Source organism: Mirounga angustirostris, unplaced genomic scaffold (genome assembly GCF_029215605.1).
Source record: "Mirounga angustirostris isolate CCGP_5_RB_7025 unplaced genomic scaffold, mMirAng1.0.hap1 SCAF_8, whole genome shotgun sequence".
NCBI classification, from domain to species: Eukaryota; Metazoa; Chordata; class Mammalia; order Carnivora; family Phocidae; genus Mirounga; species Mirounga angustirostris.
The window spans coordinates 119,024,411-119,076,427 of NW_026991716.1; the positions used below are offsets into that span (position 1 = coordinate 119,024,411).

General features: G+C 41.2%; 1 pseudogene across 1 annotated transcript; it reads left to right on the plus strand.

The window, feature by feature from the left end:
• The first annotated feature begins 17,505 nt into the window (after nucleotides 1-17,505).
• On the plus strand, nucleotides 17,506-18,157 carry LOC123837210 (superoxide dismutase [Cu-Zn]-like; annotated as a pseudogene). The gene has a single exon (XR_006789172.1). The product of XR_006789172.1 is annotated as a superoxide dismutase [Cu-Zn]-like (transcript).
• The last annotated feature ends 33,860 nt before the right edge of the window (nucleotides 18,158-52,017 follow it).

Below are 52,017 nucleotides of genomic sequence, written 5' to 3' on the forward strand. Positions count from 1 at the left end.
TCTAAAAATTCCTTGTGTTGCCTAAAATAAAGTTTTATTTTTTAAATAAATCAAGCATAAAATTACTTAATCTTTAGGAGGCATTTGATATGAAACCTTAGATTTGAAATGATTTATAAGCTAATTAATAGGTGCTCTCTCTCATAAACATAAATTTCCATGAAGACTGTAGAAATAACTTTTATAACTACGTAAAATAAGAATAAATAAATATGTTTATTTCATAAAGCAGGAAAGATTTCCCCTCTCTGCATAGTACATTACGTACCTTACAGAAGAGTCTCTTTGCCTTGGAAAATTATCAGATTAAACATTAATGGCATTGCAGGTGACAGCAACTGTGAACTTAACATAATAGGGTTATTGTCAGCCACATTTTCCCCAATGATGTTAAAAATTTTCTTAAAAATAAGATGTGCATCGACACCACCACTATTTTCTAGTAAGAGCCCTCTAACATTACCCTGATGGTGAGATCTGATTTAGTGCTGAGGTAACTGATGGGAACTGGGAATGGGTAGAGAGGGGAAGGGAACTCCACTCTAATCCCCATCTTTGGAAGCACAGATAACTGGCAGATCTTTCAGATCTCCTCAAAATCTGAAGTAGGGATACTGGCAGCAAGAACAAAAAGAACAAAGAACCAGCCCCAAAATAAAATAAGTTGCTCCATGTGCCAACTCCCCACTTAGGTAACAAAGAGAATGATAAGGCAAAACTTCTTAACTAACCGCACACTGATGTTGACCCATGTAAATATGTGGTGAGTACATCAAACAACCATTATTAAAATAGTTCCCAACCATGTCAAATTTCCTACCTAGGAATTGTCATATAATGTTGTTGAAAATGCTACTTTTTGTTTATAAAGGTACAAGAGCTGACAGCCAGTTGAGAGGTAGTTACCACATAGCTTTTCCCAATGATTTTCACAATTTTCATGGGATTGGATTGTCATCTAGATCTTAGAAGAAAATCCAAATAATAAGGTCCTGAGTTCTAGTATAAAACAAGAAAGACACCAGCTAAAATCTCTGGAGAGATGGTTGAATGTCACAACCAGAGCCACCTTATTAAGAATAAGTCTGACTAGAGTCATATAATAAATGAAGAATGCACAGGATTGATAGCTTGTTATAGAGCTAGGATCACATTCCAAACCAAATCCTATTTAAAATACAAGTGGTTAACTTTTGCTGTTCCTGTGCTATTATGCACTGTTCTTCAGGAATGAAAACAGGCTGCTTTCTGTACAAGTGTTCTCATGGTGCCAAAGGCGGGGTAGGGGGGAACCCAGGCAGGGCACCAGTACCTGTCCAGAAATGAAGAGAAGTTGTTAGAAAATAGCCAAAGCAGACAACCAAGATCTCGGGCATATTTTAAGCTCATTCATAGATATAATTTGACAGTAGAAATGGTAGTTGCAGTTAACTCTCAAAGTGAAACAGCTTCAACCCACTTCTTTGACTAATGCCACCTCTGTTTGGTACGAGGCAATGACAACAAAACTTAGAAAAGAAATCCCACATTACCAATGTGCCTGCAGCCCCCATTGTGATCTAGACAGGGAAACTGGGTGGGAGGGGTGGCAATGGGGTAGAAGTTCCTCTTAAACCCAAACTTCCCAGAAACTTTTTGCCTGAAGTTGTAAAAGTATTGGTAAATTTTTAATGAATTTACTCAATGTTTTACAAACATTTGTCTCACCAGAAGCAGAAGTATCCAGCATTGTGGGACAACAAGGCCCCCAGGGTATTTCCAACCAGCAGCGAGAAGCACTATAATCATTCAGCAAAGGAAATATCATTCTTGCATTACCCAAGAATTGTTGTTTAGCCCCAACAGGCTTTAGTAGGGTAGAGAAGCTTTAGAGTGATGTAGAAACTGTCTTCTCCCAGACAGACCCCACAAATCAGCATTTACCTTGGAGAACTCACCACTTCCCCCAATCTGGTTCATAATCTTGTCGGTGCAGAAATGATCTTGTAAGTGTCCCAGGGTTGGCTAGACTTGAGATGCTGACTCATTTAAGCAAAGCCTGAAAGATAGGATGTATAAAGCTAGAACACTAATTTAGAATTTTACGTTCATGGTGGCCTGAGTAGCCCCCTTTCCTTTTTGACCAACCCATATTAGCACCAGACTAGTGAGCATGGGTAAAAACTGAGGTAATGGGAGCACAATGGCATTGGATTCTGTGACCTGTTTTATCCATCTCCATATTAGAGATAGACATATAGCCTTGCCAGGCAGACCAAATACATAGTCACTGATAGAGTACATTCTACTGGGACACATACCTTTGTGAGTCTCCTTTTTCTCTGTGTTCATGCTAATTAATGCCTTTTTAAAAAAAAAAAAAAAGATTTTTTTTTATTTATCAGAAAGAGAGAGACAGAGGCAGGCAGAGGGAGAAGCAGGCTCCTTGCTGAGGAGCCCGATGTGGGACTCGATCCCAGGACCCTGGGATCATGACCTGAGCCGAAGGCAGACGCTTAACCGACTGAGCCACCCAGGCGTCCCTAATTAATGCCTTTTCTGATTGACATTTCTTTTTAGTTTATGTGACTACTTTCCCTTAAGTTTATCAATAGGCATTCAACAGAGTTACTTCTATGGCTGTATTGGCCTGGTGTGCTGATTTCTTAATTTAACTCATCAGGTGCAGTCTCATTTCAAGTTGTTAGCGGTATTTACCGAAATGCCTCCTCCATTATGAAAGGAAGTATGTGAAGACATTTGATGAACACCTTAAAACTGTATGGTTCCTTGAGAGCTGGTAGCTCATGGGAGGAGGCAGTGACTGAGATTAAGATAGAAAAGGTGTTGCCAAGATGATTGTGCACTGGGCGGGGGAGGGTTATCCTTAAGGGGATATTGGTCCAGGCTTCGTGGTCGACTCTACTATATTCAAAGCCATATTGTCTTTAAAAGTTTGTTAACTGGGGCGCCTGGGTGTGACAATCAAAGGAGGAAGAAGGAAGGGGAAAAGATATAAATCAACACCTGCAGTTGGAAGATGTGCCAACCACATGGTAGTTCTTACTTGATAACTTCTGACTCAGGGGCTGCCTCTGACTGAACACCTATCATATTCAAGGTGCAGAACTCTGTCCTACAATGCTTTCGGAGAAAAGGGGGATGGCTTGTCACAAATAATTAATGAACTTTGCTCTTTTTGCCTTGCCAGTAGATCCGGTTTTTTCCTCATCAGCCTGGAATATCCAGAGGTGAGGTGAGGAAGGCAGTGGGGAGGGTCAGGAGATTAGGGAGATGGGTCAAGAAGGAATTCAAAGAGAGCGAAGATAATAATCACCTTCCAGCATTCCATAATAGGGGTTTGCCATGTAACACTAGCTTTACAGACTTGCCTAACATTTTGAGAAAAGATTGTCCCGTCTTTTACCCTATCACCTAGCAATGAGTCTGCCTGGCCAACTAGATCCCAGAGCTTTATGTAAGGTACTTCAAAAACAGGAAGTTGGTTAGTGAAGGCCAGTTTGTGTGGTGGGGAAGGGGGTCTGTCTCTGACCCCAGAGAAGTGGGAAGAAAAGGAGGAAGGAAAAGTGTGAGAGGTCGATAGCCAGATGAGTGTCCTATTTGCTCCTCCTGGTTTTGGGCCTTGAGTGGGCCTGTGTCTAGTCAATTCTCCTTACTCATTGTAGTTCTGGTCTATAAAGTCACCACAAACACTGAATTGGCAAATACTGGACAACTGTTCCTTGGGGACATAAATGGTTAGGTTTCTGTGAGCCTCTGGACACATCTTTTTTCCTTTTAAATAAAGTTTTTTTTTAGAGCAGTTTTAGGTGTACAGCAAAATTGAGCAGAAAGCACAGAATGCTCCCATATTCCTCCTGCCCCTACATATTCACTGTCTTCTAGAATAGGACCAGTCCCCACCAGAGTACAGTCTCCCCTAGAGTGGAGTCCCCACCGCTTGTTACAGTTGAGGAACCTATACTGACAATCAGAATCATCCAAAGTCCAGAGTTTCTATTAGACTTCACCCCTGGTATTGTACATTCTATGGGTTTTGACAAACCATGACACCTATCCATCATTATAATATCATACAGAACACTTTCATTGCCTAAAAATTTCCTGTGTTCCACTTATTCATCCCTCCCCTTCCCCACCCCCTGGCAACTACTAATCTTTCACTGTCTTCATAGTTTTGCCTGTTCCAGAAGGTCACATAGTTGGAATCATACAGTATATAACCTTTTCAGACGGGCTTCTTTGTCATAGACATTTCAGGTCCCCCTCCACCATATCTTTTCGTGGCTTATAGCATATTTCTTTTTAATGCTGAATACTATTCCATTGTCTGTGTATCTCTCAGTGTAACGGACTGAATTATGTTCCTCCCTAATGTTCATATGCTAAACCTCTAACCCCCAGTGTGACTGTATTTGGAGACAAGCCTTTACAAAGGTAATTAAGGCTAAACAAGGTCATGAGGTCATAAAGGTGGGGCCCTAATTGATAGGGCTGGCGTCCTTATAGGAAGGAGAGCCATGCTCACACAGAAGGGCCATGTGAAGACAAAATGAGAAGGTAGCCATCTGCAAGCCAGGAAGAAATCTCTCACCAGTAAGCAAATTTTCCAGCACTTGGATCTTGGACTTCCAGCCTCCAGATCTGTGGGGAAAAAAAACCAATTCTGTTGTGTAAGCCATCCAGCCTGTGGTATTTTGTTACAGCAGCTGGAGCAGATGAATATACAGTTTATCTATTCACCTACTGAAGGACATCTTGATTGCTTCCAAGCTTTGGTAATTATGAATAAAGCTGCTATAAACATCCATTGTGCAGGTTTTTGTGTGGCTGTAAGTTTTCAACTCATTTGAGAAAATGCTAAGGCGTGTAACCACTAGATCACATTGTACGAATATGTTTAGCTTTGTAAGAAACTGCCAAGCTGTCTTCCACAGTGAAGACACCATGTGGTATTTCTACCAGCAGTGAATGGCAGGTCCTATTGCTCCACATCCTCACCAGCTTTTGGTGGTGTCACTGTTCTATATTTGGGCCATTCTAATAGCATGTGGTAGTATCTCATTGTTGTTTTAGTTTGTATTTCCTTAATGACATATGATGTAGAGTATCTTTTCCCATGCTTATTTGCCCTCTATATATTTTCTTTGCTGAGGTGTCCGGGTCTTTTGTCCATTTTTAAATCAGGCTGTTCATTTTCTTGTTGTCGAGTTTTAAGAGGTTTTTTTTTTTTTATATTTTGGATAATGGTCCTTTATCACATGTGTCTTTTGCAAAATTTCTCCCACTTTGTAGCTTATCTTCTTATTCTCTTGACAGCATCTTTCATAGAGCAGAAGTTTTTAATTCATTAAACAATCAATATATAACCCTGTTTTGTATCTAACTGTTTAAAAACACTTTAATAGATACCATTGACTCGTTAACATTGAACTCACAGACAATAGTTCTATAAAACATGCCTGAAGTAAGCTAATCCAACACATGTTGTCTTAGTCTGCTCAGGCTGCTATAAAAAAATAACACAGACTGAATAGCTGAAACAACAGAAATATAATTTCCCTCCCACAGTTCTGGGGGCTGGGAAGTCTAAGCCCTACGTTATGGTAGGTTTCTAGTGAGAGCTTTCTTCCTGGCTTTTAGATGGCCACTTTGCCTTCACCTAGCCTTTCTTCTGAGTGCCATGACAGAGAGCTCCCATCTCCTCTTATAACATCTGTTAGGGCCCACCCGGAAGACCTCATTTGACCTTGAATACCTTCTTAGATGTCCCATCTTCAAATACAGCTATACTGGAAGTTAGAGCTTCAACATATAACTTGTGGAAGACACCAACATTCAGCCTATATCACATGTAGTTTCTCTACAAGGCACTTTGGTCCTTCTGGCTCCTAGGAGTACTACACAGCACTGTAGCACTATACTTAGGGGCCATTTAAAAATCAAAACCACCAAAACAAAGTGCAAAAATATGAAAAGTCGGGCACTAAATAAATCATGTAAAGAATACTTGTTTAGGGGCACCTGCATGGCTCAGTCAGTTGAATGTCTGACTCTTGATTTCCACTTGGGTCATGATCTCAGTATCATGAGATGGAGCCCTGTGTCTGGCTCTGTGCTTAGGAGGGAGTCTGCTTGGGATTCTCTCTCCCTCTCCCTCTGCCCTGCTCACAGTCTCTCTTCCTCTTAAATAAATAAATAAAATCTTAAAAAAAAAAAAAAAGAATACTCATTTACAGTGTGAATGCTGAAATGAGAAGGCAGAGTGTCACCTTTTTTGACCTCATCTGGAAACATGTAAAACAGGCAAGCCAAATTTTTCACCCTTTTGCACATGGCCATGAAAGCGTAAGAGTGCTGATTTGAGGGTTGAGACAAATTTTAGTAATTAGGCACATCCACAAATACAAAAAGAGCAAAAAATGAGGATTGACTGTATACATTTTAGGTAAATTGAAGGGATCATTCAAGGGAAGGAGCTGCCCAACATGCCCATTTAGATCTTTGGGAGAAGTTTATAGTACAGGAGACCTATGCCAACACGTCATGGTCATCTAGGTATCTAAGAGGGTGGAAGGACATGAGCAGACAGGAAAGGTCTAGCTGGCAATCTGGAATCTACCTTGTTTCTCTTTTCCCCCAGGACGCTGAGTTGAGAGCCAGGCCTGTTGTGACAAAGCAAGGTGACCCTCCAGCAAAGGCTGCAAGTAGATAACCAGGACAAGAAGCTCAAGATAAGGGGCGCCTGGGTGGCTCAGTCGTTAAGCGTCTGCCTTCGGCTCAGGTCATGATCCCAGGGTCCTGGGATCGAGCCCCGCATCGGGCTCCCTGCTCCGCGGGAAGCCTGCTTCTCCCTCTCCCACTCCCCCTGCTTGTGTTCCTGCTCTCACTCTCTCTCTCTGTCAAATAAATAAATAAAATCTTAAAAAAAAAGAAGCTCAAGATAAAACGCAGAAACCTAGGGTCTGGTAGCTCTTCAGAGTTGAAGAGAAGCAGAGTCAGTGAGTAGGAAATGTTCTTGAAAAGACTTGCTAGAGCCAGAGTTTTCCAGCTGCAGATTTCAGCCCTGAAGGGTGACCTGGGTGATGGCTGCCCACTGGAGATACACAGATTCCTTCCAGGGCAACTCATGAACCTTATGAGGCCAGGGTCCTGTCCATACACCACCAACATGATTGGGAACCAGTAAGCCATGCTCTCTTCCACGCTTATACCTAGACTCCACCATTTCAACTAGGTTGTAATGCAGCAGGGAAAGCCAGGCTAACCGAGCTCCTGGGCAGCTCTATCCAGTAGTGACCTCAGATAGCCTAAGGGACTCTTTAAATTACTGGGGCTTTAAATCAGATTGAACAGTTAGCTTTTCTTCCACTTACCAATGTGTGGGGACTTGGGAGTAGAGCCAATTTAGTTAAAAGATAAAGAAATTCCTTTTTCTCAATATATCTCAGCTATACGATTAGCTGAAATATATAGCCCAGTCACACACACACACACACACACACACACACACACTGAGTTTTTAAATTTGTTAAATAGTGGTCATAATGTAGTGAGGGAAATAGATGCTTCATCATTAATCATAATGACAAGACAGTTTATGAGTGCTCTGAGTATTAGTTACATTGACTTGTTTTATCCAGAGGGCAGCAGTGAGCTTTGGCAATGCTGTTAGCAAAGGAAGACATTGGATGGTACTCTGGAGGCTGATGCTACTCAGGCTGAATGTCCCTGGAAGGCTACTACAGTACATTCAAATGAAATCCTCACTGTTTTCAATCCTGACTGCAACAGATTGATCTGTCAGGTGCCCAAGCAGCAGAGCCCAGCCATACCATCTTCTTTCCTCCCCCTCACACTCTCTCTTCCTTCACATCCCCTCCTGAGTCCCAGGCACATGGCCTGGGCCATCTCCTGTAACTGATTCTCATAGTGGTAGTGATTGCTTCATTTTGGTCTACTCACTCCTGGAATTGTCCCGCCATTCTTCATGTCTGTGATCTTGTCCTTGAGGTTTAGAATGTGATGATTATTTTTCATTGCCCCTTGTACCACCATCATCCATTTAATGCCTCTCTGCCCTGTTCCATGCCCTTGAAGCCCTTGGAGGAATGCATTCAGGGGTCTTGAGGCTGGCTTCCAGTTGGGTTCCACCTCCTCCCTCACTGTGCCCATCCTGCTTCCATGTAGAGTCTCTAACATTTGCTGCATTCCTCCTTAACCATGGCCTCTGCTGGGAGCCCTCCTCATCATCCGCCATTGCTCATGGGATTTGGCGACACTATGGCACTCCCCTTGCTCCTTCAGCCCTGCAGGTGATGATGGCTTCCCACTGTTGCAGATCTCTGAGTGCTTTAACAACCCCATTATTTCCCTTAAGCCTGCCCATTCTTCCATAATTTCTTCACTGATTTTTTTTTTTTTATTCAGCTACAGGAGTTAGATTCTGCTCTATGATGCTCCAAGTAACCTCCAATTTACTATATGTGATACTTCCTTGAGTGGTTCATAGTTCAGCCCACAGACCACCTGCTTTCAGAATCATTGTAGGTACTCACCAAAGGTACAGATTCCTGGGGCCCATCCCATCACCTTCCCAATCAGAATTGTGGTGGAGATCAGGCCATCAGGCCATCTTCATTTTAACCCACTCCTGAGGAGGTTCGGAGCCCCACTGAAACCAAAGACCTTCATACGATACAAGTCTCACTTCTGCTTAGAGGTGGCTAGCACCTGAATGTGTTCTTGGGCCTGTTACAGCTTTCCAGAACCCTCAGGTAAAGCCCTTCTTTATTCTTTAAGGATGAATCAAAGATTAATTATATATATTTAAAGTGATTTAAACTTCTAAGAAAAAGAGGTATCTATAAATAAGATATTTTTGAGCCAAACCCACTACATATTTGAGGCTTGCCTAGGATGAATCCCTGTCTACACTCTCAGGAACATCCAAAGTGCACCTGTTAAAGGGGAGCTGGAATGTTCAGTCCAGTTTGCTCAAGCCACAAAATGGTCTCTATTACAAAGCCACCCTTGTTCCTGCTGCACTTACTCTTTGGGATCCTGAGAGAATTCAGAACAACAATAAACAGAGCAGCCTAGTTACCATCTGGTTCAACTTACTAACCTTTTATAGAAGGGAAACCCAGCTGAAGGGGCTTGCCCAAGGTCTCACACCCAGTCTGTTTGTTTAGTGCATTTTTTCAAAGGTTTTCCTCCTCCAAAATGGACTTTAGGTGTTGCTTACATATAGTTGTAACAGAGTTGACTCTTTGGGTCCGGTCCTTCCTCTGACATTTAAGTTGGTGACATAAGATTGAAATGCTACCTTTTTTTTGAGGCATGTATTAGTTTCCTTTTGCTCACAACAAACTACACAAATTTAGTGGCTTAAAGCAACAATTACGTTACCTTTACAGTTTCTGTAAGTCAGAAGCCCAGGGCCAGTTGAGCTAGGTCATCTGCTCAGGGTTTTACAAAACTGAAATAAAGGATTGGCCTGGCTGCATTTCTTTCTTTTCTTTTCTTTTTATTTATTTTTCTTTCTTCCTTCCTTTCTTTCTTTCTTTCTTTCTTTCTTTCTTTCTTTCTTTCTTTCTTTCTTTCTTTCTTCCTTCCTTCCTTCCTTCCTTCCTTCCTTCCTTCCTTCCTTTCTTTCTTCTTTTTTTAGATTTATTTATTTATTTGAAGGGGGAGGGGCAGAGGGAGAGAGAAAATCTCAAGCAGACTCCCTGCTGAGCATGGAGCTCGACTCAGGCCTGGATCCCACAACTCTGAGATCATGACCCTGAGATCATGATCTGAGCCGAAACCAAGAGTTGGACACTTAACAGATTGAGCCACCCAAGTGCCCCATAGCTGCATTTCTTTCTGCAGTTCAGGGTCCTTTTCCCAAGTTGACATGATTGTTTGCAGAATTCAGTTCCTTGTGGTTGTAGGACTGAGGCCTCTGTTCTCTTGCTGGCTGGCTGCCAGGGCCATTCTTGGCCCCTAAAGCCTGCCTGCAGTTCTTTGCCATGTGGCCTCCACCATAAGCCCTCTGTCACCTTGACTTGTTCTGATTTTTTTTTTTTTTTTTTTTTTGGTCTTTGACTTCTAGACCCAGTTGTAATGGGCCCGTGTGATTTAGTCAGGCCCACTGGATAATCTCCTTTTTAGTTAACTCAAAGTCAAATGATCAATAACCTCACCACATGTGCCCTCATGTTCAGAGGTTCTGCCTACACTCAAGGAGAGGGAATTACACAAGAAGTATATACCAGGGGTGGGAATTTTTGGGCCGTCTTAAAATTCTGCCTATCATGAGGTCTTAAAGCAGCAAACATTTATTGAGTGCTGAACATTGGTCTAAAGCTTGTTAAAAGATGAACTGGGCATAATTCAAAATTTTTAAGAGTTTATTTAAGAAACACTAATTCCAACTGGGCAGCACCAAGCTAGAAGTGTCTAGGAACATGCTCCTGACTAGAGCGAGGGGAAAGACTTATATAAAGACAGTAGGAGGGGCGCCTGGGTGGCTTAGATGGTTAAGCGTCTGCCTTTGGCTTGGGTCATGATCCCAGGGTCCTGGGATGGAGCCCCACTTCTGGCTCCTGGCTCAGCAGAGAGCCTGCTTCTCCTTCTGCCTCTCCCCCTGCTCATGCTCTCTCTCCTTCTCTCTGTATCTCTGTCTCAAATGAATAAATAAAATCTTAAAAAAAAAAAAAAAAACAGTAGGAAACCTAAAAAAGGACATTATTTGATTGGCTGTAGCTTAAAGTGTAGTTGGGCTACACTTTAGCCTGCTTGTGGTTGATTGTCCTTGGCATTTCCATTTCCTAATCCTGGGTGTTTACAGGCTTAGAGTTTGAGTTGTTTACACAAGCCACCAGAGCATTAGAGCCACGGGGGTCTAATGGTCCCTGGTTTAATTAACAACTTTATACCTGTTCTAATTAATATAACCCTTGCAACAGCTCTAAGAAGTATTATTATTACCATCCTCTTTTTGTAGACATGGTGTGTAAGAGCAAATGAAAATTAAAAATAAGGTTTAATTCCCTCTGTTGAAAGTAAGGAAAGAGGCTCTCCTTCCTCTCCCCTTTTAGAATTTCATTCTTTGTCCTTTTCAAACATATGCAAATCTTTTAAATGGCTACATTAACCTCTGGCCAGTCTCTAGCAACTCAGGTATGTTTCCTCAAGGACTAGGAGCCAACCCTTTGAAATGTAGTCATTAAGGAAGATAACACCTAATCTCTCACTGTCCTGGGAAGAGAAGGTCCTACCGGTCACCTGATTCCAAATTGCAAAATCCACCTAATGAAATGGGTTGGATCCACTTACTACGTGAGAGTAAGATTTCTTTCTGTCTTTACAATCTCTTTAACTGACGTATCACATTCTGGTCTAATGTTTACTCAATAATAAAATTGTTTTATGTCTCTCTACCTTTGCAGTGATGTTTTCAGGGTTGGGAGGAGATTCAGAGAAGTTAAGTAACCTGTCAATGACACATTACTGCTGAGCGGCAGAGTATGGATTGTGGGCTCTGGTAGCCCACGTATCTACCCACCTCACTGTCCTGGTGTTGTATTACCAAAAATAACTTGCAGTTTCTAACTGTTCTTTAACTAAAGCTTCCATTACCAATGAGTCCTCCATATCTGATCCTCTAGATCAGGGTTTCTCAACCTTAGGAATACTGACAATTTAGGGTGTGCTAACTCTTTGTTTAGAAGCTGTCCTGTGCATTGTAGGATGTCTAGCAACATTCCTGGCCTCTACCCGCTAGATGCCAGTAGCACACCCAGCGTGTCAAACATGTCTCCAAACATTGCCAAATATTTGGGGGGAAGAGGGGCGAAATCCCTCCAGGTTGAGAACCACTCCTTTAGTGGATGAAGTAAGGAAAATGCACACACACACACACACACACATTTGCTTGGCTGGGAACGGGGAAGGAGGAGAAGAGGAACACAGATGTGAGAAGGGCTTGGACTATCCTAGAATGTCTGAGGACCAGTAGTCTGCTAGTTGGGGCTGCAGCCTTGTAAATCATGTTCTTTAAGAAACAAGAAGAGACCAGTGTTGGCCAGCAATGGCCTCATTATTTCTTCATCCTTTTCTTTTTTCTGTTTTGGTTGAAGAAATGCCTGAGAAGAGCAAGTCACAATAAAAACTGTTCTCTTTACCAAAGATTTTTGCAGCTCTAGTTTGTTCTGTATTTCTTTATCTATAGTGAAATCTGAAGCCTCATTAAATCCCCTAAAGGATCTTTGGAGGAAAAATTAATGAGTTTGGTCAAAGACTGCACTTCAGACTTTATACAGCTGCAGACCACAGCACAAAAGTGACTTCATCCTGGAAAATTCTCAGCGTAAAGCCTGGGAAAAATAAAAATAAAAAAAATTTTTTTAAAGTTATTTCTTGCCACATTCAAAACTTTGTGTCTTTCCTGTACTAACAAGAAACATATATATCTTTCAGAGCAAGAGAATTTATGAACTGAAAATCAACCTAATGCACTTTTACCCTTTGCCTGAACATTCTGTACTTTAAATGTACTTCAGAACCAATGTCATCTTTGTTCTGTGGCCATTTCCTCCCAAGCTGCATAAAGAACTATTCCTTTCCTGTAGTCAGCAAATAATAAGTATGTATCAAAGATCTGCTATCTCACTGGTACTGTCAGAAGGACAAAGAATCATAAGGTCCAGTCTCTCTACTCTTAAGTTAGGTCACTGCTATGAGAAACCGGTTTTGTATCAGAGGTGGGAAAGCATTTGCAAACATTTCCAGTGTGGGAGTTCTACTCACAAACAGGTTAGGTTGCAAAAGTGGATTCATCGCTTATTGTTTATAAGTAGAAAGAGACCAAAGGGTGTTTACTATTGTCTTGCTCCTTAACGTATTTCCACCAAATAGAAGTGGGAATGATTTCTTTCCTGTTTTAGAATTGGACATACTCTCTTCCTCTATACTTGGATATGTTACAGTTGCATTAGACATCTTTTGTCTGAAAGAAAACAACTTCAACTGAAATAGAGATCTATTGAGGAAATGGTATCTCGCTTGATGATCTTCCTGGTGTTCTATGAATCCCCTTAGCAACCACATTTTGATGTTATGCAAATGCCAACAGGTGTTAAATTTATGAAAACCTCAGTCACATTTTTACCATGCTTAAGTTTGAGGTTATTAAGCCCGCAGTCTAGACTTTGCCTAAATTGACCTTAGGCTACTGTGTATCTAGCCTCCATGCCTTGTCTGGGTAGCCTGGTGGATCCTATTTTATTTCCGCCACCACAAGCCTAATGTTGAGCTTTGATCCTGTTTCCTCCAGTCCTTTCCACTACATGGCTGCCAAGGACAAAAGCTACCTGCAGAGTCTCTAAGACGCCAGTCAGGAACCTTCTAACCTTGGGAAAATCCCAAGGCTAAATTGACCATGACATGACATTAATATAAGGGTAGGCTGACTGACCTCTCTATCTCTTGAGGCCCACATTCCTAGAGGGTATTATATGGTGTAGGGAAGGAATAACTTTTCCTCTACTCTTACACAGAGGAAAGGCTGTGAATTAAACCAACTGAAGTAAACCAGAGTATGTCATCCCAAAATATGCCGCTTTGGCATATTGATTATTTCAAATTCTAGGCACTTAAGAAACAGCAGGTACAAAAAGGACACTCTGATTCTCCTTTTTCTTCCTGAAAGTGGGAGATAAAACTCCCACATGAGAGATGCCCTCCCCATACCAAGAGGAAGGAAGGCATGTGTATGGCCAGAGACAGGGAATTTGGGGCCGAGAAGTCTGTATTAACAAACCTTGTTAAACTAGCCCTTATCTTCCTGGTTACTTCCCCACAACTTAGTACCCAAAGCCTAACCCTTCTGCCTTGTCAATTCTTCACAAGTCAATTGTTTCTCTATCTAAAAGGTATATTAGCCTCCTGCTCTGGCCTCTTCTCTGGCCTTCATTCTTTTGTGAAGGCTCCCATAAATGTGTTAACCTGTCTTACATCAGCTTAATTCTTAGGCCCAGCCTAAGACATCCAAAGAGCCTAGAGGAGAATTTTTCCTCCCCTACATGACAAAAGACAGATTCACAGGAGAAATACATACAAATGTATTTGATATTACTATTTTAATGTGATGAGGGAGGATTTTATAAGAAAGAAATGAAAACTCCCAAAGAAGACTCAGGAGCTTATATATCATTTTAGCAAAGGGCACTAAATTGTAAAGGGACTAGATGAAGGAAAGGGGCTTGGGCTTCTAGGAGAGTGACTAGGAAATATATGGGGGAAACTAATGGAACATAGGGTTATTTTAATAAGGTTTGCTTGTGCAGATTCATCTCAGCATTGACTCTTGTCTCCAGTGATAAGAATATTCTCTTCTTTCTGGTACCAGGAGAATACCTTATTTATGGGAAATTTATGCCTTTGGGGCAGAGAAGAGGAGGGCAGAGAAATTTCCTGCATCTGCTGTTTCACAATTGCCTTCAGCTCAAAATAATCAAAACGCCAAAGCAGCATATTTTGGGGTGGCATGTTCTGGTCCCCTTCAGTGGGCTCTGGAAACCCCTTGCTGGATCTTCCATTTCCACTCTGAGGCAGGAAACAAGCCTGGAAGGAGTTTGAATTGTTATCAGGCTATCCACTGGGATGTGCTCTGGGTATGGCTGTGAGATCCTTCACTTCTTGCTTCATTTGCTATATTTTAGTGGGGTAAATGGCCTTGGATCTTAGGCATGAACTCAAGAGTATGGCTGACCATCATATCTGCTATCCTTGGCCCAGCCCACCTTGTATATCCCCATTTCAGTCCCTTATTTGCTCTATTGCTGATTATTGAGGTGTGTACAGATACATCATTTTTCAGAGATTGCATGATTCACTCTCTGCCCTTTAGAATATTTCCCACTGTCCAGAAATTCTTCCAATTTCCTTCAATGTTTGCCATTTTCAGTGTATTGTCTGTACTTATGTGTTTGTCACAGTGACAAACATCTGTAAGTAGTGATCCTGAAACATTTTGGCAACCAAACCCCATCCAAAGAAAGAAAAACACAATGGCACAAACTGACTGTGCATGATTGTTGATGCCATCTTTTGGTGCAGATACACTTGAACATGTCCTGTCTAGAATAGTTTTAGTCTAAGTTTAGACATTATCTAGTTGAAGGAGCTTCTACAGTGTGCATTTGGAGACAGTGATACCTATAATTCATTGTTTATCTTCTCATCTCTTCGAACATAGTGTAGTGTAAGGACAACATGGATGGACCAGGGATCAAAGTATTTGCCCTACCGCTACCTTGGACTCAGGTTTCTGGACCTCAATTTGGTCACCTTTGAAAGGAAAGGGTAGATTAGATTATTAGATTATTAGAATTTTGCATTCCTATATGCATTCCTGTTCATCTAAAAAGTGCTGGGTGTATTGTACAAAGGGGAATCAGAAAAGTTGCCATTGTTTGAGAATTAATGGTCTAGTAGAAGACATAAGATAGGTGCATAAATAACAATAAACAACGGATAAAATGATAAGCACTTTCAGAAAGAAACAGAACACTGTCTATTTAAAGTTGGTGGCCCATTTTGGAGAGCCCATTAAGATAGTACCCCTCAGTCAGATTGCTTGTATAAATGATATTAAGGGCAGGGCAAAATGTGATTAATTCATTTTGTTTGTTGAAATAACATTTTTTATGATTGTAAAATATCACATAAGAAAATGGGTGAGAGACTCAAACAGGCACTCACAAAAGGCCAGTCAACACATGAAATGGGGCTCAACCTCATTAGTCAACAGGGAAATGCAATTAGCCGTCCTAAGATTTCACTACACACCCACCCAAAGGACTAAGATTAAAATCACTGATCATACCGAGTGTTCATTAAAATGTACAGCAATGGGAACTCTCTTAAGCTGCTGGTGAGTGTGGAAGTTCATATAATCACTTTGGAAAATTGGTTGGCATTACTGCAAAAGCAGCTAAATGTATACATATTGGAGGATTCAGATATTCTACTTCTAGGTTCAAACCCAACAGAAATGTGTGCAATTGCAAATGAAAAGACATGGACATGAATGTTCGTAGCAGCATTATTCAGAACAGCCCCAAACTGAAAACAGTCCCAATGTCCATCAACAGTAAAATGGATAAATATTGGCAGATTTATGAAGTATATATAACATCACCTCTCACAGATACACTATAAAAACTATGGTATGTTTCTTTATGGTTCTTTTTGTGCATATATAATATTAAAGGTACAAAATCTGCATCCTTTCTTTAAAAATGTAATAACATAAGCATTTCTTCATATGATAAAAAATTATTTATAAACCTTTTAATATCACACAAAAATTGACCTTATTCTTGTTATTATGATAATTAACATGCCCTGTGTGTCAAACACTGTGTTAAGCACTTCATATTCCTATCCAACCTAATCCACAAGCATTGTGCCCCAACCTAACCCTGAAGTCCTGGTCATTTGTTTCTGGTCTAAATCCCCAACCTCGGGCCTCTGGTGCACTAGTCCCCAGAAACATTCCTTTATCTCTTTGCCAGGCGGTCAGCAAACAGGGCCACTCCCTTGACCCTCTGGCCTAGACAATTCCATTTAGCAATGCAACACTAAGACTTGTGACCAAGTGGTCATGGCGCCATACTCACTGCTGGCATCCTGTTCTCCAGTTCCTCTATGCCTTTCTGAAGTTTCTACCCTATCACCGTACTGCTGCCCTAACTATCCTGCCTCAAAAATGGACTAAGTTCAAGAGAATAAGAACCCTGACAATAGACTCCCATAATCTTCCTATTCCTTCTTCCTTCCCATAATCCCCTAGGCAGGAAGGCGTTGACTTGGCACCTCCCCTCCCTGGCTGGCACTCCTCGTCTTAAGGCAGGAGAACCGTATGGTCTAACTATAACAGGCCAAAAGGAAATCTTTTCTAGGCTGTGAAAGGAACTGTATGGTCTGAGCTCTCTAGGCTCAGCCCTTGACATGGGACCAAGAGACAACCAGCAATTAGTAAATATCCCAAACAAAAATACATTGCCGGGCTATCTAAAAATTTAGATCCTCATCTCACAACTATTATTCTCAATATAGCATGAGTGTCTGTTTCACGTGTCTCTCCTGAGATGTATTCATTGTTTGTTTTTTTAATCACTACATTGACCGACCAAAAAAAGAGAAGAAAAAGAATCTTCGGTTATTTTAATTTGCATATTTTAAATTTATAACATTGAAATGTTTTTTGCTTGTTGACAATTTTTATTTCTAGTTCTGTGCAACGTGACATCCTTTTTTTTTTTTTCTCATATTGGGGTTTTTCTCATAGATTTTTTGTCACTGTTTATTTTGAAAAATCAAATATAATAACATTTTGTTTATCATGTTGGTTGAAAATATATTTCCCAATTTGCCTTTTAATTTGGTGTATGTAGTTGGCTTGTTGCACAGAAGTTAAAAAAAATATGTTATCAAATTTATCAGTTTTCGGCGTCAGCGTCTTCTGTGGCGTCCTCCGCTGCCTTCGGAGTCCTCACAGCCTTCAGAGCCCGGACTGGAGCGCGGCCTCGCGAGTCATGGAGATGAAGGCCGTGTGCGTCCTGAAGGGCCAGGGCCCGGTGGAGGGCACCATCCACTTCGTGCAGAAGGGAAGTGGGCCTGTTGTGGTGTCAGGAACCATTACAGGATTGACTGAAGGCGAGCATGGATTCCACGTCCATCAATTTGGAGATAATACCCAAGGCTGTACCAGTGCAGGTCCTCACTTTAATCCTCTATCCAAAAAACAGGGTGGGCCAAAAGATCAAGAGAGGCATGTTGGAGACCTGGGCAATGTGACTGCTGGCAAGGATGGTGTGGCCACCATGTCCTTGAAGAGTCTCTGATCGCACTCTTAGGAGACCATTGCCTCGTTGGCCGCACAATGGTGGTCCACGAGAAACAAGATGACTTGGGCTAAGGTGGCAATGAAGAAAGTACACAGACAGGAAACACCGGGAGTCTTTTGGCTTGTGGTGTCATTGGGATCGCCAAGTAAATATTCCCTAGGATGTGATCTGAGTCCTAGTAGCTCCTATATTATCTTGCTAGTTGTAGAAATTTAACTTAGTAAACATTAAACACTGTAACCTTAAAAGTGTAATTTGTGTGACTTTTTAATTGCTTTAAGTACCTGTAATGAGAACTGATTTATGATCACTTGGAAGATCTGTATAATTTTATAAAACTCCTATTCAGTTAAAATGTCTGTTTCAATGATCTCTGTATTTTGCCAAGCTTAATAATCATATATGGGTATTAAACTCAATTGTCTGAATTTCTTTGATTCTCATTCAAGCCTGCAATAAATACACCATATGGCACTGAATTTTGAAAAAAAAAAAAATTATCAGTTTTCTCTGTTCCTCAGTACCTTTAAACTTGAAAAGTCCTATCACATACAAAGATGCTGGTAAATATTTACATGCATTTTCTAAAGTGTTTATGATCTGATCTTTTTATAACTAAGGTTTCAGTGAGATTAAAAATCTAATATGTTTACATGTATTCTTTAAGTAAGATCAATCTCTCAACTGGAAAGTTTTTTTTATGTCTCCCTACTATGTGCCAAATATTTTGTGTATGTTTTCATTGACTCTACCTGAAATGCTTGTAGATGGGCACAATTATTTTCCCTTTATAAGACATGCAGTTCAAGATCAGAGATGTCAAACACAAGCTTGTCCACAATAGTACAGCTAGCGAACAGAGCAAGTGGACTCGAGCCCAGTGGGACTGACCATAGGATGGAGAAGAAAATGTATAGACATTACACAGCACATGCATGATTTTTGTTAAAATTGCTTGTACCGAGTCATCCAAGCAGAAAGGATGACGGTGTCCACGATCAGTCCATCTGAACCTTAACCTGCTGGGCTTTTCCACATCAGTACCCACATCTCCCTGGAATCCGGAAATGGCAGCTGACCCCAGAAATAACTGAAGGTCTAGGGACCCCCATTTCTCCTTGAACATTTATCCACCAGTGGCGTCAAGGTTCCCACAAGCAAAAGTCATAACAACCAAAAAGCAAGGGGGGAAAAAAATCCCAAATGCTAAGAGTACAATAAGTCATCAGAAAAAGATACTTTTCTGAATTGGACTGGTTACTACATCTTCTGGTTCAAAATAGGTAGGGTCCCTCCCTGCCCTGCTTTCCTCTCTTCCCTCCTCGGCTGGATCTCCTGGAACTTGCTCCTTCATTGCATAGGACGAACTGCCGGGAGCCTTTTAGGTTTGTTCTGATCCCTGAAGGTGAAAGGCACTTTTCTCTGGTTCCCAGAGTTATTCGCCTTTGGCTTCAAGCTGTGGCGCACTGTTCTGACAAGGCCCTACTTCAGTCCTTTTCAAGGGTTTTCCACTGTCTGGGGCCTCTAAAATTCTACCTGTATTCCTGTCCCATTAATCTTCATGTTGGGTGGTTTACCTATGGCTTGTTTAACAACCAGTTGTAAAAACATGGTCTACTTCTCCCAAGTCTGGAATGAAATAGCTGTTGAACAAATATTTTGTGAATGACTCATAACCCGGGAACATTTAAGTTGCAGAATGAATGACCAAGCCGATCTGTTAAAATTGATGTCACCATCACCCACTTCACAGTAGTGTCACAACTACCAAAATACTTTAAACTTCTGTAACAGAAACAACATTTTGAGACGTTAAGTCGTTATCTTTTTTAATTTCTCGTAATTCCTTTTTTCCCTAAATGTCCCAGAAATCACTACCCATTGGATCCATGGGCAGAATTCAATGAGAATGAGAGGCACCATTTCACTTTGTTTAAAAATGGATCTTAAAAGATTACAGTTAGACAAAGGTCTGCAAACAAACACTCCTGTTTTGCAAAAGTCAAGCCTTGCTGAGAAAAAAAAAAGGTTAAAAAGAAAACATGTGTCGTCTGATGGGCTGGATGTTGGAGGACTGGTTCTGGGGTTGAAGGGAGAGACAGGAGGCTCTTAGCTCCAAGAAGGGACTAATTCACTAAAGCCCATGGAAGCTTTCCTGGGCTGCAGCAAGGAGCCAGAGGAGAGGTACAGGAGAAGGGCCAAGGCCAGACCTAAGCATAAGGACAATTAGAGAAGTTTGGGGGGAACCTGGGAACACAGGGTGAGTTTAGAGTATAGCCAGTTCTTGCAGATTTCCAGCAATCTTGACCTGAAGGAATGGGTTGGCTTGGGGCCACCCCAGGTCCCGGGGGGCTCACACAGCGGTGTGGTACTAAGATGGCAAGGAGAGGATGGGACTGGGGGGAAAGGGAGGAGATAGGTGCCAAGGGGACCACCTGGTGGCATGAGGTCTAAGGACAGAGTGCAGAATCCATAGACCCATGGAGGCCATGGGACAGGTCCCTGAACATCAGCAGGGAGTGCTAGCATGATATCCAAGGAAGATGAGGCTAACTACCCCACTATGAACAGCAGAACTCAGGGAGCCCACTCCTCAGCAGAAGGATGGGGGCGGCAGAGGGCAACCTGGGGTTCCTCTCACTCTTCTGCCTCCACACAGTCCTCCAGTCTAGACCAAGAGAAGAGGAGAGGGAAATTCTTCGAAGGGGAGAAACTGTCCTGAAAGCAGGTTTGAACTTTGAATGGACTCAGTATTTACCCCCAAGAAACCCTGTTAGTCTGGAGAGAACAGAAATTGTCAAGGAAAAGATGCCCATCCTCTCAATACAAACAGGGTCTCTGAGCAAGATGAGCTGGTGCCGAAAAACAAAGAAATATGTACCTTTATTTTTTTTTTATTTATGCACATTTGATTCATATTGTACATATTTTGATCCCACTACAAATACATCAAGCATTTTTCCATCAAAATGAAGAGGGAAAAAAATGTTCCCCATTCCCCAAATTAGAAACAATTACCAGATTGCATTGTAAATTCAGAAAGCTCCCTCATTCAATATACACTGTGTTCTATGTAGCATGCAATGTGCAATCTCTATACGTTCAGATTAAAAACGTAATGTTTATTTTGGACATTGTGAGCAAATTATCCTCACTGTTAGGGGAAAATGGAAATATACATAGAAAGATAATACCTGTATTAGTTATAATATTTTTAAAAAATGTCTTCACCTTGCTTTTTTTTTTTTTAAGATTTTTATTTATTTGAGAGAGAGAGAGCAAGAGCGAGAGAGCATGAGTGGTGTGAGGGGCAGAGGGAGAAGAAGACTCCCCACTGAGCACAGAGCCTGATGTGGCGCTCGATCCTGGGACTCCAGGATCATGACCTGAGCTGAAGGCAGACACTTAACTGACTGAGCCACCCAGGCACCCCACCCCGCTTTTAACAAGACCTCAAACCAAGGTTATGCGTGTGCTCATTGGTCACCTGCATGTTGTGATTTTATATCCACAGTTAACTTCCCACACCTCCAACTCTTCTTTATAACCTATGTATAAATGTTTAAATTGCCACTTGAGCCCTTAAAGTTAAGCAGTATCTCTATATGCAAAATTATATTCCTAAAATCATAATACATCATCATCATTAGGAATAACTTGCTTATTACTTGAGTTATAATTTACACCATGATTCACATTATTTCACTTAGTCTGGACGGTAGTGAGGGCATTTATTGCACCCATTCTACAGATGAGAAAATGGAGGCTTCTCTGTTCAATACTCTTTCTGAACGAGAACAAACCCAGATCTTCAGATTCTCATACCAGCACCACCATCTTATTCAAACATCTACTTGGGCTTTTGCCATTTGGGGATAACTGATTTGATCGTTGGCACTTACTTATAGCTTTAAAGTGGAGTAGAGTTCTACATCCATCATTGGCACAAAGACTTCCCTGGCCAACCTTGTCCACACTGACCTCACCTTCCTCTTAACGCCCACAGCACGTCTGTCCTCTTGACATTGCTATTTGGTAATTCATCATCTTCTTCCTTGAGACACCTCTTACACTGCTACTCATCTATCAATATGTTTACAGCTTGTTGCCCCAACTAGAGAGAGCTCCTGGAAGATCTTTTCCTATATTTTCTATGGTTTTTCCATACTCCCTTGCAGAGTACTTGGCACACCACAGGTCTGCACGTATATCCAGAGTCATTGATTGACGAAATAGTTTGCTTCCTCTCATTCAAAAGAAAAAGGGTCCCCTGAGATTTCTGGACCCCTGGGACAAGAGAAGAGCTCCAAACGCAGGCAACCACACAGAGGGACAACATCCAGCTTCACAATTTTGCTTACCACCACCCCTGCCAACCCCAGCAATTAATTCATTATTTAATCCATCCCAGTAAAGACTGGGTGATTTCATTCTTCCGATAAGAGCTCTGGTCTGTATTTAATGACTAAAACATACAAGTGTGCCTTGCAAATATTATAGTAATGACTTTATATACAGATCAATGCATTCCCAGGCTATGCCTTGCATGGTACTATCAAATGTAATCGGGCTTTCTAACCTCGTGACACAGCCCATCAGCTACAAAGTGCCTTATTTCCTTTTCTTAAAAAGTACGTTCAATCTACTCTGGACTTTCCCGTCTGTCTGTGAAGCTTGAGGTGACTTCCTGCTCTGTCAGCTGACCATGAGTCACTTCACGGCTGCACATTAGTTAGAGACGCTGCTTCAGCTCTTCGGCTAGCTGGGAAAGAGAAGGATAGGCGTGAGCTATGGGACCTTCTTCTCAGGTCTCAAACCTCTGGGATCACATTTTTTCCTTGTTCATTGAAAATTTCCAGCATGATAAGCTCTGCTCTTCAGCTTCTGGTTTTGTGGTGATCCTTCAAAAGACAGGAAAACCAGTTTCCCACGTTCCAGAATGAAAATGACACTTTAAAAAATCCACCTCTGTAGTGAATGAATCATTTGTCGGGCAACCCCATTCTCCAAGGGGATCCTTCCTTTGAGCCACATTTCGGGGATGTCTTCAGTGAGGTAAATGACAATGACAGAAGCATTTGTTCTGGGATTTGAAATGATGCAAGTAGAATTCAAAAGGAATTTCAAAATTACAGGAAAGTAGCTATGAGGGTAGATAGGGAGGATGTGAAATACAAACAAGAAACCTTCCCAGGTTGAGGAAGCCATTGGAGGAAAATCATGGGGAAGTTGGGGGCTCAAGAATAAGAATAATCTATAGAAAGTTAGAGGAATTTGGAGACGACATCTGCCTTCTGCAAATATCTTGCTTATTCTTTAGCTACTTGGGTTTAAAGTCCTTCTCTTTAAAAAATAAATAAATAAAATAAAAAATAAAGTCCTTTTCATTAAAAGAGGATAAGAGAGCAGTGACAGTAACCTACCTCATCTGATACTTTAGGAAAAAGCCAACAAAATACTGTTGTGGTATAATAATGTAAATACATTAAAATGTAAATAAATTAAACATGCACTTTTCCTAATGAGACCAGCAAAACAATAATCCAGTTACAATGTTATCACCTCTGATTTATCCATCTATATGGCTCATTAGCAGTGCCAGGATATTGCCTTGCTCTTTTTGTTTCTTTTTTTCTTTCTTCTAAAGATTGTTGGCATGAAAATTATTTGGAAAAGAAAAAAAAAAGCAGGTAAATTGGATATGTGGGTAGAAGAGTAAATGTATGCTCTCACAGCTCCTAATAAGAGGTATGTTTGGTGGGGGATGGGGAGGAATTGCACAGTCAAAGCCCTTTGAGATCCAAAGTAGATCCTGACATAGTAAAGGTAAGGGAACATCTGTGAGCCACTCCCATTAGAATATTCCACAGCATTCTACATATTTCAGTATCACTATGGATTAACTTACCTACAACCATCTTAACCATACACAACCTCCCAAACTATTGACATATGTGTAAGTTAAACGTATGGCAAGCTTCCATTCTGAATTTTTTTTTCAATGTCATCCAAACTGGAAACATTCTTGTCTATTTGCTGGACCAAACCTGATACTGATTTCAGGGGAAAGAAAAAAAAAATGTGTCGGGTTTTTTTAATCAAGGAAAAACAGGCTAATGTCCATCAAAGGAATAGGTGATGAATAGTAAGAATTGGCTATAAATTTACAGTGGTTTAAGAAAAGATAGAAGTCTCTTTCCTCATATAAAAGTCTGGAGGTAGGAACCTGGGTCTAGTATGGCAGCTCTGATCCCCAGATTTTTCAGGGATCCAGGTTCCATCCAACTTTCTCTTCTGCTGTCCCAAAGCTATGGTTCTAAGGCTCTGGTCCAAGAGGGAAGTCTCACCATCAGACCTACATTACAAGTAGCAAGAGAGGGGAAAGAAGAAGTCTATAGGGCTTGGAGTGCAGATGTCATTGGTCTGTTAGGGAAAGTTCCCAGAAGCTATTACCCACGTGGCACTTCCCCTTCTATCCCATTAGTCAGAAGTTCATCACTCAGACACACCTCGCTGCAAGGGAGCTAAGAAATGCATTCTTTTTTCTGCACAGCCATGGACCTAGCCAAAAGTCTGTCACTGAGGAAGAAGAAAAGCTAGATATGGAGGGTAATTTGCTGTCTCAGCCATGGAACCAAAAAGTATGATATATCACTTAAACAGGCTCTCACACTTCCATGTAATGTGCTAGTAAAGTCATCACATTGGGATGAAAGTTTGGCTGGAAACAGAAATAGCCCTTTACATTCAATATAATAATTTATGGATCACTTGGGAATTCTAGACAGGACATAGCCATCTATCAGCTCTATAATATCATGTGCATATCTACTTCTTTATCCCAACATTTCTTGATTGGCCACAATATAGATTTATGTTAAAGAAATAAATGTAGCTATTAATATCTTGGGTCAGCCTATTTAAGCTCCAAAGAGAAAAGCATGTGTGCAGGTCAGGGTTTCATCTTTAGGGCATTCATTGAAGTTATTCTTGGCATGCTATTTCAGAGAAATTCCAACCTGTACTTCTATGCATGTTTACATGTCTTGTTTAAGAAATTATTTCCATTTTCTGTATTCCTTCCCATAAAATCTAGTGATTTGTGAGCACTCCTCAATTGTCCATTTCATAAAATTTAGGAAATTTCAATAATATAGATTGAGGATCAAGTACTACTGAATTAAATTGGAAAAAGTTCAAAATTGTAATAAGGAGAAGCTTTACCAGTTATCCAGAGAGAATTGCTGTAAGATTGACTATTGGTTTTTATTTAGGAACACTCTAAAACCTCTGTCATAGGGTTCAGATATCTTAGTTTTATCTGAGTTCCAGATGGAAACATGGTGATCATTCTCCAGGGTCAAACCTACTATTCCTAGAAAGGAAATGAATAACAACATCTTCAACTACACTTGAAGTAGAATCTTTAGGAAATAGTTGACAAATCTTTCCATTAAAATGAGACTGCCTTTTCAAGATAGTGAATACTGTAAGAAATGTTTATAGATCCTTAAATATGACTTTAGAGCCTAGCTCCAGTGAGTAAACCCCCACGCCAGGGAAAAGGTAAAATTCTGTCCTGACTCAAAGGCAGAATTCTACTGCCTGAGTCACCTACAACACTTCAGCAGCATCCCGGATTTTCCTAAAAGGGTTCTCAGCCAAGGATTGGGCAGGTTTAGCCAAATTCTCTTATGAAACCAGCTGATGACACAGTCACAAGGACTACAGCTCAGAGGGTATGGATTGGGCTGGTGCCAACCCCGGTATGATGCTCTCCATTCGGTACAAAGAAATCTCTTTAAATATCAAGACTCTTACTTAGCTCGAGCATCTATGTTCTCTGCTCATGGTAAAAGCCCTACTTTTAGCTCTATCCTATTGTGGATAGCTAAGGCTATTTAGCCCACACTGGATCAATTCTGTCTTCTTTGGATGTTTATGGAAAATACGTGTTCATTTTCAGCCACATTTGTTCATTTGCTTTTCATCTTTCTCCTCTCTCTCACTTGCTTCTAGAATCAAGAATCATTCTCAAAATCACAGCCTAGAAGTCAGGGTAAAGCAGCCATCATCTAGAGGAGCCTGAGAACGTCAGACTTAACCCATGGTAAGAGCCAGAAGGGCTGTTAAAGATCTAGTTCAAACTCAGACCAAAGGAGTTGGGGTGTCCACATCAACATTCGCAAGCAGATATGCGATCAGAAATTCTCAACGCATATAACTTTGACCCAGCTATTACACAGCTAAGAGTTTAGTTTATAGATACCCTAAAATATATACAAAGACATTTGTACAAGTGCTCACATTGCAACATTATCTGTAGTCAAGAAATACTGGAAACAGCCTTTCAATAAGAGGATGTCTATCAATCAAAAGCTGATCATACAAAGTGATGGGAGTATGTGTGAGTGCAAGCATATGTGGAAAGAATGAGAGAATGCCCACACGCCTGACTTACTAGTGGTTGCTTCTAGGGGCACCTGGGTTGTTCAGTTGATTAAATGTCTGCTTGGTTTCAGGTCATGGTCTGATGGGTCTTGAGATTGAGTCCCATGTCAGACTCTGTGCTCAGCGGGGAGTCTGCTTGAAGATTCTCTCTCTCTGACCTTTCTCTATCTCTCTCAAATGAATAGATAAATCTTTAAAAAAATAACGGTTGCCTCTAAGGAATAGGATTGCCTAAACAACAGGGGATGAGGGCTGTTCACATTTTCTGTTATACACTGCTATTACAAGTTTTTAAAACGGAACTAGGAAGGGGTAAAAAGAGCATGGGTGTAACTTCCTCCCAGGTGATCACCCTCTCCATTAGAAGTGTCAGTGTGAACATTTCCCCAGCTTACTAAATGTGCTTATCAGCTTGCCCCTTTCCCAATGGTCCAGATAATATAAGATAAACATATTCCACATTCTCTTCTGTTGGGTAATGTTGGAAATGTGATTTTTTTACAGCTTTCAGTACAATAGAAAATGATCCATTTTCCTCATCAATACACTCTACAGCCTGTTAAGCTCACATGGGTGATGATATGGAAGTTTTGATAAAACTGTGCTCTTTCTTCCCTTACTGTGACATTCCTCAGTGAACAAGCAATGGACCTTTGCTGGACTATTTTTCTCTCTGAAACTGCACATGGGGATGGGTCCTGGCCATGATAATACTAATACTGTAATTCAAGTTTCCTCTGGCCTTACCCAACTGTAGAGATGAGAACACCAACTCAGGTTTCCCTGGTTCTTTCATAGCCTAGGAACAGCAGACCTTCAACCCTCCCTGAAAGGTGTTTTCCAAATATTCCTGGAGGTCCCTAGAAGGTATCATCCACATGTTACTGAATCAGATCCCTGCATGAAGCTAGTCTGAAGTCTCTCCCAGCCATTCAATGGCCACCACCATCTCCTTCTTGGCACTTCCCTCCACTTCTGCAGTAGAGGCCCTGGAAACTGGAGATGTTCAGGTTGCACAACATTCTCTTTTAGATAGGACAGATGCTCCCTTCCCCCAACTCCATGCCCAACCCCAGTGAAGGCACCCAGCGGTGTGGCTTCTGGCCCAGTATATTACAGAATTACTAATGATTCAGAATTTCAGTTTCCCCTTGCAGTTCCCCTACTGTTCAGGGGACTGAGGCTTTCATTCCTAAATATTTATTGACTCCCTGCTGTGTGCAGACACATGTAATATATACGGTAATGAATGAAACAGCCAAGGACCCTGCTACCATGGAATTTTGAGTCTATTCATGGAGAAAGATAATGGACAAGTAAATCAAAGCAAATAAATATATAACTGCACATTGAAATAGTGCAGTGCAGGGAAGCAAAAGGTGTGAGAGAAAATAGCAAAGGAGCTACTTCAGGTAGGGTGCTCCGAAAAGGCCTCTAGTGACAGTTTATATACCAACTAAGACAGCATAGGGAAGACATTCAATGGTATTATAATAGTGTCATATGGTAACAGATGGTAACTGTACTTGCTGTGACCTGTGAGCTTGTTGAATTGCTACATTGTACACCTGAAACTACTGTACCATTGGGTGTCAACTATACTTCAATAAAATTAAAAAAAAAATCCAGACTTGGAAAGAGGAAAGGTAGGAGCTTCTTCAAGAAGGGAGGAAATGAGGGAAGGAGGGGGGAAAGAACAGGAAGGAGCTAACTTTTTTGTTTGTTTGTTTTATTTATTTACTTGAGAGAGCAAGTGAGAGAGAGCATCATGGGGGAGAGGGACAGAGGGAGAAGCAGACTCCCCGCCGAGCACGGAGCCCGATGCGGGGCTCGATCCCAGGACCCCGGGCTCATGACCTGAGCCAAAGGCAGACGCTTAACTGACTGAGCCACCCAGGCACCCCAGGAGCTAACATTTTAATTACTATGAACTAGGAACACTCTAAGAACTTCACATATATCCTTTACTGCTAACACAGAGTCTGTGAAGTAGAACTATTTGCTAGCCCCCTTCACGGATGAGTAAAATGAAACACAGACAGGATAAGTAACACCTTTGTTACACAGGTGGTGAAGGCAGAACTTGAATCCAGGCAGTTTAAGACCCTCAGGAAGGAAAGATTTTAGATTCTTTCAGTAACTTAAAGGCTAATGTGTTTGAAATAGAAAGACAAAAGGGGAAATCATCCTGAGATGGAGTCGTGGAGGCAGGCAGGGACTGGACCGTGCATGGGTATGTGGTCATATTTTCTTTCCCAGAGTAATTCGTGCTTGATTAACACTACTCCAAAGGAACAATATTGTACTGAGGAGCCAGCTGGAGTAATGAAAATAATCATCACTTTATTTCTGTAGGCTGACGTATGAGAAAATGAAAGTGTTTCCCTTATGAATAAGACAGGAGACCAAGATCCTGGAGTCTGAATTACACCTTCTGGCACATATGCTGACTTGATATATAACTTAAGAAACAGCACCATTTCCAGTACTTACCTATAGTAACCCGTCCCTGTATGATAAAATTGCAGATAGCCAAATTAAACACCATTGTACATGGGTTTGAATACTGAGTTAATAAATATAGGGACAGGGCACCTTGGTGGCTCAGTTGGTTGAGCATAGGAGTCTTGGTTTCTGTTCAGGGCATGATCTCACGTGGGATCGAGTCCTACCTTTAGCTCCATGCTCAGTGGGGAGTCTGCTTGAAGATTCTCTCCCTCTGCCCTTCCCCCCACCCATGTGCACACTCTCTGTCTCTCTAAAAATAAATAAATAGGGGAGCCTGGGTGGCTCAGTTGTTAAGTGTCTGCCTCCGGCTCAGGTCATGATCCCGGGGTCCTGGGATCGAGCCCCGTGTGGGGCTCTCTGCTCATCGGGAAGCCTGCTTCTCCCTCTCCTGCCTGCCACACCGCCTACTTGTGTTCCTTCTCTCACTTTGTCTCTCTCAGTCAAATAAATAAATAAAATTCTTTTTTTAAAATAGATAAAAATAAAAATAAATAAATCTTTAAAAAAATTTTAAAAACTAAATAAATATAGGGACGAGGAAGGGTAAGGAAGGAGCCATTTTCACTGTGAGTTGGCCTTCTCCAGGCAGCAATGAGCTCTGCCTTGCCAGGAGCAGCTCGAGGTAACACCCTTTTCATGGCCACTGGCTACAAGCTTGGAGCCTCTGTCTATGCTACCTGACTTGGACAAGAAGTCTAAGTTGGAGATGAAGAAGTACCAGCATCTGGTGAACCAATGCAGAATAAGAATGAAAAGGGGTGAAGTGACTGCTTTTCTTACAACTCTGGCAAGTTCTATCAATGGGAAGAATGAAGAAGCAACAATCGTTTTAAGTCCTTAAAGTCAACTTGTTGTTTGTTTGCCCTCCTGAATCCCATTAGAGGATTCCTTCAACTTTTAGAAAATCTCAAACTCGCCAAAAAATGAGAAAAAAAACTCAACCTACCCACATACACTGAGTCTAATCTCAGCTCTGGTCACATAAACTAGGAAGAACAGAGAGGGGATTTCCCAAATTCTGTTTGCTTGTAATGGTAAATCCTTATTGGTTAGTGCGCTTCTTGCTGAGTGCGTGGACCTCCATTCTCCACTTTCCTTTTTGGAGCAGCCCCTCAAGTTCTGTTTGGGAAACCCCGTGATTCCTGAAAAGCTAATCCTTTCCCATCTTGCTGGTAAAGAGGGAACGCGTAGCCTAGGCGACGCCATCAGCACATCCATTCTCGTGGTCACAGTAACAATGACCTAAGCCAGTTACTTCAGAGTGACTCTCTGGACTTTTCCTGAGAGTGCAAGATAAACCCTCTATGTCCCCCCTGCTATATTTGAATGAGAAGCCCTGGGGTTAGAGTCATCTGTAGACCATAAGAGGAGCCTGACCTAGGACAGAGGCAACACTAAGGAAAACAAAGTAAACAATGAAAACAATGAAAAACCAGGTCCTGGATGACATCAAGACCCCACTTCAGCAGAAACCTGGACTTTTCAGGGATGTCAGTTGATAAAATTGAGTTCAATGAATATTTACTGAGTCTCTACTTATGTGCCAGACATGGTATCTGGCACTTAGAATGCATTAATGTATGAAACAGACATAGATCCCTGTCCTTACGGAGAAGGAGACAAACAACAGACAATAAGTATAACAAGTAAAATGGTAGTATGTTAGAGGGTGATAAATGCTATGGGAAAAAGGAAAAGGAAATACCAGGTAAAGAAGGTAGAGGATGGGGGAGTAGAAGCTGAGGAACAGGTTTAAGCTGGTGTGAGTTAGTCTCTCTGTTACTTGCTGTCTATTACTTGCAAATGAAATTACAACACTTTAGAACATTTTCAGTATCTGTAACACCCCCAACCCCATCCAAACATACATCCAGAAGCAGAAATTATAATAGACTAAAATAAATAAATAAGTAACAAAGAAAAGGAATGTTAATTAGCTTTATCTAAGATTCATGAGGAGAAAAAATGTTGTATTTGGATTCGGGATAAAGATTGAACTAATTTATTTTAAAACACAGATCCACATTTTTGGGCAGGGTTTGAGGAGACTTTTAAAATGTCTCCATTTTGGGGTGCCTGGGTGGCTCAGTCGTTAAGCGTCTGCCTTCGGCTCAGGTCATGATCCCAGGGTCCTGGGATGGAGCCCCGCATCGGGCTTCCTGCTCCGCGGGAAGCCTGCTTCTCTCTCTCCCACTCCCCCTGCTTGTGTTCCCTCTCTCGCTGTGTCTCTCTCTGTCAAATAAATAAAATCTTTAAAAAATAAAATAAAATAAAATAAAAAATAAAATAAAATGCCTCCGTTTAAATCCTATAGCATTTTGATATAAACTACAATACTTTCCTGAAGCAGTAAGACTCTTTCCCTCCTATTGCTTCTTGAAATTTAAAAATAATCACTTGTCTCTATTTCCAATGTTCCATTTATGGAAAATACTGAAAAGTGATATTGACTCATTTTTCAGGGACCAACTGGTAAGAACTATGATATTCTATAACTAAGTCAAAAGGCAACAAGCAAGGAAGGTAGGGAGCAAAAAAAGTAAGGAAGAAAGAATGAAAGAGAAAGAGCAAATTAACTTAGTATAGAGATGTCTACTCCCACCCACCTATCTAAGTGTGTGGCTAGTGGCTTCCTGTAAAGGAAACATTTTGTCGACTCTTGTCTTAGTTAAGACTGGCATTCCCCCCTTTGTACAACTGTGCAATGTTCTGTAAAGGAAGACACCATCACCATAGAGACTCGGGTCTCTTGAATACTAGGACTGGTGGCAGATATTCTGTCCTTGTCATAGCACTTACTTCTTAGGGGGCATCTGTTCATCAGCTGTGTGTTTTTAGATCTAGTGGCAGACAAACTAAAGCTATGCTCTGATGATGTCAGAAAGACATTTATTAATAAGACTAGATTAGCCTGGTAGATTTTCATGCAAATGCACTGTGCTTTGACCAGTTTCAGATCTTGAGTTCCAACTTTCCTTGATGCCTTGGAGTTTAGCCTCAGTGAGTCTGCATCCAGTAGGCAGATCAGAGAGAACAGCAGAGCCAGAAGAGAACAAATGCAGAAGAAGACTACCTTACCCACTCAAAGTCTCTCCCTAAAACCTAGAATGATGAAAACAGAACTGGCCCCTCCAGGAAGATATAATAAACCTAAATAAAATTGTTTTTAAATGAGTGAAAAGAGACACCTTCAATCATTAGGAGAGAAAAGGTTGCCGAGACACTTGGTCAGTCCTTTTGGCAAAAGAAGATCCATCCCCCTCTCCCATTAAATTCTCAATGACTGAGGCCCCAAAATACATGCACAGAAATGCACACACACAAGTACACACATACACACACACACAGGCAAAGGCATCTAACTGTATACAGACCAAGAAAAAAATAGCTGAAGATTTATTTGTTCACTGATGGTGACAGGCACCCTAAGTGTAAGTCACAAAGAAATCCCAAGGGAAATGATGAGAGACCTGACCGCATAAAGACATTGAACTTAAGGACATGAGATAGAAATATAAACATCTACATAGAGAGGTAGATCTACAATGAATATAATGATAATAATCTAACATCTTTAAAACATAGAGAACTTATAAAAATTGATTTAAAAAACATGAAAATTTCAGAATGAGAATGGACAAGAGACACCTGATAATTTATCATAGAGCAAATATAAAATAAATGAAAACCATCCATCTTACTACTTAACCACAGCAAAATTGAAACAAGCGGAAGGGAAGATTTCTTATTATCAAGTTAGCAAAAATCATTTCTTTTCCTAATAGTGCTGATAAGAATACAATGAAACAGGAAATCTCATTCACTGCTGGTAGGAGTGTAAAACTTTCTGGAAAGCAATCTGTTGTTTCTCAAGGGGCCTCAAAGATGTTTATATCCTTTGACCTACTAATCCTATTTCCAAGAATTTATCATCAGAAAGTAATTTAAAAGTTCCAAATCATGGACAAATAATCATGTATAAAAATTGCTCATTTCAGCATTGCTTATAAAAGAAAAACCAGATGCATCCTAAATGTCCACTAATCATTTCAGTATTTCATTGAGTATCTAAAATGTGTCAAACACTGAGCTCAAACAGAAGCCAAATACAACACACACATGGTCCTTATCCTGGTAGAACCTACAGTTAGGGAGAAGATAAGCAGTTAATGAAGTAATTATGTCATTTGCTACAGAAGCTCATGGCAGAGGGAACCTAATCAAAGGAAGTGACATTTAAACTAAAATGTGAAAAAGTGAATCAGTAGGGAAGAGTGTTCCAGCAAAAGGGAGCAGTACATGCAAAGACCTGGAGATAAATAGTGGCTGGAGAACCTGTAAGTTCAGCAGGGATGGAGCAGGGGTGCAAGTTGAGATAGAGCCAAATGGGGACAGGCCTGTATATCATGTCAGAAGTTCAGATTTTGTCCTGAGGGCAATGATTTGACAAATTAGGCCACATCCATTACATGAAAATACAAGCAATTAGAATAGTTCCTATTTTGTTCTATCATCTGAGGATACTCAAAAGAATAAAAAAGGTCATTTTGCTTTCTTTACTTACTCAAGGACATGGAAGCCTACAGACCCAGGCTTTGCTTTCTAGCCCTGCTTAGGCAATTCCAACCCTTCCCAACTCAGGTAAGAGGCTCTTTGTATTTGTGAGTGGCACCGAAGAGAGTCCAAGCCTCTATTTGGAAGATAAGGACCTAGGAGGCACCAAATTGGAGTTGCCTTTCTGGGAGAGGGGAGATGTTAGGAAGTGTCCAGTGTCCCTGCCCTCCCCCATCTCCACTCCTCCTCCCACCCTGCACTGGGGAGAAAGCCAGTCTTCCCAGATGGAAGAATGGCTGTGAAGGTGCTAAGGGAAGTTAAATATTAGGTACCATGTCTTGAATTCACCAGCAAAAACATGAAAGCCTCTCTCATCAGGAGGATATCCCCCCCACACACACTTCTGAATGTACCACAAGGGCATGGTGGGGAGCATGGGGCATGGCGGTCAAGTCTGACTGAAGACCAGAAGAGCCCAGGTCTCTAGTTTTAGTCAGTGTCAGACTCCAGGATGTGTGTGTGTGTGTGTGTGTGTATTTATATCTCCAAGAGAATTGCAGAGCCATCCCAAAACACAAGTGAGGTTAACTTTTCCAAAGAAATTTAGCGTGGTCAAGACAAACTTTTGACTTAGAAATGAAGAAATCTGTGACCTCTGCAGCATGTTCATGGAAAAAAAGAGAATATTTGTCACAAAGAAGATAAACATTATATAACCAGTAATATGTTTATTTATGAAGAGTTTGTAAAAACAAAAACTAAGCAAAGAAAAAGTAAATGACCAACTGTCTAAATGGTATACTGGCAGCCTTGCTTAAAAGACACACAGAAGCATAGTTAACAAAAAGCAAGAACACGCTCCACCCTGTTAATGGTGGTTACCCCTGAGTGACAGTTTTTCCTCTGCTTTAGTGCATTTTTCAATTGTTGGATAAGCATATTTTACTCTTATCAATGCTTCTTATACATTGCAATGGTTTCAGAATATTAGCATCTGAAGAGAAAAAGCCTAGCTTGGTGTCTAGCACCTAGTAGCATGACATCAGGAACATTCATCAGTGAATGAAGTCAATCAACTTAACTGCAAGAGTGTATACAGGTTGTGAGAAGTGTTCAAATGTTTTTGACCCACAAAGTGTGCACAGGCCCTTCCGATTCTGACCCCTGACCTACTTGCTGTACTTAGAGTTCTCTCGTTTGGCTGGTTGTCTGCCAGTTAAAATTACATTGATGATTCCTTCTTGCCTTCACCCTTGACAGACAGAGAAGAAACACTTAAGCATGTATTGCTTTAACACTTTCAAATCGTTAGTCTTGTTATCACTTGTTGTTTTAGGCCTTACCAATGGGGGCATGTATTTCTCCTCACTACCTTTTGAAAATTACAAGTCTTATGGAAATTTAGTTAAATTAATGAAGAAGATTCTAGCAAATAAAATCAACAGCTTTACTTCTAGAGTCCTCTTAAACCTAAGCTAACGATAAAAGAGCAGCAAGAAGGGGCCGCTGTTGTCTGGTTAAAACTGACAACTGCGAGATATATGAATGGTTGTCTACAAGTTTAGAAACAGGAAACAGTGTTTGCTGCACTTGCCAAAGGGCATATAAACCGAGAATGTTGTTATGTAGGAAATCAAGATGAGAGGATGAGCACAGGCTATCTTCGAGAACAAAACAGTTTGCGGTGACAGGTAGTGACGTGATGTTGTGTTTATGTGAACACAAGCCCTCTCATCCCATACCTGGTGACTAGAGTGTTTTCTGCACCCACAACAACTTTGTTGTCAAAGGGGCTCTGTGCTATTAACTGTGGAAGCCTGTCTGTCACTATTAACGTATCAAACAGAGGTCTTGATATTATCTGCAGCTGATGAGTTGATTAGGTTTGACCCGCAGGAAAAGCCTGGCCGCAGGCTGCCACAGACCAGCCACGCATGACGTACAGAAGAGCGCTTGTCTCCCCGGGTGAGAGTGATGCAGGCGAAAAACACACCTGACCCCATCGGCTCTCCATGGCAACAGGGCCGCTCATCAGGCCAGATAACGATGATCCATCATCAGGAAGAGGCTTATCCCATGACTAGAGGGTGTTTTTTAAAGGTAACAACCGCAACGCCTCAGCAACACTGTTTGTTTTTGTGGTAGACAGAGATACAAAGAGAGGGCAAGGCTGCCAGCATAAGTTGCATGTGGAACAGAAGATTCCTGCCCTGGAAGAAGGAACAGACTACAGCCATTCCCCTCGTCTGTGGGGATTATGTTCCAAGACCCCCAGTGGATGTCTGAAATCATGGACAGTACTGAGCCCTCCATCTACTATGTTTTTCCCTCTAAACATATACCTCCAATAGGGTTTAATTTACAAATTAGGCACAGGAAGAGATTAACAACAAAAACCAACAATAAAATAGGGTAATTATAACAATGTTTTGTAATAAAAGTTATGTGAATGTTGTCTCTCTGTCTCTCAAAATATTGTACTGTCTTCACCTTTCTTCTTCACTTGATGATGTGAAATGATAAAATGCCTACATGACCAGACAAAATGAGGTGAATGTAATTTATGTAAATAATTTTTTTTTTTTTTTTTTTTAGGAATTGTAACGTAGCATTAGGCTACCATACGTCAGAAGGAGGATCATCTGCTTCCAGACCACAGTTGACTGGAGTCACGGAAACCCTGGAAAGCAAACCTCGGATAGGAGGAACTTAGATAGAAATGTTCTCTATTTCTTGGGGGGAAGAAAGCAGATAAGCATATGCTGAGTTGGAGCCTCTATTCCTCTGTAAGTTATTTATCAGATGGACAGAACATCTTCCTTCTGAACAACCCAACACCTTATGGAGAGAACTTCAGATCTCTGCCATTTAGGCTTGTGAATTGTAAATAGAAGAAATCAAGGAAGTAACAGAGGGAAAACTAACTGAGAGAGGAAGGGAGTCATGGCGCTGTGAATCAAGGCAAGGTGGGTCCCTGCCCCTCTGGGCTCCCATAGCTCTTTCTTTTGGCCCTTTACCAGAGGCTGTTTGGGACTTTGTCAGCTTGTTTGCTCAGATGTCTATCTCCTCCATAGTTCCTAAGGGCAGAATTACAGTCTCCTTTTCATTTTTATATCCATAGTACCTACCACAGAACAGAAACTCCATCAGTATTTACCAGTTGCTGGTGGTGATGGGGGTGGTGGTCGTGTAAGAAGCAGGATGGGTAGAGGTGATGGGACATTCTCTTTCTAGGCCTTACGCAGTGTGGAGGTCCCTGGGCAGTTCCAGTCTAGACCCTGGAAGAGACCTCTAGCCAGGCTAGTCAAGAGTGGGACGTCTGGTGTCCTCTCCAAGAGAGGTAGGAGAGCCAATTGTTTTTAGAGCATGGGCTTTGAAGCCAAACAACCAAAATTGGGATCCTGGCTTTACTCCAAGCTGTGTGAGTGCTTGCAACTTGCTTACCTTCTCTGTGTCTTTGTGAGGATGAAATGAGCTCATTAGAATGGTGCCTCGTACCCCCAGAAAAGCTCTCTACATTTTAGCTATCACTGTTTCTAGTATTGCTGCTCAGTATAGGAAGAGGAAAATCCAGGAGATGAGAATCTTTTGCCTCAAATTTTGAGCTTCACATTTAACTTTGCAGTCTTATCCCCTAGGAGTCCCTGCCTGGTTGGAAGATGAATCAGGTATCTGAGCTCTCACCTTAAAGCAGGTATTTAGACCACCGCCAATCTCTAAGAGTGCTTCTGATTTCCTCATTTAACGTCTACAAATGTATAGTTAAGCCACTTGATAGGAAAAGATAAGTGTAGGGTGCTGGGTGGCTCAGCTGGCTGAGCATCAGGCTCTTGATTTTGGCTCAAGTCATGGTCTCAGGATTGTGAGATCACAAGGAGTCTGCTTGAGATTCTCTATTTCTCTCTCCCTCTGCCCCTCCCCCCCCATTTGCACACATGCCTTTCTCTCTAAAATAAATAAATAAATCTTAAAAAAAAAAAGGAAAGCTAAATGGTTCAAACCTGGCACTGAAAGATAAATGGTGTCTGCTAGGTCCAAACCACTGTAACTGTACATGGGGCATTTAGTTTGGCCTTGGATTATTATCTCCTTTCCAGGTTCAATTGCTACTTACTATTTTGAACCTTGCCAGGTACTATGACAGGGACTATGAACAACCAATAATAAAGGCTGAGAGGACCTAAAGTCAAGTTGGAGGAATAAAATCAATATTGGATAATTAATATACACACATAACCAGAGAGTGGTTGGGTTATTCCCCCGGGCACACACACACACACACACACACACACACACACTGTGAGCCCACAGTGTTCCAAGGACACGTTAAAACTTCAATGAACAGATGGGAATTTCAATAAGGTTCACTCTTGAAGCCAGTGACATAAGGTGATCCATAACTACAAACCAGCCACAAAATATTGCCTGGAGGATTCTGTTTTATCCAGACCACCTTGAGCAGATTCTCTAAGGACAGCCAAAAAGAGGAAGAGGGAGAGAGAATCATTGAAATGGTTTCCAGATAGCTATATCCAAAAAGTTGAAAATTTCTACTAAGATTTTAAGTCATTGCAACAGGTGCCTTTCTTATCTAGGATTCTAGTCCCACTGCATGGCTGCAGTATAGTAAAGAGGAGTCAGCTGCCTTGTCTTTTAGCTGTGAATGTGCTGAGATGTGTGTGTATTATATATGTATATACATATATATTTAAAGTACAGCTCTAAGAATCATTTTAAAGTCACACAACTGCAAATAAAAGGAATTAAAGATATTTTATGTAATTTATTCAGAACAAGGATTCATTCAAACTGAAAATACAATTATTTGATTATTTTTCCTTGGTGCTCTCAAAAGAAAACAACTCTACAAATGCCATCAGGAATAGTTTGCATTATAACAGCCAGGAAGCCCCTCCCCTCCCTGCCCTGCTTTAATAAACTCTGTTTATCTTAGAGCAGTTTTAGATATACAGAACTGTTGTAATTAGCACAGTAATATTATAGAGAATTCCCATCTACACCACAACCTGTTTCCCCACTTGTTATCATATTACCTAAGTATGCTACATTTGCCACAACCAATGAACCCATATTGATACATTCCTTTCTCAGTTGCTCCCCAATGTCTTTTTTTCCGTCCCAAAATCCCATCTGAGATACCACATTACATTTAGGAGCCATGTCTACTTACGTTTCTCTGGGCTGTGACAGTTTCTCAGACTTTCCTTCTTTTTGATGACCTTGACAGTTTGGAGGGTTACTGGTCAGATATGTTGTAGGATGTCCCTCAATTGGCATTTGTCTGATGTTTCTCTCTTGATCAGACTAGGCTAATGTACTCGTGCAAGGAGGACCACAGAGGGAAAGTACTGTTGTTTTGTATCAAGGGTGCATACTGTGAATTGACTTATCGCTGTCAGCAGGTTCTTTTTAATGTCTAAAGTAAATACTTTTTGCTTAAAAAAAATAAATAAATAAAAATAAATACCTTTTCTTAGAGCAATGGTTCTCAAAGTGTGGCCCCAGGTCAGCAGTATCAGCATCACCTGGAACTTGTTAAAAATGCAAATTTGGGGCCTGAGGGTCACAGACCCACTGAATCAGAAAATCTGGGGGTGGAGCTCAGCGGTCTGTGTTTTAACAAATCTTCCAGGTGATTCTGATGCACCTCAAGTGTGAGAGTTTGTCTAATGTGTACTCATATACACAGAACATTGTCACCCATTAACCAGTGGCTGTCAACCTGGCTCCACTGTAGAAATACCTATCACCAGACACCATCCCCAGAGACTCCGATGTAATTGGTTTGGGAGGGGATTTTATTAAAAAGCTCCCAGGTAATTCTCAGCCTGGACAGGTGAGGGCTCCTGCATCTGGCCCCTAGCTAAGAGAAGCCCTCCCTCTTCTACTCACACTTTCCATGCTTCTCATGCTCCCCTTCCTTCCTCCCCAGACTTCGGAAGAATGCATCAATCAGTAGCCTGATTTCTTAGAAAACATCAAACAGGATTTCATACTATAGAATTTCAGAGTTGTAATAGCCATAAAGGTCAACTAGTTAAGTGGTTTTAAAACCTTTTTTTTTCTTTTGAGCAGCTCTCTTTCAAAGGAAATCTTATGGGGAAGCCCAATATAGAAAAAGAGGGAAAGCAGAGCTGCTCTGAGTGAGGGGTGAGGGGCTTGACAGGCTGCTGGTTGCCCAGGTACAGCTGGCTCATCGCTGGCCTTGTTCACCATTCCCAGTCCCTGGGTGGACTTCTCCTTTATCACCTCCAGTCATCAAAGCTCCCTTATCGCCAAGCCACGTCCACCTTCAGGTGTCCTTCAGGACAGCTCAAAGCCTTCATTCTCCTTTCCTTTGAGCCCAACCGCCTCCTTATCCCTTCCTGCCACTGGTACTAGGTCTCTGTTTGGCACTCACGAGGACACCAACAGCCTTTCCCCTTCGAGACCTCTTCTCATTTCACCCTGAGACCTGCTGCCCCCCAAACAGGGGGTCTCAGCTTGACTGTGCATTAGTATCACCCGCAGAGCTTTTAAGACTTCTGATGTCCAAATTGCCTTCCAAATCAATAATTCGGTATCTCTTTGGGTGTGACTAGGGAGAGGGATTTTTCAAAGTGTCACAGGCAGAGTCAGTATGCAGAGAGCAAGCTGAGAGCAAGCCAGAGTCTCCCTTGCCCAGGCAAACGCAAGACCTCTTCTACCTGCTCCCTAGGTAATACCATATTGATCCTTCTCACCACCTGCCCTGCTTTCTTTTCAGAATGTTCCGTTGTCCAGATCCCAACACAAGTCATAACAGCACAATTTGAACAAGCTGTTTTTGTAGACTGGATGCAAAAACTGTAAGTGCTGAGCTGGTATAATACCACATTCTTCCTTGTCCCAGGTAATTAAAATAAAAGGTATCTATTATTTCATGCCCCAACCATTTAAGTACCTACTCACCTGTTTCCCCTTCCCCTGTATAGAAAAGATCATAGAAACCCTACCTTTTTCTAAACAGCCTTGGCTTTTGGTCAAAGGGAGCAGCCTTTACCTTCACAGCTCGTGTCTTTGCCCTGCCCTGGTTCTATGAGAGATGGACTATATGATGGTTTTTGATGAATGACCCAAGCAACTCCACCCAAACGGCCCAGTTCTTTGTTTGGTGAGAATTCCTCTCTCCTTCTCTACCCCCTACACCTATTAGTCAGCAAACAATTGAGCTGCACAAAAACACAGGCTGCCTAGGTTGTCAAGTTCACCAGCCTCCCAGTGGCTCTTCCTGAATCTTCTTAACCAGTATTTCCTGAATGAAGTTAAGATCGTATAGGCCAGGAGCCAAGCAGTTTTGCTGAAGAGGGTGGGGTGAAACACACCTAGATGAAGCTTTGAAGTATCTCAACGTCTCAAGAGCCAATGATAATTACTTGTCTCCTCCAGGCTGAAGAACACGTTTTAGTTGTTTCTATCTCCTTTCATTAACTTGTCCCCTCTTTATCAGATGACTCACAGCCATGAGGTCCAAGGAAACACAGAAGGAATGATGTCCACATGGATTCTAAGACTGAGGTCAACTTCACCTGCTGTTTCGGGGCTGCAGAACACTGCTGGGGCAAACACAGCAATTGTGCTGAGTTTCATCTTGGACTCACATAGTCCACCTTCAGTTGGAGCCTCTATTACCCTCCTATATATATTTTATGTTTTCTTACTTAACTTGGTACCCTATACTCCACAACAGTGTCTAAGAAATTTCTTCCAGAGCATTAGTTATCTCATTGCTAAAATGGGGATAATCATAGCATTTACCTGAACAGGTTGTTCTGAATATTAAATAAAACAATGGACATAAGGTTATTTTCTATTCATCTCAGAGTCACAAAACACTTTTAAGTGCTAATTATATGCATTATTGTGAGAGGCACTGGGATTTTGAAAAATTAATAAAACTTAGTCTTTTTCATCACACAGGGAGAAAGAGGTATGGAATGCTTTAAAGTTGACACAGCACTTTGACACATACCCTCTGAAGATCCCAGCTCCCTCCCTCCCTCTTGTTTTCCCTCATCTCATGGCCCTTTCTTCCTTATTAAGATCAGCGCAAGTCGGGCGCCTGGGTGGCTCAGTTGGTTAAGCGACTGCCTTCGGCTCAGGTCATGATCCTGGAGTCCCGGGATCGAGTCCCGCATCGGGCTCCCTGCTCGGCAGGGAGTCTGCTTCTCCCTCTGCCCTCTTCCCTCTCGTGCTCTCTGTCTCTCATTCTCTCTCTCTCAAATAAATAAATAAAATCTTTAAAAAAAAAAAAAAAAAAGATCAGCGCAAGTCAATGGAAGCCCTTCAGTGTTCCTTTTTAACTCAGAATTTCTCCATGTCATCAAGGTTCTTGTTTTTCTGTCTTGTCACAGAAGACCATGTCTGCTCCACTTCTGGGCCCCGGCCCTTCACACACTCCTGTGGTGTCCTGGAGGGGATTCCCCCTCAGTCTCTGCTGTAAGCTCTGAGCACTGCAGCCCACAGGCTTAAAATTGAGTCCTTGCTCTTGAAGAGATTAGAACAGAGTTGAGGTGACAGGAAAGAAGAAGAAGATGAAGAAGAAGAAGAGGACAGAGAGGAAGGAGAAGAAAAAGAAGAAGGAGAGGATAGAGAGGAAAGAGAAGAAGAGGAAAAAGAAGGAGGAGAAGGGGGGAAGAAGAAGAGGAAGAAGAAAAACAAAAACCTTCAAGATAGCTCATAACAAGTGCCATAAGTCATTCGAGAAAAAAAAAAAGCCACAACCTTCAGCAGGAAAGAACCATTGAGCTCCAGTTGAAAAAATACTGTTCCCAAATAGGAATAAAGTTAATTCCCAAAAACTTTGTAATTGTATTACTATTAATATTAATAATCATGTTAATAACACTTTAATATGTTACAGTTTTTATAAGGTGATTTCCCAAAAATGGTTTCCTTTAAGCTACTTAACTCAGTGAGGAAAGTTAAAGAATATCCTGCCCACTTTACAAATAAGGAAACTGAGGCTGAGGGGAGGGGGTTAAGAGAATTCCCAAGGTGGCATCCAGCAGACACTGGAGTCAGGATTTCAGGATGGGTTTTGGGAAACCCCTCCCCTGTTTTTTCTCCTAGGACATTAACATTTGTTAGTTTATTCTGTGCCAACATCATGGTAGGAATTTAGCAGTATGTTTCCCTACCTATCCTTTACAGCTCTGGAAGGCAAGTCTTACAACCTGCATTTTACAGATGAGAATGACCTCATAAGGAAGGGCTGGAAAGAGAGGGAGACTGTTAAGTAACTTGCCCAAATCCAACTTCCAGGAAGCTACAGAGTTGGCATAGAACCCCAGGCTCACAAAACCTGAATTCTATGTAATACTCTATATTCCTTACATGTTTAGGACTTCTGCTTGTGAGAGCAAAAAATAATACCAAAAAAATGAAAGCTAACTTTAGAACAGGTGGCAGTGACAGCAGCTAAAAATGGACACAACCATGGTTTGGTGACTTGTCCATGCCAAGACTGGGCCATAGTGTGGAATGGAGAGGAGAAGGCCCTCCTAGGTAATGGCCAGAAATACTCAGCTATGTTCAGAAACACTAATTCCTAAGGAGAATGACTTAATTTGATTATCCCTTGATTTTCTTTGCTCCCTATGACAACATGAGATCCTCTTCTAGAAACTCTTCAGCGACTAAAGTGCATGGCAGTCATCTGTGTGTCCATTCGGACCTATCGCTTACCTGGATAGCCTCTGTCAGATGATGGCTTATGTTTTTCAAGTAAATTCAATTCTTTCTATTATGTTGGAGTTGTAGACATTCCTTAATTAATTTGAAGTTTAGGATGTTAGCAAAAATCTCCTTCAACCAATTTAAGGAACATGTGTTCAACAAAATATATAAAGATAACAATACTTAACATAGTGTAAGAAAGTTTATGGCAGATACTTGATGTGGCAGCTTCTTTGGAATTTTTAATTTGGAAATATTTCAATGGGTTAGATCTCAAAATTTTAAAGCATGACTGAATAATTTTCTACTAGGTATACTGTACTTTTATGAGGATTTTGTCCTTTTTTTTCCCCTTTGTGTGTTCAGTCTGACCTGGTTGACAACTATGACTCAGATGATAGACTCACTAGTTGTGGTCTGAAGGGGATCCCTTCAGAATTCTAATCTCTTTTGTCATGGACCATCCCTGGGGATTTCAAAGTGCTGCTAGTCTTCAAGGAACTCCCCTTCCTCAAAAACCACAGCTCCCAACAAGAAATGAGCAACTTCTGATAGTGAAAATGGGACATTTTAGGAGTATTAAGTAATCATAAAGCCAAGTCAAGAAAACTCTCTCTGAAAGCCACTATTTACCATATTAGGAAAAGATGTATGGGAGACAGACAAAAGCTTCTTAAGAAGTAGACTGGATTAATTTTACAAAAAGCTTATTGTTGTTCTTGTTTTTCACCGGTTAAATCATTAGAGAGGAATAAGAGGGTAAGTTATAACCTACATACTGAGACTGATTACCTCACTTTTTCAGATCAGACAGAGAAAGCAATCATTCCTAGGCCCTCCTTAATCCAATTCAAGTCTGATCAACATTTGCAAATGCCTACTTTGTGCCACCCTGTGTTAACAGGCACTGGGGAGTTCGTAATGCAAGGTCTTTCCCTTCCAGGAGCTCACTATCCAGTGGGGGAGTACATACTCTAGCCACACACTTTTTAATACTTATTATCAGAGTTATTAGGTACTGCTACCCGCTAAGCGCTTTGCTCTGTCCTCAGTATGAATAAATGAGAGGACCCAGAGACATGTGAAGGCCTCCCACAATCAAAGTTCAATTTACCTCCTGACTACAGACTTCCACTTGTGGTTTTATACTTTTTTTTTCTCTTAATCGTTTCAGATAGAGACATACTCATTTATCAATAATACTATAAGTACATTGTGTGCCTCCCAGAAAATAGAACGTCCTTATGTTCAGAGCCCAGAAGCTTAACTCTCAAAAAGTAAGAGATGGATTGGAATCAAAGAGGAGCCTATCTGAAAATTAGAAGGGTGTGGTAGAAAAATCACCAGAGGGCCAAAGTTATAGTTAATGTAAGCCCAAGATTTCCCCATTGTGCCTTGGGTGACAATACACTGTTTGCACAGACTGAAAGGGTGTAGGGATTTGTGCAAATAGTTTTCTAAAAAGAATATATCATACATAAAATACTTCAGCTTTCCAGATCCAAAATTCCCAAGTGGAAGAGGAATTAGGGACTTTTTTAAGGGAGTAAATGACTCAGCTTGACTATCCGACTTCATTCAGTGAGTGTTTAAAAAGCAAACAAACAAAACACACACACACACACACACACAAAACCAGCCCAATTATGTAGTTGGGTAATATACTCAAAACACCCACGAAAGTTTTGAATTTGTAAATCACATCAAGTAATGGCATGTAGAGTTTGATGGTGATGAGCGGAGTCTCATTTCCATCACAGACATTCGTATTTAGTGAATATGCCTTTCGAATGAAAGAACAAACAAATGAATCAATCACTGAGCGCTTTTATAGGCGCAGATGTACCTGTGGGTGTATGGGTGTGAGGATTTGTGGATTTGATCTTCTAAATTCCACATCTGAAAATTAAAATGAACTCCAATGCAATGTTTTCTAAACTTGCCTGCTTATAAGAATCACCAGGACCCATGAGTTGAAGGTGCTGATTTCCAGGCCTCTGTCCTGGACACTCTGATGTGAGAGGATAAAACCCTCCATTGTTAACAGGTAGCTCCTGGTGATTCTTGTTATTTAGCACTTGTAGAAAATATCAAGCTAATTGATTCGTCCCACTCTGTTTATAATATTTCATTTGTCTGAGGGTTTTTGATCATTTGTTTTTTCTTTTTTTTCATCACAGGCATTTCAACGGTCCTTTTGTTAGTCCTCACTCCTGCTTTTCTGCATTTTCCTCTCCTGGAGTTTCATCTACTCCCTTAAATGGTGGCCATGCAGCCTGATCCCCATCTATATCCCCAGCCTGGATATCTAGTCAACTCCCACCTAAATAGTCCTCACTGATAATACTTCGTTAGAATCCTAATGGTCAGAGCAATACATGTGCATTTCAAGAACTTTTAGAACCTTTGAGAGACGAAACAATTTTTATCATTTGATGGACTTCAGGAAAAATTGGAGAAAAAAAAAAAAGGCCAAAAACTTGAGGAACTGAAAATGTCTGAGGCCTGAAGTCAGGAAATATACCAAAGGAACAAAGCCCCAAATCTCTTGTTCACATTTCCTCCAGACTCACTTACAATTTATTTACACATTCCTACTTCAGAGGAGATCACGTTCTGCTTTGACCAAAGTTTTCAGATATTGGAGATGATACTCATGTATTCGGATCATAACTGATAACCATGTGAATGTGTCGCTCCCATTAGTGTGGGATCATGGGAAAAAACTTGCGTATCCATTCAGTTTTCATTTATTCAGTAACTGACAAAATTCAAAGGCCTACCACTCTGTGCCATGTGCCACTCTTTGACTGCTAAGAGATAATCCTCATCCTTAACTAAAGCAGCCTCCATGCCCAGTGCAGAGCCTGAGGTGGGGCTCGATCCCACCACCCTGAGACCATGACCTAAGCCGAAATCAAGAGTTGGACACTTAACCCTATGATGATCATTTCTTTTACAGTTATCTATTGCTAAGGCTGTTCTTTAATTGTGTAATAACAAAACAATTTTAAGGAGAACTTTTTTTCCCACCACTTCGCACGTTAACAATTTCTCTTTTGCTATGTTCACATCCAGCTTCATCCATATGTAAATATATGCATATTATATATACTTATGTATGCATAATATGCATATATTATAGTATACACATAACACGAGAATAATAACATGTATGTGTAAAATTATATTTATATTTATGTATATGTGATATACATACATTAGAATATATAATTGGAAAGTCAAAATCCTAACATCAACAGTTGTGTGTTCCAAAAGTTTGCATACATTTGGCTGTTTGAAACTTGGAATGTGTTTTCCTATAAAAACAATATTATTAAAGGTTGTTAGCTTTCCCAGGATAGTCTATTTAATACATACCACTCTATTATGATACGACTGTTACTCAGTGATAGAGTAATTTACTTCTCAGTAAACAAATAAGAAATTGAGTAAAGGAAGAAGGACCAGAGAAAGAGACAAAGAAGGAATGACCAGAGGTCTAGTAGAAAAATCAGGTTAGTATTTTCTCCCAGAAATCAATAATGAAGAGAATTTCAAGGAAAGTTTATCAAATGCCACAGAAATGCCAAGGCCACAGGGTTTGGTAATGAAGGGGTTATTGACAAACTCTGAAAGAGCAAATTCAGTAGAGCAGTGGACTAGGAACCAGAATGGGTTGGAAAGACCATTGGAAGTGCAGAACTCAAAGTGGTTTGGCAGTGAAGACTTTCATTCCATTGATTCATTTATTCATTCACTTATTCACTCATGCATTAATGTACCCAACAGATAAATAAATTGGGCCTGTGCAGAAGGCACTGTGCTAGACATTTGGAATAGATCCCAGCCCTCATTCTAATGAAAACAAAACAAAACAAAAAAATGAGTTAGAAAAATAAAATAATACAATTGTAAGAAGTGCAATTAAGAAAATACTTAAGCATGAGCGAGTGAGATCAGGGGTGAGTGTAAAGGGAAAAACACCTATAGACAGGATGATACGGGCAAGGGTTGAGGGAAGTGGGTCTGTTTTGTTTGAGTAGGGGAGACCACACATTTGTAGGCTAGTAGGAAAAATCAAAGTGCAAACGAAACAAAAGTGGAAAATGGAGGAGGAATCATTTATGGAGCAAAGTACAGGAGAAATGGGATTGTGTTCCATCCAAGGCACCAGGGTGGTGGTAAACCTTGGAAAGAATCAGGAACACTTCTTCCTCAAAACAGGATCGAGGAAAGAGAGGGGACATCAAGAATTTCCTCTGGAAAGAAGGAAGAAGGAGATTGAAGGGTCCCATGCAAGAAGTTCATCTCAGTCAGGGAGACCGTAAACTTGTTTGCCAAGACAGAGAGGTTGTCCTCCAGTGTGTGGTGACCTCCTCTGGGTTACCATCGTAAGACAGGCACTGTGCTGGGCGCTCAGCATGCAGAGTGGGGCAATGTGTCATTCCCGTTTCCACAGAGCTTCGAAGCATCGAGAAGGTTAGAGATTTGAAAACAGATTTTTTTGGTTGTATGGTAAGTCCTCTGACAGAAGATGCACAAGGTGGAGTAGGAGCATGGTGGAAGGACGGATCAGGACTGCTGGAGGAGGGAAAGAGAGGGGTTCAGAAAAGGGTCCTGTAACTTGTGAGCTGAATCTCAAAAGATATCAAGTATGTGGGAAGTAACCTGGGTGGGGAAAGCTATCCGGACAGAGGAGCACCATGTCCAGAGGCATATGCAATAGCATGGCGGCTTCCAGGAAGAAGGGCAAGTTTGAATGGATAGACTATAAGGTTCACAAAGTGGAATGGGGCAGGAGAAGGAGGCAGCATACCTGAGCAGAAAGGTGGGTGAGGTGGGCAGAGGCCAGGCCACAGAGGGCCCTGTTTTGTACATAAGGAGGTTGGGCTTTCCTCTTGTAGATAATGGGAGTTACTGGAGAGTTTTCTATAAAGCAATGACAAGGTTAGATTTTAGGTCTGAGGCCCTGTGGTGGAACAATGGAAGAATTCCAGATGAGAGGCAAGAAAACCGATCGTTGGAATTTGGAAGTTTGAAAGCGGTTAGGAGGAGTGAAATAAGCAATCAACTAAAAATAGTTATTAAGTGGCATGAGGGTCAAGTGGAAGCAGCATGAATTAGTAGCAAAATCTGTAGTAAAGTAAAGCTGAGTTTCCCAGCAAACTCAAGAGAGGAGCAGGGAAAAGAGGCGCATCTGTACTCTGGAGGGAAGGGTGGGAATATGAGGAAGGCAGCAGGCCAGGCAGAAAGAAAGCACGCAGGTGCTTCAACAAGTCCTCGGTTGAAGGTGCTTGACCTTGAGCTCTGTGCCAGGCAGTCTGATGTGCAAAGTCAGAGAGGAGCCTAGTGAGCGAGCTAGGAGCTCAGGAACGGGGAAGAGAGCAGAAGGTGCTCTGAGGTCAAAGAGCAGTTCAAGGGGTGCTGGAGGGATAAGTGGCTGTGGTCACATGGAGAATTCCACCATTTAGGATCATATAGATGGAGTACCTTTGGTTGACTCTAAAGCCTAAGGTGTGGCCTAGCTCAGCTGCAGCTTACCTGCACTGCTGTGATGCAGTTCGTATGAGGATTGATGTTAGGTGTGGATGTTGAAGTCACCGTGACTTTTGTCAGGGGAAGGGTGGGGGCCACACTCTGGAAGGTGGAGAAGTAGCTTACAAGGCCCAGGGCCATCTGTCCCCCCCCCCCCCCCCAGTTCCTCCCCATACTGCTCAGACCGTGCCCTGCCACTCCAGCCCAGCTGGCCTTCTTTCAGTTCCTTGAATGCTGTGGACTCTGTTTCACCTCAGGGCCCTTGAGAATATAATTTCCTCTTCTTAGAATTTCTAACCCTTCGGCTTCCACTCTCCCTTCCTCCACTCCAACCAGATTTCACTGTGAATGTCACTTCCCCAGAGAGACTTTCCCCAAATCTTCAGGCTTTAAGTTTGCATTAGAGCCTTCTGTTAGACTTCCACATATTACCTACAATGTCTTAGTATGTACCACAGTTGTAACCTGACTCTTTTTGGAATGATTTGTTTACAGCCAATCTCTCTCAATGGATAAGCTTTCTGAGGGCAAAACCTATCTGCTTTGTCTACTGAGACAACTCTGTCCCTAACAGAGTACCCATTTACGTATTTTTACTTACCCTTGGTCCAGAGGACTGGACATGGGACAGGGCAATTGGCAAAGAGTCTTTCTATACAAAATATTAAAACAATATTATATTACATAAGATTAAAACATTAGATAAAATGTCTAAATGAATGTGAAGGTAAACTGTTCATGGGTTGGCGAAATAGCTAAACTCCTGAATTAAGACTATAGTGTATCAACATATAAGAAGCTTCCACCCAAAGGACTGACTACCTCTCAGTCTCGAGTGGAGTACCCTCCTGCCACATCAGTCTTCTTTAAGCAGCATTTTTATCCCAGCATTTCCCTGCTGAATGTTTTCGGGGTCTCCCTTTTCCTTTGGCAAAGCTAACGTCCTTTGGTGACTTGCAGGGGTCCCTCCAATGCTTCCAAGCCCAGTCTTTTTTTACTCAAGGCAGGCAAATTATTTCACTCTCCCACTAACTTGCTGGGCTCATTTCCCACCTCTGTGACTCAGCTCTCCTAACTTCCCTCTCCTGGAAGGCCCTTGCCTTTCTCCAGAACCCATCTGACATTGTCCCTGTCATTTAAGACCCGTCTCCACTCTCAGTTCCTCCACGGACCTTCAAGCTCTGGCCATGTCTTACCTTGTTGATACATAAATTCCAACAACATTTGACCACTGGAACCATAAAATAGAACTGAATTGTCTATTGTCCTAAATTGCTCAGTATAGGTTCTTGAAGTTGCACATATCTCAATATCTCCTAAGAGATAATAGATTCCTCATCTAACCAAAGGGAACCAAAGCTCAAAATAAACTATTATCACCTTTGTACTCTCCCGAACTATGATGCTGGTCAGGTTATCTATTTATTGGAATAGTCCAATAACTGCCCGGCACAGAGCTCAAGGTCAAGCACCTTCAACCGAGGACTTGTTGAAGTACCTGCGTGCTTTCTTTCTGCCTGCCTTCCTCATATTCCCACCCTTCCCTCCAGAGTACAGATGCGCCTCTTTTCCCTGCTCCTCTCTTGAGTTTGCTGGGAAACTCAGCTTTACTTTACTACAGATTTTGCTACTAATTCATGCTGCTTCCACTTGACCCTCATGCCACTTAATAACTATTTTTAGTTGATTGCTTATTTCACTCCTCCTAACCGCTTTCAAACTTCCAAATTCCAATAACTGGAGTTATTGGAATATTTATTCCAATAAATTTATTTTCAAATTTAAACGGTCTTAGAAAATGTATTTTAGCAACACTTTTTCTGTTTTCCCCCTAATCTCATGTAAGCAAGTAGTAATTAATGGGACATCTAGGGGTTGAATTATGAACAATCTCTTTCTAGAACACAAAATCAACACTGTGCTGCCATAAGGATCTGTCTCCAGTCACTTACTAAAGGTCATACCATATTTATGAGTGAGGCTGGGGTAGGGATAGGAATTCCTGGGATTCCATGTAGTTTTCTAATTGATTCCACTGGCTCTCATAACACATTAAGAAATTGCTACAAGACATGTTTACAGCAATTCAGGACTTTCTCTATGAGTCTCGTTTAACTAAACAACTCTTTGTAATCATTTTCTTGGCTGTATATCTCATAGAAATTAGGCAAGCTTTGCCCTTTAGCCATGGAAAACGTATTTCTTAAAAAACTCAAATACGTTCCACTCAAAAACTTTAAGTATTAAGTCAATAAAAAAGAAAACTGAAAATAAGTTTACATTACAAATGCCAATGAGTTATGTGTCTGTGTGAAGTCCTTAATTAATGCCTATCATTATATTCATAAAGTATTATTATCATTACCTATTATGTTCTATTAATAAAATATTAATTATGTGCAGGGCTAGAATCCAAGACATATCTGTTACTCTATTGGAAACAATGCAAAGGCACACAATGACTAATCAACTGGAAGGATTCCTTAAAGAATTTAGAGAATTTGAGATTGTTTTGCTTAACTGTAAAAGCTGACACTAGATAATGCTCAAAGCTTATGAATACAGTTTTTTATAACCATAATGATAGAAAGTTCATGTATCTTTTTTTATCCTTTGAGATCCATTTCTAGGTTCAGTGTTCCTCTCACAAATTAAAAAAAAAAAAAAAGTGGTAGAGGCAATTCTGGAATATCCAGGAAATCTGATCTCACTAATGAGGAAACTACCCAATATGGGCACACTCAGTGAGATAATTTTCCAGTGCAAATTCTCTGAGGTGTATTGAGTTGGGAATACCCTTATTAAAAATTCCTTTTCCAAATTTAATTTAAAATGATCTGCTCAATTATTAGAATATGGCTGATGGGAAAAACAATAGTCACGATGTGGGGAATCACCCAAAGTTTTCTATAGACTCATAGGATCCAAGTAATCAGAGGCACTAATTTCGGGAGACCTGTTCAAGTGACATTTCCTTCTGATCCATAACGGGCATCTTTCTGTTTCATATTGCCTGTGCACGGTCCACATATGAGGCCAAGGTCATCACCCACACAAAAAGAAGACAGAAATATGCATGCTACCCCCACCTGCTTCTGAAAATGAATCTACCTCAAGACACAGACTATAGTCTGAACTCGCACTGTGTGCTGTATGAATTAGGGTTTTGAGTGGTTAGTAAATGTGAAAGACAAAGACAAAGAGAGCTATTTCCATTTCCATTTGAATCAGATTTGCTATCTCTCATAACTGAGTGGCATAAAAGAATTGCAAGTCCCCAGGGCCCCATTTGCTCCCAGAGGGAAGATCCCCCACCCTACAGTCCCCATGGCCAGCCAGAACAATT